Here is a 60,948-nt window from a genome sequence, read left to right as displayed (position 1 = left end):
ACCTACCAACCCTTCTCCTATGTCACTATCCTTACCTACACACCATTCTCCTATGTCACTATCCTTACCTACCAAACCTTCTCCTATGTCACTATCCTTACCTACCAACCCTTCTCCTATATCACTATCCTTACCCACCAAACCTTCTCCTATGTCACTATCCTTACCTACCAACCCTTCTCCTATGTCACTATCCTTACCTACCAACCCTTCTCCTATATCACTATCCTTACCTACCAACCCTTCTCCTATGTCACTATCCTTACCTACCAACCTTCTCCTATGTCGCTATCCTTACCTACCAAACCTTCTCCTATGTCACTATCCTTACCTACCAACCCTTCTCCTATGTCACTATCCTTACCTACCAACCCTTCTCCTATGTCACTATCCTTACCTACCAACCCTTCTCCTATGTCACTATCCTTACCTACCAACCCTTCCCCTATGTCACTATCCTTACCTACCAACCCTTCTCCTATGTCACTATCCTTACCTACCAACCTTCTCCTATGTCACTATCCTTACCTACCAAACCTTCTCCTATGTCACTATCCTTACCTACCAATCCTTCTCCTATGTCACTATCCTTACCTACACACCGTTCTCCTATATCACTATTCTTACCTACCTACCAGGACCCACAACAGACCCTTGTGGCACACCACGTGTAACCAGTCTCTGCTCAGAGTATACACCATTAACAACAACCCTCTGATATCTATCCTTCACCTCATACATTATATTTGTACTCACTTTTTTCTGCAGACTTAGTTTGTGTCCATCACCCAGAACATAAGCAGCTGCAGAGAGTAGGAGCAGACATGATAGCATCTTCCCTCCCAGCTCCATCCTCCACCATCCAGGACCTGGGACTGAGACAGAGCGAGCTCTCACCATCCATCCTGGGAACAGATGCAAATCTGCATGACATTCTGCCGTCCATCCCCTCACAATATGGAGACCTGCAGCTCAGGGCACTTATTATGTTATATTCACTCTGTAGGATTTTCTATAATGTGTAAATGGAAGGTAGAGGCTCACCCGGAGTTATCATCCATCAGCACTGGTGGAGTAGGAGCTCCATGGATAGGATACAGAGCTATATTGGGTGTATGAAGGCAACTGGCCATGGATGAAAGAGCGTGGGCGACAGAGAAGCCATATTGTGACCGCCATTGTATTCCAGGTCTTCCTGTCCCCATTCCCTGGGGTTACAATCCTCTCCTAATCTTCTTGGCCAGGTTCTTCCCTTCTTCCTGGCATCGGTGAGCTCCATTCCCACCAGACAGCAAGACGTCCTTGTGTCTCCTTCAACCTCTTCATATTCCTACCAAACCTTGTACTGAGCCTAAGGGTCCACCACCATCTTGCCGAGCCCAGCATCATGGCTGACCTCAACATATTGTCTCTGATTGTAAAGTACAAACTTCTAGAGATTGTAAAGGCGTGAGGATTTCCTTGGATTTTTCTTCTGGTTGCACAGAAAAGTTAACAGGTTTACTACAAGTCATCCGTGGAAGGTAACAGATGTCCCACCACTCCAGCTACCAGCGGTCACAGTTCTCTGACTTTGTAAGGAAGATGAACTGATGGAGGACGTACAGGCTCCATAACTTCAAGCCTCCTCTCAAGTCTTCCAGAACGTCTTCTGGGGGGAGGACCTTAAGGGTGGGATATGGTTTCTCCCTCCCCATGAGCCTCTTGGTGGCCCCTCGTCTCTGCTGTCACCTCCTCAGACGCTGCTCCTCTCGTATGATGTTGCTTAAAAATTCCAGATGTAAAGTAAAGAAGTTCCCCAATGGCTCCGTGTCAGTCAGAAGCAGAACATCAGCGGTGGACTACCATGACAGCTTGGCCCTGGCTCTGTGCCGCTGATATGGTGGAGGGAGCTGCCTATTTGGCTCGGTCATTAGCTAAGCCGGTCCCATTCTCCATCATGGCTGATTCCAAGAAAAGAAGGGGTTGGCTTAGCTAATGGAGCGGCTCACCCAGGCAATTATTAAGTATTTACAGTGCAATTACATCCATTCCTGCTTTAGACCACACACAGTAATTGTACAGTACAGTGGTGCTTCACACAGTAATAGTGCCCCCATATAGTGGATAGGCCACCAAACATATTACTTTACACACATTACACCGTTACTATACACATATTACATCACTGTATACACATATTACATCACACCGCTACTATACACATATTACATCACTGTATACACATATTACATCACACCGTTACTATACACATATTACATCACTGTATACACATATTACATCGCACCACTACTATACACACATTACACCGCTGTATACACATATTACATCACACCACTGTATACACATATTACATAGCACCACTACTATACACATATTACATCACTGTATACACATATTACATCACACAGTTACTATACACATATTACATCACTGTATACACATATTACATCGCACCGCTGTATACACATATTACACCGCTACTATACACATATTACACCGCTGTATACACATATTACATCACACCGCTGTATACACATATTACACCACTACTATACACATATTACACCGCTGTATACACATATTACATCACACCGCTACTATACACATATTACACCGTTACTATACACATATTATATCGCTGTATACACATATTACATAGCACCACTACTATACACATATTACATCGCACCACTACTATACACACATTATACTGTTACTATACACATATTACATCACTGTATACACATATTACATCACACAGTTACTATACACATATTACATCACTGTATACACATATTACATCACACCGCTACTATACACATATTACATCACACTGCTGTATACACATATTACACCGCTGTATGCACATATTACATAGCACCACTACTATACACATATTACACCGCTACTATACACATATTACACCGCTGTATACACATATTACATCGCACCACTACTATATACATATTACACCGCTGTATACACATATTACATCGCACCACTACTATACACACATTACACCACTACTATACACATATTACATCGCACCACTACTATACACACATTACACCATTACTATACACATATTACACCACTGTATACACATATTACATCACACCGCTGTATACACACATTACACCGTTACTATACACATATTACATCACATCGCTGTATGCACATATTACACCGCTGTATACACATATTACATCGCACCGCTACTATACACACATTACACCATTACTCTACACATATTACACCACTGTATACACACATTACACCTTTACTATACACATATTACATCACACCGCTGTATACACATATTACACAGCTACTCTACACATATAAAATTGCACCACTACTATACACACATTATACCATTACTATACACATATTACATCACTGTATACACATATTACATCACACCGCTACTATACACATTACATCACACTGCTGTATACACATATTACACCGCTGTATACACATATTACACCGCTACTATACACATATTACATAGCACCACTACTATACACACATTACACCGTTACTATACACATATTACATAGCACCACTACTATACACACATTACACCGTTACTATACACATATTACATTGCTGTATACACATATTACATAGCACCGCTACTATACACATATTACACCACTGTATACACATATTACATCGCACCGCTGTATACACATATTACACCGCTACTATACACATATTACACCGCTGTATATACATATTACATCACACCGCTGTATACACATATTACATAGCACCACTACTATACACATATTACACAGCTACTATACACATATTGCATCACACCGCTACTATACACACATTACACCGCTACTATACACATATTACACCGCTGTATACACATATTACATCGCACCACTACTATATACATATTACACCGCTGTATACACATATTACATCGCACCACTACTATACACACATTACACCACTACTATACACATATTACATCGCACCACTACTATACACACATTACACCACTACTATACACATATTACATCGCACCACTACTATACACACATTACACCATTACTATACACATATTACACCGTTACTATACACATATTGCATCACACCGCTGTATACACATATTACACCGTTACTATACACATATTACATCGCACCGCTACTATACACATATTACACAGCTACTATACACATATTACACCACTGTATACACATATTACACAGTTACTATACACATATTACATCGCACCGCTACTATACACATATTACACCACTGTATACACATATTACATCACACCACTACTATACACACATTACACAGCTACTATACACATATTACACCACTGTATACACATATTACATCGCACCCTTACTATACACATATTACACCGCTGTATACACATATTACATCGCACCACTACTATACACATATTACACCGCTGTATACACATATTACATTGCACCGCTCCTATACACATATTGCATCACACTGCTGTATACACATATTGCATCACACTGCTGTATACACATATAACACAGCTACTATACACATAGTACATTACAGCGCTACTATAGCAAATATTATATTATCTGCAAAACAAGAATTCTGTTCTTAAAAAGTAAAGAAATAATAACTTCTCATCTAGAAGGGAATATAAAGATATAGGTGAAGGTAGAAAGATACAGGTCAGGAGAAAAAGACAGGAGAGGAAGATAGGCAAAGGTCAGGGAAGATAGATACAGTGGTTTGCAATAAATTAGAATATTAACAAAAAATTTTTTTTTCCAGTATTTCAATTCAAAAAGTGCCCTCATATATTCTATAGAGTCATTACATAGAGTGACCTGATATATCTATAGAGCCATTACATACAGAGTGAACTTTTTCAAGCATTTATTTCTGTTAAAGTTGATCATTATGGATTACAGCCAAGAAAAAAACAAAAGTCAGTATTTCATAAAATTAGAATAATTAACCCCAAACCCCTGTAGTGGCTTCCTAAGTGTTATAAAAGGTCCCTTAGTCTGGATCAGTATGCAACACAATCATGGGGAAGACTGCTGAGGTGACAGATGTCCAGAAGGCAGTCATTCACACACTCCACAAGGAGGGGAAGCCACAAAAGTTCATTACTAAAGAAGCTGGCTGTTCTCAGAGTGCTGGATCAAAGCATAATAATGGAAGGTTGAGGAAAAAGTGTGGTAAAAAAAAGGTGCACAAGCAACCGAGAGAACCGCAGTCTTATAGGATTGTAACGAAAATGCCATTCAAATTTGGGAAAGATTCACAAAGAGTGTCCTGCTGCTGGAGTCAGTGCTTCAAAAGCCACCACCACATCCAGACGTCTGCAGGACATGGGCTACAAGTGTTACATCCCATGTGTCACACCTGACCAAGAAACAAGGCCAGAAGCGTCTTATCTGGGCCAAGGAAAAGAAGAACTGGACTGGTGATCGGTGGTCCAAGGGGCTGATTTCAGATGAAAGTAAATTTTGCATTTCATTTGGAAATCTCGGTCCCAGAGTCTGGAGGAAGAGTGGAGAGGCCCAATCCAAGCTGCTGGAGGAAGAGTGGAGAGGCCCAATCCAAGCTGCTGGAGGAAGAGTGGAGAGGCCCAATCCAAGCTGCTGGAGGAAGAGTGGAGAGGCCCAATCCAAGCTGCTGGAGGAAGAGTGGAGAGGCCCAATCCAAGCTGCTGGAGGTCTAATGTGAAGGTTCCACAATCAGTGATGGTTTGGGGCGCCATGTCATCTGCTGCTGGAGCTTCACTGGGTTTCATCAACACCAAAGTCACCGCTGCCGTCTACCATGACATTTTAGAGCACTTCATGCTTCCCTGTGCTGAGAAGATTTTTGGAGATGGAATTTTCATCTTCCAGCAGGATTTGGCACCTGTCCACACGGCCAAAAGTACCAATCCCTGGTTTACTGACCACAGACCTTAAAGGGGTAGTGCGGCGTTTCAAAATTATTCACTAAATAACACACATTACAAAGTTATACAACTTTGTAATGTATGTTATGTTAGTGAATGGCCCCCTTCCCTGTGTTCCCCCCCACCCACGCTAGACCCGGAAGTGTGATGCACTATACTCACCTTATTCGTGTCGACCCCCGTCCGCCATCTTGGGACAATGATGTCATCTTCGGGAGGCCGGCCCAACAGCTCCATCCGTCTGTCATCCCAGCCCCCCTCTGCCACGTCATTAGCTGCTCAGCCGCGATTGGCTGAGCACAGTTATGCTCAGCCAATCGCGGCTGAGCAGCTAATGACGTGGCAGAGGGGGGCCGGCATGAGGGACGGATGGAGCGGTTCGGCCGGCCTCCCGAAGATGACATCATTGTCCCAAGATGGCGAACGGGGGTCGACACGAATAAGGTGAGTATAAAACCTGACTGAAAAACTGACTTGGTTTTTCTTGGCTGTAATCCATAATCATTAACTTTAACAAAAATAAACGCTTGAAAAAGTTCACTCTGTATGTAATGACTCTATAGAATATATAAGGTCACTTTTTGAATTGAATTACTGAAAAAAAAAACTTGTTCATATTCTAATTTATTGCAAACCACTGTATAGGACAGGAGAGGAAGATAGGCAGAGGTCAGGGCAGGCAGGTAGATATAGGACAGGAGAGGAAGACAGGCAGAGGTCAGGGCAGGCAGATAGATATAGGACAGGAGAGGAAGACAGGCAGATGTCAGGGCAGGCAGGTACATATAGGACAGGAGAGGAAGACAGGCAGATGTCAGGGCAGGCAGGTACATATAGGACAGGAGAGGAAGACAGGCAGATGTCAGGGCAGGCAGGTACATATAGGACAGGAGAGGAAGACAGGCAGATGTCAGGGCAGGCAGATAGATATAGGACAGGAGAGGAAGACAGGCAGATGTCAGGGCAGGCAGGTACATATAGGACAGGAGAGGAAGACAGGCAGATGTCAGGGCAGGCAGGTACATATAGGACAGGAGAGGAAGACAGGCAGATGTCAGGGCAGGCAGGTACATATAGGACAGGAGAGGAAGACAGGCAGAGGTCAGGACAGGCAGATAGATATAGGACAGGAGAGGAAGACAGGCAGATGTCAGGGCAGGCAGGTACATATAGGACAGGAGAGGAAGACAGGCAGATGTCAGGGCAGGCAGGTACATATAGGACAGGAGAGGAAGACAGGCAGATGTCAGGGCAGGCAGGTACATATAGGACAGGAGAGGAAGACAGGCAGAGGTCAGGACAGGCAGGTAGATATAGGACAGGAGAGGAAGACAGGCAGATGTCAGGGCAGGCAGGTAGATATAGGACAGGAGAGGAAGACAGGCAGATGTCAGGGCAGGCAGATAGATATAGGACAGGAGAGGAAGACAGGCAGAGGTCAGGGCAGGCAGGTAGATATAGGACAGGAGAGGAAGACAGGCAGATGTCAGGGCAGGCAGATAGATATAGGACAGGAGAGGAAGACAGGCAGAGGTCAGGGCAGGCAGATAGATATAGGACAGGAGAGGAAGACAGGCAGAGGTCAGGGCAGGCAGATAGATATAGGACAGGAGAGGAAGACAGGCAGAGGTCAGGGCAGGCAGATAGATATAGGCCTATGTATATACAACACACAACGACTCTACAGAGAAACCCCTACAGCTGGCTCTCCTGCTCTTAGTGATGCAGCGCCCCCTCCAGGCCTCGTAAGACCCCTTACCGTGAGCATCACATGACCTGGTGCACACAATGCCCTCTATCACCCCCCATAGTGTCTCTGTATCATGGGTTGGGGTGTCTCCTGTCCAATATTTATACATCAGTTATCTGTTCCTGGGAAAGCTGAGTGACAACCCCTATGGCAGCTCTCCCCCTGTGGTTCATTGCTTCCCCCACTTCCTTGCTATAATCTGTTAGGAGAAAGGATGGGGCCAAACATGAATTACAGTCACCATTTAGGGCTCTAAGAAAGCTGGGTGATAATGGGAGCTTTCCTGGTATAATCCAATCTATACATGTCAGTGATGGTGTTCCTGTTGGTCTCCATTTGTTGCACAACTACAACTTCCATCATGCCCTGACAGCCAAACTCCATTGAAGCAGAATGGCTTCAAGGTAACTTGATTCAGCAATGTAAAACTAAGTGTAATTCTCCAGTCTGGCCATTAGGGGTCAGCGCTCCCTGCTTTTCCTAGGAGCCCCCCTTGTGAACAGCTGTGACAGATTCTGCACCTCACAGCTGCCGCTCCAGCCGATCAGGATCGGAGCTCGGGGATGTTAATCAGGATTTTTGCTCATTCCTTCACTATAAGGGGTAGCCGGCTTCACACCCCTCCTCCCCCGCTCATCACAATGACACGACTGTCACTAGGCTGTCACTGGTGATGGATGCCGCCCCTCAGTGGGTATTACATGCAGTAACCAGCAGAGCTCACACTCTACTTCCCCGTCACTGGAACCTGCACAGACAATCACCGTCACATTGTAACAAACAAGATTTTTAAATATTTGAATTCTTTATTTAGTTGACAGGACGTCTCCACCCAGCGGACCTTGTTCACCTCCACTTACCGGACCCACCAGACCCCGCTCACCTTCACTCACCGGACCCACCAGACCCCGCTCACCTCCACTTACCGGACCCACCAGACCCCGCTCACCTCCACTTACCGGACCCACCAGACCCCGCTCACCTCCACTTACCGGACCCACCAGACCCCGCTCACCTTCACTCACCGGACCCACCAGACCCCGCTCACCTTCACTCACCGGACCCACCAGACCCCGCTCACCTTCACTCACCGGACCCACCAGACCCCGCTCACCTTCACTCACCGGACCCACCAGACCCCGTTTACCTCCACTCACCGGACCCACCAGACCCCGTTCACCTCCACTCACCGGACCCACCAGACCCCGCTCACCTCCACTCACCGGACCCACCAGACCCCACTCACCTCCACTCACCGGACCCACCAGACCCCACTCACCTCCACTCACCGGACCCAGCCAACCCCGCTCACCTCCACTCACCGGACCCACCAGACCCCGTTCACCTCCACTCACCAGATCCACCAGACCCCGCTCACCTCCACTCACCGGACCCACCAGACCCCGCTCACCTCCACTCACCGGACCACCCAGACCCTGCTCACCTCCACTCACCGGACCCACCAGACCCCGCTCACCTCCACTCACCGGACCCACCAGACCCCGCTCACCTTCACTCACCGGACCCACCAGACCCCGCTCACCTCCACTTACCGGACCCACCAGACCCTGTTCACCTCCACTCACCGGACCCACCAGACCCCGTTTACCTCCACTCACCGGACCCACCAGACCCCGTTCACCTCCACTCACCGGACCCACCAGACCCCGCTCACCTTCACTCACCGGACCCACCAGACCCCACTCACCTCCACTCACCGGACCCAGCCAACCCCGCTCACCTCCACTCACCGGACCCACCAGACCCCGTTCACCTCCACTCACCGGACCCACCAGACCCCGCTCACCTCCACTCACCGGACCCACCAGACCCCACTCACCTCCACTCACCGGACCCAGCCAACCCCGCTCACCTCCACTCACCGGACCCACCAGACCCCGTTCACCTCCACTCACCGAATCCACCAGACCCCGCTCACCTCCACTCACCGGACCCACCAGACCCCGTTCACCTCCACTCACCAGATCCACCAGACCCCGCTCACCTCCACTCACCGGACCACCCAGACCCCGCTCACCTCCACTCACCAGATCCACCAGACCCCGCTCACCTCCACTCACCGGACCCACCAGACCCCGCTCACCTCCACTCACCGGACCACCCAGACCCCGCTCACCTCCACTCACCGGACCCACCAGACCCCGCTCACCTCCACTCACCGGACCCACCAGACCCCGCTCACCTTCACTCACCGGACCCACCAGACCCCGCTTACCTCCACTTACCGGACCCACCAGACCCTGTTCACCTCCACTCACCGGACCCACCAGACCCCGTTTACCTCCACTCACCGGACCCACCAGACCCCGTTCACCTCCACTCACCGGACCCACCAGACCCCGCTCACCTCCACTCACCGGACCCACCAGACCCCACTCACCTCCACTCACCGGACCCAGCCAACCCCGCTCACCTCCACTCACCGGACCCACCAGACCCCGCTCACCTCCACTCACCGGACCCACCAGACCCCGCTCACCTTCACTCACCGGACCCACCAGACCCCACTCACCTCCACTCACCGGACCCAGCCAACCCCGCTCACCTCCACTCACCGGACCCACCAGACCCCGTTCACCTCCACTCACCGAATCCACCAGACCCCACTCACCTCCACTCACCGGACCCACCAGACCCCGTTCACCTCCACTCACCAGATCCACCAGACCCCGCTCACCTCCACTCACCGGACCACCCAGACCCCGCTCACCTCCACTCACCGGACCCACCAGACCCCGCTCACCTCCACTCACCGGACCACCCAGACCCCGCTCACCTCCACTCACCAGATCCACCAGACCCCGCTCACCTCCACTCACCGGACCCACCAGACCCCGCTCACCTCCACTCACCGGACCCACCAGACCCTGCTCACCTCCACTCACCGGACCCCGTTCACCTCCACTCACCGGACCCACCAGACCCCGCTCACCTCCACTCACCGGACCACCCAGACCCCGCTCACCTCCACTCACCGGACCCACCAGACCCCGCTCACCTCCACTCACCGGACCCACCAGACCCCGCTCACCTTCACTCACCGGACCCACCAGACCCCACTCACCTCCACTCACCGGACCCAGCCAACCCCGCTCACCTCCACTCACCGGACCCACCAGACCCCGTTCACCTCCACTCACCGAATCCACCAGACCCCGCTCACCTCCACTCACCGGACCCACCAGACCCCGTTCACCTCCACTCACCAGATCCACCAGACCCCGCTCACCTCCACTCACCGGACCACCCAGACCCCGCTCACCTCCACTCACCGGACCCACCAGACCCCGCTCACCTCCACTCACCGGACCACCCAGACCCCGCTCACCTCCACTCACCGGACCCACCAGACCCCGCTCACCTCCACTCACCGGACCACCCAGACCCCGCTCACCTCCACTCACCAGATCCACCAGACCCCGCTCACCTCCACTCACCGGACCCACCAGACCCCGCTCACCTCCACTCACCGGACCCACCAGACCCTGCTCACCTCCACTCACCGGACCCCGTTCACCTCCACTCACCGGACCCACCAGACCCCGCTCACCTCCACTCACCGGACCACCCAGACCCCGCTCACCTCCACTCACCGGACCCACCAGAACCCGCTCACCTCCACTCACCGGACCCCGTTCACCTCCACTCACCGGACCCACCAGACCCCGTTCACCTCCACTCCCCTGGACCCCGTTCACACTGTGCGATTGTAGAATTCAATGCGTTTTACGATGACCATTGTATGTTGCCATTTTTTAACCCTATAATTTCCAGGCATGTTTCCTAGCATTGTTTAGGGTGGGGTGATACACGAGACAATCGGACCATCGCCTGTCCGTGTCACTAATCCAATGCAGCGCTGCTAACCCCTGCGCTTGTGCGGCGTTAACCCCTCAATGCCTGACGGATCATCTCCAGGGGATGCGACTGCAGCAGCACACAAAGACTCTGCATTATGTATGGAGACATTTCAGCGCCCCCCCTCCCTGCTTCTTATCAGAACTACAGCCCCCAGAATTCCAATGCAGGATGATATCCCCCCTCCCCTGGGGCTGAGGTCATCCTCCTGGTGGGCAGGCTCAGAGATGTAAGCACAGGCTTGTTGTGTTATCAGGCTGCACAGTGCAGGCATCTCCCTCCCTCCTCTATTCTCCACAGCAGCTCCAGCATCATTCCCAGGCTCCGCCCCGGCCCCAGTCCCTGTTTTTCCCTGTCATTCTACCACAGACAGCGGCCGCACTGCAATGAATGAGGATCCATCGCTGGGGGGAGAGACTAGGCGTTTCCAGCTGCTCGCTACTCAGGAGGATCAAAGAGGATTAGTGGCCAAATCTGCAAGTGACACCAGGACACCCTGAGATCCTCCCCGCCCGGGTCACGTTCCTCGTCTCTCATTGATTCGGACCAGGAGCTGGGGCTGCGTCCCTGATGTTTGACTTGTCATTTTTGCATCTGGTGGGCAACCATGGACGATGCACGTCTTGCTGATGACAGAGAGACGCTGCTGGGAGATCATTGTGCCCGTTGAATCCAGGTCTGAAGAGAGAAGGTAAAGAGGAGAAGGAGGAGGAGGATTTGTTCCGGATCCCCCAATGACTAGGAGCGTCTGAGGATATTTCTCCGTCTTCCTAGGAATAAACAATCTAATCATAAGGAGACACAGGAGGGGAGGGGAAGCAAGATGTGCAGCAAGACGAAGAGCAGCGAGGCTCTCAAGGTGGTGGTCAGATGTCGCCCCATCAACAGGAAAGAGGATGCGGCCGGCTACGACAGGATTGTGTCCATGGATGTCAAATTGGGGCAGGTGACAATCCGGAACCCCAGGGCCAATACCGGGGAACTGCCAAAGACGTTTACCTTTGATGCGGTTTATGATGCCAGCTCTAAGCAGGCGGACTTGTACGACGAGACCGTAAGGCCTCTCATTGATTCTGTCCTGCAAGGGTTCAATGGGACAATATTTGCCTATGGACAGACCGGCACAGGCAAGACCTACACCATGCAAGGTCTGTGGACAGATACGGAGAAAAGGGGAGTCATCCCGAACTCCTTTGACCATATTTTCACCCACATCTCCCGGTCCCAGAACCAACAGTATTTAGTTAGGGCGTCCTATTTGGAGATCTATCAGGAGGAAATCCGGGATCTGTTGTGTAAAGACCAAACCAAGAAACTGGAACTCAAGGAAAATCCGGAGAGTGGGGTTTACATCAAAGATCTGTCTTCATTTGTGACCAAAAACGTTAAGGAAATTGAACACGTCATGAATTTGGGTAACCAGGCCCGGTCGGTGGCCTGCACCAACATGAACGAGTACAGTTCTAGGTCCCACACCATTTTTGTTATAACAATAGAGTGCAGTGAGTTGGGTGTGGATGGGGAGGAACATATACGAGTGGGCAAACTCAACCTTGTGGACTTGGCTGGCAGTGAGCGACAAAGCAAAACTGGAGCAAATGGAGAAAGGCCCAAAGAGGCTTCAAAGATTAATCTCTCCCTATCAGCACTGGGGAACGTAATTTCTGCACTGGTGGATGGCAGGAGCACCCACATCCCGTACAGAGACTCCAAACTTACCCGCTTATTGCAGGACTCACTAGGTGGCAATGCCAAGACCATCATGGTAGCCACCTTGGGCCCAGCATCTCATCACTTCGATGAGACCTTGTCCACTCTCAGGTTTGCCAACAGGGCTAAGAACATCAAAAACAAACCCAGAATCAATGAGGATCCCAAAGACACTCTACTGAGGGAATTCCAAGAAGAAATTGCTCGGCTGAAGGCCCAACTAGAGAAGAGAGGGATGCTAAGCAAGAAACGGAGGAGGAACAGCCGCAGGAAAAAATCAGTGGATGGGGACAACATCCCGGAGACGGAAACCGAGGATGACAATGAGGAGAACCTCATTGAGAAGAATGTGGGCAATTACTTAAAAGAGCAGGCCGAGAGACTAGAGCAGGAGAAGGCCGCCATACAAGATGACCACAGTCTTCTGGCGGAGGAGAAGCTGAAGCTGATCGAAGAGAAAGAGAAGATGATGGATGATTTGACCAAGGAGCAGAAAGCCACGGAACTACTGGCTGTGAAATTCAAGGTACTTCTCTAAAATTGTGTTCCTAAGTTTGAGCTATATAAGAAATAATACATTATCATGTGTGATGACTGACGACAACAATGATATGGACCAATAGGGAAACTGGGTGAAGACCAATATGGCTGCCATTATTCCTTTGTAGTCCTGAATGCTAATTCTGCCTAGTAATGTGTATATTGTCATGGTCAGGTCTCTAAGAAAGCTGTGTTAGCTGTCATGGCGGCCACTTTGGGTATCACCCTGTCTTCCCCTTAGAGTTGTAGCTGAACCTTATAAACCCATGGTAGATCCAATGGTAGATGACGCTAAGGTTACAACCAAGCATCACTATAGAAAAGTAGAGCTGGGGCTGATTTCTGGACACCTTTAGTCGGAGGACTTAACCCTTTGATGTCCTGTTATAACTGTGCTCCTCAGGGTCGACATGTTTTAAATGTATATTGTATTTATGTGATACCTAAGTGGTTGCCATGACCGGTCCCTTTCATCCATTAGTGTAGCGGAAGGTCTGTGCCATAACTGTGGTTAACCCATCGATGTGCCTGTTTTTCTCTGCTATATATAGAACCCTCTGTGTCCAGTAGAGCTCCCTAGCTTATCTCCCCATCCTCTTATACCTGTACAGGTCCCTCCTGGCTGTCCTTCCCTTGAGGCCTCATGCACACAACCTTACTACCGTTCTATCTTGTATAAGGCCATAATATGTCACCCATAGAGGTGCAAAGGGTGTTACGATATCTCTATACTTCTCGCCTTGATATAAAGGCTTATGAAGGTTTCTTCTTTTGGGCTATGCTCTATTAGATACCTGACCTAAGGCACCATACAGCAGCACACAAACACTGTATATCATCATCCAGCCTCCAGCCATATGTATAAAGCTTCTGCACCATGTCAGTAAGCTGCTGTACAGCTCAACTATAATGGTCGCAATCGTAAATGTAGAATCAGTTTTGATTAAACCTCTTTAAACCTATATATCATAGATACAGATGGAGTGACCTGTATAGTGTTGGGGACCTGTGCACCTTCCACCATGGGGGTATTTACTTGCCCAGTGTTCCTGGCATGGAAAGGTCCAGCTATAAAGTTTAACCAATCCAACCTCTGGATACAACTGTATGGAGCCATCCACATTGCCCTCATAGATGCCAATCACATGAATGTCGCAAGTTATTCCCCACTGATAAACATGGTAGATGGGACACAGCTCTATTTTAGTAGTCTAATAGCGGTCATAGAGGTCACTCTGGTGCTGGAGAAGGCCCATGGGCCAATATATTGTACAATGCCTGGTAATGGTTAGGCACCATGAGGAAGTCCATTTCTTCCTCCTAGGTCTTGCAGGTCAGGATCAAATTTGAACCCAATCTGTACTGGTATGGGATCTCTATCTGGTAGGAGGGTCCCCTCGGCCTTGTCTTCTCCAGCAGAGTGGGGCTGGGGCAGTGACTGTGGGTGGGGTCATGGAGAAGAAGCTCTGGCGCTTACACAGGGCGATTATTGCGTAAATTATTGTTATATCGTTTGAATTTAAACTATAATTGTTTAGTGAAAATGCAGACAACGATCAAACGACCAATGAGAAAGCGTTCATTGTTCGTTTGGCGCTAACACCAATCATTGCTAACCATTTGCTAGTTTGTTGTAATTTCACAGTCGTTCACTGTTCCTTCATTTACTGGAATCAGATGGAGTAAACGATCATAGTAACGATGATATCTAACGACTATCGTTCTGTGTAATAAGGGGAATGATTTCAGATTAACCATAAACAATCTCATTTGCAATTGTTTATCGTTAAAAATTGCTTTGTCTAATAGGATCCTAAGTCTTGGGAGGAGGATAAGGAAACAACGGGCCCTTCAGCTCTAGGACGGGAAAGCATCTATGGGTCTTCATCATGGGATGGGGTTCAGGTTAGGGAATAGAATATACAGTATATATCCATTCTTCTGCTTGTACCCTGTGACGTTTCATGAATCCTCCCTCGGCCCTGATCAGTCCACATAACTACCTGCAGATCTGATGCAGATCTCGGATATGGTGTGCAGATAGATGACATCACGATAGGTCTTCTGATTGAGGCGTTGCCAGCTGGAGCCGGTCCTGTCCTGGCTCCCGTCATGGGTGTTAATCACTGGTTGATCCCTTGTTGACGTGAACATCTGGAAACAATGTGGAGACTCGCAGAGAGGACGTATGTTACACACATGGTGCAGGATATACAGGATAGTCTTAGCCACGTGTCATAGATGCCCTTAGTGTTTAGACAGGCAATTACTGACTGACTCTACAGAACTGTATACTGACCTTTATAAGAAGCCATTGTGTAAGGGCCCTATTCCACCGGACGATTATCGGTCAGATTATCGTTAAATCGTTCTAATCTAAACGATAATCGTTCGGTTGAAATGCAGTTAACGATTAATGACCAAACGAGAAATCGTTGATCGCTTTATAAGACCTGGACCTATTTTTATCGTTGCTCGTTCGCAAAATGTTCGCAAATCGTTCGCATTGAATAAGACATCATTTGGTCGTTCGCAATAGATATGAACGCAATAGCGGATAAATAGCGAAGAAAAAATTATCGCAATTACGATCATAAGTAACGATTATCGTTCCATGGAAATGAGTGAACGTTTTCAGGTCTTTCGCAATAGCGGTCGTTTGAGATCGTTAATCGTTAACAATTATGCAAACGATAATCGTCCGGTGAAATAGGGCCCTAAGTCCGTCACATTATCCTGTACCACGCATTTCTTCAGAAAGTGGCTGCAGTCTGAACACTCCGACCCCGACCAAAACCTTTGACGTGTCTCTGTGGGGTGTCAAATGTGTCTTTCCAACGACAGATACTTGGGAGATGGAGTAGTTCTTTTTTTCTTAAAGGGATGTTCCATAGAATAAGGGTAATAAAATGATCTCACAAACGGGGACACAATCAATGATTGGAGTGCTGACTGCATCTGTGCAGCCACCGCGACCACAGCTCCTTTCGTTCTTGTTTAGGCAGTCAAACATTGGCAAGGGATATAGGGATAACAGTCAAGAATAACCAAGGAATCCTGGGAGTGCAGAATTGTGATTGCAGCTCTGGAATATAATATACATATAGAGAGTGATCTGTCACCCGAGCCCTGTGGGGTGGGGAGTAGCTGTAGGAAGTCACCCAGATGACTAGTCAACCTATGGGTTGGCAGTGTTATGGGGACCTCTTCAGGTGGTAGCGTTATTGGGACTTCTTCAGCTGGTTGTGTTATGGGGACCTCTTCAGGTGATAGTGTTATGGGGACTTCTCAAGGTGGTTGTGTTATGGGGACTTCTTCAGATGACAGTGTTATAGGGACCTCTTCAGATGGTAGTGTTATTGGGACCTCTTCAGGTGGTAGTGTTATGGGGACCTCTTCAGAGGGCAGTGTTATGGGGACCTCTTCAGGTGGTAGTGTTATTGGGACCTCTTCAGATGGCAGTGTTATGGGGACCTCTTCAGGTGGTAGTGTTATTGGGACCTCTTCAGATGGCAGTGTTATGGGGACCTCTTCCAGGGGGTGTGTTATGGGGACCTCTTCAGGTGGTTGTGGTGTTATGGGGACCTCTTCAGGTGGTAGTGTTATGGGGACTTCTCCAGGTGGTTGTGTTATGGAGACCTCTTCAGATGGCAGTGTTATGGGGACCTCTTCAGGTGGCAGTGTTACAGAGACCTCTTCTAGGGGTTGTGTTATGGGGACCTCTTTAGGTGGTTGTGGTGTTATGAGGACCTCTTCAGGTGGTAGTGTTATGGGGACCTCTGGTAGTGGGGTGGGGTGTAGCTGTAGGAAGTCACCCAGATGACTAGCCAGCCTATGCCCAGCTATGATTCCTATAAAATACTGCAGCATTTAAGAGCACATCATAGTTGGCAGTGGTATTGAAGTATCTTTAGTTGGCAGTAGTATTTGAGTATTTTTGGTAGGCACTGTTAAGCGAGTATCTTTGGTCAGCAGTGGTATCAGAGTATCTTTGGTTGGCAGTGGTATCGGAGTATCTTTGGTTGGCAGTAGTTTTGGAGTATTTTTTATTGGCAGCGGTAATTTTTGGTTGGCAGTGGTATGGGAGTATTTTAAGTTGGCAGTGGTAGCAGAAAATCTTTGGTTGGCAGTTATGGGAGTATCTTTGATTGGCAGTGGTATTGGAATATTTTTTGGTTGGCAGTAGTACTGAAGTATCTTTGGTTGGGAGTGGCACAGGAGCATGTTCTAGTGGCCAAGTTATGTTGGTATGTTTGGTTGGCAGTGGTATTGGAGTATTTTCGGTTGGCAGTGGTATCGCAGTACAGTATGTTCCAGTGGTACCTTTGTTTGGCAGTGGTATCAGAGTATTTTTGGTTGGCAGTGGTATCGGAGAATTTTGGATGGCAGTGGTATCGGAGTACCTTTGTTTGGCATTGGTATTGGAGTATTTTGGTTGGCAGTGGTATCAGAGTATCTTTGGTTGGCAGTGGTATCGGAGTACCTTTGGTTGGCGGTGGTATCGGAGTATCTTTGGTTGGCAGTGGTATCGGAGTACCTTTGGTTGGCAGTTGTATTGGAGTATCTTTGGTTGGCAGTGGTATCAGAGTATCTTTGGTTGGCAGTGGTATCAGAGTACCTTTGGTTTGCAGTGGTATCAGAATATCTTTGGGTGGCAGTAGTATCGTAGTACAGTATGTTCCAGTGGCCATGTTATTTTGTATCTGTGGCTGGCACTGAAGTGATGACACTGTCCTGATGGGTTGCATATTGCATTGCTCACCTCCCATCCCTCTAAAGAATGTGTGCCCTGTGCGGGTCTTGTCCTTCAGGGTGGTAGTGCCCTTGCCCTGACATGATGCAGTGGATTCTGGGAGATTGGGGATGTTTCTCATGCAACAGGATGGTTGTGGGGGCCTCCTCCGTTCTCAGCAGTGGGCAGTGCGCCAGTGTTCAGCTTCTATTCAGGGGGCCAAGAGGTCGCCAAATGTGTGGGACAAGTATGACCAGTGTGTCCTGACAAAGAGAGGACTGACCACAATACAGAACCTCATTGTCTCCTGCCAGAGCGCCAAATGCCATCAGCCTCATGTCATCCCTGCGGGTAGGAGAGTGGAGCTATGCATAATGGACCCGACCATTATAGTCTGGTATCATCTACTATATTACACAATGTCTGGGATAATATCTGTGGAAGTGTGATACATGGTGCAGTGTAGGATATAGTACCTGATACATGCAGTGTATGATATAGTACCTGATACATGGTGCAGTGTATGATATAGTACCTGATACATGGTGCAGTGTATGATATAGTACCTGATACATGGTGCAGTGTATGATATAGTACCTGATACATGGTCCAGGGTATGATATAGCATCTTATACATGCAGTGTATGATATAGTACCTGATACATGGTGCAGTGTATGATATAGTACCTGATACATGGTGCAGTGTATGATATAGTACCTGATACATGGTCCAGGGTATGATATAGTACCTGATACATGGTGCAGTGTTTGATATAGCAGCTGATACATGGTGCAGTGTATGATATAGTACCTGATACATGGTGCAGTGTTTGATATAGCAGCTGATACATGGTGCAGTGTATGATATAGTATCTGATACATGGTGCAGTGTGATATAGTACCTGATACATGCAGTGTATGATATAGTACCTGATACATGGTGCAGTGTGATATAGTACCTGATACATGGTGCAGTGTGTGATATAGTACCTGATACATGGTGCAGTGTGTGATATAGTACCTGATACATGGTGCAGTGTATGATATAGCAGCTAATACATGGTGCAGTGTATGATATAGTAGCTGATACATGGTGCAGTGTATGATATAGCAGCTAATACATGGTGCAGTGTATGATATAGTAGCTGATACATGGTGCAATATATGATAAAGCAGCTAATACATGGTGCAGTGTATGATGTAGTACCTGATACATGGTGCAGTGTGATATAGTACCTGATACATGGTGCAGTGTATGATATAGCAGCTAATACATGTGCAGTGTGTGATATAGTACCTGATACATGGTGCAGTGTATGATATAGTACCTGATACATGGTGCAGTGTATGATATAGTACCTGATACATGGTGCAGTGTATGATATAGCAGCTGATACATGGTGCAGTGTATGATATAGTACCTGATACATGGTGCAGTGTATGATATAGCATCTAATACATGGTGCAGTGTGTGATATAGTAGTGGCACGTGTGGTGAGCCCCCAGATGGTGTTATAGCGGTGGGACGGCCGGTCACTTGTGTGACGCCACTCCTGTGGTGGATGGCCGAGATACAGCCGGACCTTAAGATCATGTCACATGATGCCAGTGCCTGGTGGGCACACAGGTGTGTTGGCACGCCTGCTTTTAAGGTGTAAGGCCGGTTGTACCCTTCTCCCCTGTGGTCGGTGTCCTGCCGGGTTGCTGCCGGGTCCCTTGGGATAGTGTAGTCACGGATGATACAGTCACCGGTGGCCCGAGCGGTGTAATGACCCTCCCCGATAGTAGGACCCGCCACCCACAGAAAGGGGAGAATGTCCCAGGGTTGCGGTGTATATGCTGTGCAGGTGGAGGTGAATAATCACAGACTCTGTAGATAACGTTAACGTACTTTATTATTGGCAAATGTGCAGCAGGTAATACAGATGAGCTCGGAAATACACTGGATAAAGTTCCAATAAATACTTGAACATAGAACCACCAGATCTGTGAGATAAGTACTGAGTAGGATGTAGCAGTGTTGGTAGAGTTGTACTGAGGTCGTGTAGTAGAGAGGAGGGTGCCATCAGAGTCTCAACCCAAGTAGTAATGTGCTCTGCCAGAATGTTGCAGTATATAGAAGAATACTTTTAGAAGAAGGAGAAAACCTGTGCCTGTGTCCTTTCTAGAGTCTTCACACCACCTTATGCCCACTAGCATTGGCTGAACCGTACTAATAGGTGACACAGGCCCCAGACCTTGTTACCTGGGATGAGCAGAGCACTGCGGAGAGCAATCTGGTCTGTGTCCTTCCTCCACAGAATCCCGACTAAGACTCCTCCTTCACCCAAGGGACTAGCTTCCTATCCAGCGTGTAAGGCACGCTGTGGTTGGGTGAAAAGGGTACAACAGAAGAACGAGAGAAGAGGTGATAGGACAAAAGAATGTGAAGACCCTACTGGTCCACAGATTCTGGTAAACACAAACACAATAACACTTTGAGACACTTCAGCTGTGCAGCTTCTACACTTCAATACATAATATAGCAACATCTAGTGGTCATCTCTTAATACTACTTTGGCTGCAACAAGACCACAAAAAGTACAGACTTTTGCAAAGGGTGTGAACAATAGTAACACCCCCTAGTGGGACACCACACATGACACAGTGCTGATACTTGTACATCAAGGATGTGAGGACAGGAGGGTCTCGCTGTATCCTCCACACTTCAGCAATTTCCTCTGAACTTCCTGAGACTCCGTCCTGTATCTCCTGTCATCAGCCAAACGTGTAAGACATATCCTCCAACTGCAGGAAACCAGGATCCTTCCCGCACTGATATATACCATAGAGACTAACAGCCGATCCTCCCCGCACTGTTACATACCACAAAGACTACAAGCAGATCCTCCCCACACTGATATATACCATAGAGACTACAGCTGATCATCCCTGCACTGATATATACCATAGAGACTACAGCAGATCCTCCCCACACTGATATATACCATAGAGACTACAGCTGATCATCCCTGCACTGATATATACCATAGAGACTACAGCAGATCCTCCCCACACTGATATATACCATAGAGACTACAGCTGATCATCCCTGCACTGATATATACCATAGAGACTACAGCAGATCCTCCCCACACTGATATATACCATAGAGACTACAGCTGATCATCCCTGCACTGATATATACCATAGAGACTACAGCAGATCCTCCCCACACTGATATATACCATAGAGACTACAGCTGATCATCCCTGCACTGATATATACCATAGAGACTACAGCAGATCCTCCCTGCACTTTTCTTTTCCTCTTCTTCCTTCTTTCCCCTCTTCTCTTCCTCATCTTTTCTCCTTTGTCTTCCCACTTCTATCCTCTCAATGTCTTCTTCCATCTCTTTTCTCTTCTTCCATCTCCTTTTCTCTTCTTCTATCTCCTCCTTTCTCGTCTATCTCTTTTCTCTTCTTCCTCCTCTCCTCTATCTTGTCCTCCTGTGTCATTTCTCCCTTGCTTCCCCTCTTGTGTCTTCTCTCTTCTTTCTCATCTCCACTCTCCTTTTCCCTTCTTCCGTCTTCTTCCTCCTCTGTCCTTTTCCCACTTTTCCTCATCCTCTTTTCTTTTCCTCTTTCCTTTTCTTCCTCCTTTCCCCTCTTCTCATCTTTTCTCTTCCTCCTCCCAGTCTTTTCTCTTCTTCCTCCTCTCTCCCCTTTTCTCTTCTTCCTCTTCTCTTATTAATTTCTTCTCCTCCTCTCCCCTCTTCTTCTCTTTTTTCTTTCTCCTCCTTCTCTCCCCTCTTCTCTTTTTTCTTTCTCCTCCTCCTCTCTTCTCTTTTTTATTTCTCCTCCTCCTCTCCCCTCTTCTCTTTTTTCTTTCTCCTCCTCCTCTCTTCTCTTTTTTCTTTCTCCTCCTCCTCTCCTCTCCCCTCTTCTCTTTTTCTTTCTCCTCCTTCTTTCCCCTCTTCTTCCTCCTCTCCCCTCTTGCCCCCTCTCTTCTTCTCCACCACCCCTACTCTCCCTTGTGTACGTTACTCTCATTGGGCTTTCTATTCTGTCTTGGATTAGGACACATGCACACTCCTCATCCATCCTTACTTGGTCTTTCTCACGCAGTTGAGGGTTCGTTTTAATGTGTCACATATTGTGTTGGCCTTCGATGGGATATCAGGCAGTTCTGTTGTTTTTTTCAGGTGACCTTAATGTAACTTGGGGTTGGAATGTTAGTAAGTCTGGTGTGAGCCCAGGCAATGCTCTGTGAGCTGAACACTCATGCAGCACTAATGCTGTATTCATTCATGATTCATAAGGGATAGCTCTGACCTCCACTGTATGAGGGGGGACTGGGTGGGGGATGGGCTTCCAGACACAGAATGGAACCAACTGTGTCTATTGTATCACAGCAAGCAGAGATCATGAAGAGGATCAGGATCAGGTACCCAGAGATCAGGTGATCAAGCAGGATCAGATACACAGAGATCAGGTGATCAAGCAGGATCAGATACAAAGAGATCAGGTGATCAAGCAGGATCAGATACACAGAGATTAGGTGATCAATCAGGATCAGGTACACAGATCAGGTGATCAAGCAGGATTAGGTACACAGATCAGGTGACAAAGCAGGATCAGATACAAAGAGATCAGGTGATCAAGCAGGATCAAGTAACCAGAGATCAGGTAATCAAGCAGGATCAGGTACCCAGAGATCAGGTGATCAAACAGGATCAGGTACACAGAGATCAGATGATCAAGCAGGATCAGTTCCCCAGAGATCAGGTGCTCAAGCAGGATCAGACACAAAGAGATCAGGTGATCAAGCAGGATCAGATACAAAGAGATCAATGATCAAGCAGGATCAGGTCCCCAGAGATCAGGTGATCAAGCAGGATCGGATACAAAGAGATCAGGTGATCAAGCAGGATCAGATACAAAGAGATCAGGTGATCAAGCAGGATCAAGCAACCAGAGATCAGGTGATCAAGCAGGATCAGGTCCCCAGAGATCAGGTGATCAAGCAGGATCAGGTACAGAGAGATCAGGTGATGAAGCAGGATGAGGTACTGTGACCATATTAGAGCCTTGTAGCCCTAATGAGTAAGCAGGTAGCCGCTTTATACCGGGGGCCAGGGCGGCCATCAATGTGACCTCAGTGTCCTGCCGAGGCCCATATCTTCCAGCACATACAAAGCTTGTGAATTATAGAAGTGTCCAACAAAAGCGGTTCTAACATGCTGAGAATGTATCTAAGCCAATCATGTGTGATACAGTGCAGAGAGCATAGCAAAGCTTATCATCTGCGACACTGTCTGCGGAGAGTGTATCTAAACCAAATAATGTGTGATACATTGCTGAGAACATGGGTAAACCTACGACGTGTGATGCTGTCTGCTGAGATTGTATCTAAACCAACTATGTGTGATACAGTGCTCAGAGCCTAGCTAACCCTACAATGTGTGATACTGTCTGCTGAGTGTATCTAAGCCTATTTTGTGTTAAAGTGTATTTAAAGCTGTGTATCTAAGCATATTACGCTTAAGTCTACTGGGCTGCTGTATCTAAGTCAATCATGAGTGATACAGTCTGATGAGCTATTGTATCTAAGCCGATTATAAGTAATACTGTCTATAATGTATAATAAATCGGCTGAGCTGCTGTATCTAAGGCTGCCTTTACACAGAGATTTATCTAACAGATTTTTGAAGCCAAAGTCAGGAATGCATTTGAAAAGAGGAGAAATCTCAGTCTTTCCTTTATGACCTGTTCCCTGTTTATAGTCTGTTCCTGGCTTTGGCTTCAAAAATCTCTCAGTTAAATCTGTGTAAAGGCCCCCTATGTCAACTATGAGCGATACCATCTGTTACGCTGCAGTACCTAATCCTATAATGTGTGATACTGTGAATCAAGCTGCTCTATCTATGAAACTGCCTGCTAAGTCTCTGTATCTAAGCCTTGAATGTATGATAAGGTCAGTGAATTGCTGTATCTAAAGGTGCGTTTACACAGACAGATTTATCTGACAGATTTTTGAAGCCAAAACCAGGAACAGACTATAAACAGGGAGCAGGTCATAAAGGAAACACTGAGATTTCTTCTCCTTTCTAATCCATTCCTGGCTTTGGCTTCAAAAATCTGTCAGATAAATCTGTCTGTGTAAATGCACCATAAGCCTGTCATGTGATACACGTAGCTGTACATTTCTCTGCCCTACATTTGCTTTCCCTGGAGAGGCAGAGATCACTGGAAAGCGCAAAGCGGCTGCATAAACACTGCGCACAGCCAGTGGCGTAGCTACCAGGGTCACAGCGGTCGCCGCTGCGACACGGCCCGCCACGAAGGGGGGCCCGCGAGGGCCCCCCCCTTGCCTATGCACTGCTCCCCCGTTAATCACTCTTGTGACCGCAAGCATTGTTTTGCCTTCTGGTCACAAGAGCGGATTAGTCCGGGCCCACGGCTGATGTGCGGCTGCCGGGGGTGTCCCGTCCTATCCCCCGCAGCGCTGCACATCAGTGAACTCTCTGTGCCGCCTGGGGCCCTGATGTCCGGCACAGGAAGCGCACGTCAGAGACGCTTCCTGTCCCGGAAGTCCCAGCCCCGGCGTACAGAGAGCTCAATGATGTGCAGCGCTGCCGGGGATAGGACGGGACACCCCCGGCAGCCGCGCATTAGCCGGGGACCAGACGGAGCCTAAAGAAGAGGATCGGCGGGGGAGCGAGTTGTTAGGTGAGTTTGTGTGTTTTTTGTTTTTTTTATTCTGCTTGGGGAAGAGGGGGGGCATCTACAAGGGATGGGGGGGGCATCAATAAGGGAGGGGAGAAGAGGGGGGCATCTATAAGGGGGGCAACATGCAGTGGGGGCCATCTATATATACTACAAGGGGGGGCACATAGTGTCAGGGCTACCCCCTAAATGAAGGGTGTAAAGGGGCCAATACAGATGTGCAGTTAGTATAGAGATGAGGATGGTGACAGAGTGAGGAACCTAATATGTTTCTCTGGCAGATTCTGTGGATTCGTGGTTCGGAGAATTCTCATAATGGCCCAGGATAGATGGAGAAGATGAAAAGCGAAGAACTCCGATCAGAGAAGACGCCCCCTGTGAGTCATCTGATATAACTGCACTGTAATGTATATGGTGTATACAACCTGTGTGGAGCTGCGTCAGCTTCTATATGACTGGATGAGGTGATAGTGATCTGTGTACAGTGGATCTTATTCAGTAGCAGCGGTGGTGTTAGTCAGTATGTGCTGGGATTAGTCGGTATGTGGCGGTGTTAGTCAGTATGTGGTGGAAGTAGTCAGTACGTGGTGGTAATGGACGGGCCGGCGTCCAGCAGAACTGGGTTTGTTATGTTCAAAATAAAAACTTTCCCGCGTTCCTTCATTGTCAGGGTCTCAGAGCCCCCCATCCGCCTCATCCGTCTTATACAGTGTGACTATTTGGGGGCAGATGTTCTTGGGGATATAAGCTGCTCTGTAGCTGCTTGACACAGCTGCTTGATGTTCTGAGGGTTTCCGTCTCCGCCACATCTGCTGCATCTGTTGTGTAGTATCAGCTCCATGTGGGCAGCGGGTTATCATACAGCGACATCCAAAGGACTACAACTCCCAGCATGCCTGGTGGCATCAAGAGTATAGGGAGAAGATCCAGCAGCAAAATAGCAAGTGATACTGTGTAACCAATGTATGAGAAGTGATACTGTGTAACCAATGTATAAGAAGTGCTACTGTATATAGAGCAGTAATAAGTACTAGGAGTATTACAGGGCAGTATAGAGGAGTAATAAGTACTAGGAGTATAACAGGGCAGTATATAGGAGTAATAAGTACTAGGAGTATTACAGGGCAGTATATAGGAGTAATAAGTACTAGGAGTATTACAGGGCAGTATATAGGAGTAATAAGTATTAGGAGTATTACAGGGCAGTATATAGGAGTAATAAGTACTAGGAGTATTACAGGGCAGTATATAGGAGTAATAAGTACTAGGAGTATTACAGGGCAGTATATAGGAGTAATAAGTACTAGGAGTATTACAGGGCAGTATATAGGAGTAATAAGTGATACTGTCTGTATCTAATCCTGTCATGTGTGATACACTCTGAAGAGCTGCTGTATCTAATCCTGTCATGTGTGATACAGTCTGCTCATCGATCGGGGTGAGGTCAGGCACTATATATAATGGCTCCATGGTGGCGGACCCTCCCTGTATGGATTAGCCGGCTGTGGCTCGGCACTAGTGCGTGGTGCCGGCCCTGTTGCTAGGCCGGAAGTCATTTTGTTGCTATGACAACCTGTCTCTGTATAATAGCACCCAGGGGATGGAGAGACAAAGGATGAGAGGATGAAGGCCGGGAGGTCTGTGATATCATCAGTGACCCTGACTGGCTGCATCACCCATCCTGACATCACCCCTGAGGGGGCAGGGGGGGGGGGGGGAGAGAGAGAGAGGGTGAGAGAGAGAGAGGGGGCAGAGAGAGTGGTGAGAGAGGAGGGAGAGAGGGGTGAAAGGGGGCAGAGAGAGAGAGAGAGGGTGCGGAGAGAGGGGGGAGAGAGAGGGGTGAGAGGGGGGAGAGAGGAGGGAGAGAGGGGTGAATGGGGGCAGAGAGAGAGAGGAGGGAAAGAGGGAAGATAGAGGGGAGGCAGAGGGGAGAGAGGAGGCAGAGGGGGGAGAGGGGAGAGGCAGAGAGGGGAGAGAGAGGGAGCAGAGAGAGAGGGGGCAGAGAGGGAGCAGAGAGGGGGAGAGAGGGGGGAGGCAGAGAGGAGAGAGAGGGAGCAGAGAGAGAGAGAGGAGGCAGAAAGGAGGGGGGAGAGGGGAAATAGAGGGGGAGAGAGGGGGGCAGAGAGGGGAGACAGGGGGGCAGAGGGGGGAGAGAGGGAGCAGAGGGGGGAGAGGGAGGAGGAGAGAGGGAGAGAGGGGAAGCAGAGAGGGGAGAGAGAAGGAGCAGAGAGGGGAGATAGAGGGGAGGCAGAGGGGGGAGAGGGGAGAGGCAGAGAGGGGAGAGAGAGGGAGCAGAGAGAGAGGGGGCAGAGAGGGAGCAGAGAGGGGGAGAGAGGGGGAGAGAGGGGGGAGGCAGAGAGGAGAGAGAGGGAGCAGAGAGAGAGAGAGGAGGCAGAAAGGAGGGGGGAGAGGGGAAATAGAGGGGGAGAGAGGGGGGCAGAGGGGGGAGAGAGGGAGCAGAGGGGGGAGAGGGAGGAGGAGAGAGGGAGAGAGGGGAAGCAGAGAGGGGAGAGAGAAGGAGCAGAGAGGGGAGAGAGGGGGCAGAGAGGGGAGAGAGGGGGCAGAGAGGGAAGAGAGGGGGAGAGAGGGGAGGCAGAGAGGGGAGAGAGAAGGAGCAGAGGGGGGAGAGAGGGTTGGCAGAGAGGGGAGAGAGAGGGGGCGGAGAGGGAGAGAGAGGGGGTGAGAGAGAAAAGAGGGCAAAGAAGGGAGAGAGGGGGGAGAGAGAGGGGGAGGGGGGGAGAGAGAGTTGGCAGAGAGGGGGGAGAGAGAGGGACAGAGAGGGAGGAGAGGGGAGAGAGAGGGGGCAGAAAGAGCGGAGGCAGAGAGGAGGGAGAGGGGAGAGGCAGAGAGGGGAGAGAGAGGGGGCAGAGAGGGGGGAGAGAGGGGGGAGGCAGAGAGGGGAGAGAGAGGGAGCAGAGAGAGAGAGAGGAGGCAGAAAGGAGGGGGGAGAGGGGAAATAGAGGGGGGCAGAGAGGGGAGACAGGGGAGCAGAGGGGGGAGAGGGAGGAGGAGAGAGGGAGAGGGGAAGCAGAGAGGGGAGAGAGAAGGAGCAGAGAGGGGAGAGAGGGGGCAGAGAGGGAAGAGAGGGGGAGAGAGGGGAGGCAGAGAGGGGAGAGAGAAGGAGCAGAGGGGGGAGAGAGGGTTGGCAGAGAGGGGAGAGAGAGGGGGCGGAGAGGGAGAGAGAGGGGGTGAGAGAGAAAAGAGGGCAAAGAAGGGAGAGAGGGGGGAGAGAGAGGGGGAGGGGGGGGAGAGAGAGTTGGCAGAGAGGGGGGGAGAGAGAGGGGCAGAGAGGGGGGAGAGGGGAGAGAGAGGGGGCAGAAAGAGCGGAGGCAGAGAGGAGGGAGAGAGGGGGAGAGAGAGAGGGGGCAGAGAGGGCAGAGAGAGGGGGGGAGACACAGGGGGCAGAGACAGAGAGAGGAGGCAGAAAGGGCAGAGAGAGGGGAAGAGAGAGGGGGAGGGCAAAGAAAGAGGAGGCAGAGAGGAGAGAGAGGAGGCAGAGAGGGGGAGAGGGGGCAGAGAGGAGGGAGAGAGAGGGAGCAGAGAGGGAGAGAGAGAGAGAAGGAGAGGGGGCAGAGAGAAGGAAGAGAGAGAAGGAGAGGGTGCAGAGAGGAGGGAGAGAGAGAAGGAGAGGGGGCAGCGGGAACTGAGTGACATGATGGAAAACACTGGAGGAAGAAAGTGATCAGTGTGACCTTCCTGTGTGATAACATGTCTGACCAAGACCTGCTCACAGCTATGACAATGCTCTGTGAGCTCTACAGCCTGCACCCCAGACTAATACATTGTACATAGCTAGTCCTGTCTATAGACAATGCTCTGTGAGCTCTACGAGACTCCAGATACATTGTACATAGCTAGTCCTGTCTATAGACAATGCTCTGTGAGCTCTACGAGACTCCAGATACATTGTACATAGCTAGTCCTGTCTATAGACAATGCTCTGTGAGCTCTCTGCTGATACTCTGTAACAACCCCTCAGCTGTGTGCAGTATTAGGTCTGGGTTTCTTAGATGGACAGGAGGAGCGCGGTTAGAGGTTTCCCAGCTGTCCCACTGCGCAATATATAGCCGGTCAGAATATGGCGCACAGCCCTGGGGAGAGCAGAGGATTCTGGTCCGGCGCTGTCCCCTGTGTGTAGGGATCACACTCTGAGGAGGAGAGAACAGCCGCACGTTCTGCTCCACAAATCTTCTCCATTCAGCAAAGTTCTGCAGATACCGGGGAGGAGGAAACGCTGAGCTCAGCGCACAGTGCTCCGCCACCTCATCACATCCTGCCAGATGCCGCATCACATATATACGGATATATGGGGGGTCACAACCAGAAGATATAAGGGGGGGGGGGTCACTCAGCAGATATAGGGGAAGGGGGAATGATGGAAAGCTTTATATATGTTACAGGAGGAAGAAGGGAAAGGAGGACATGATGGAAACCTTTATATATGTTACAGGAGGAAGAAGGGAAAGGAGGGACATGATGGAAACCTTTGTATATGTTACAGGAGGAAGAAGGGAAAGGGGGGACATGATGGAAACCTTTATATATGTTACAGGAGGAAGAAGGGAAAGGAGGACACGATGGAAACCTTTATATATGTTACAGGAGGAAGAAGGGAAAGGAGGATATGATGGAAACCTTTATATATTTACAGGAGGAAGAAGGGAAAGGGAGGACATGATGGAAACCTTTATATATGTTACAGGAGGAAGAAGGGAAAGGGAGGACATGATGGAAACCTTTATATATGTTACAGGGGGAAGAAGGGAAAGGAGGATATGATGGAAACCTTTATATATTTACAGGAGGAAGAAGGGAAAGGGAGGACATGATGGAAACCTTTATATATGTTACAGGAGGAAGAAGGGAAAGGAGGGACATGATGGAAACCTTTATATATGTTACAGGAGGAAGAAGGGAAAGGGAGGACATGATGGAAACCTTTATATATGTTACAGGAGGAAGAAGGGAAAGGAGGACATGATGGAAACCTTTATATATGTTACAGGAGGAAGAAGGGAAAGGGGGGACGTGATGGAAACCTTTATATATGTTACAGGAGGAAGAAGGGAAAGGAGGACATGATGGAAACCTTTATATATGTTACAGGAGGAAGAAGGGAAAGGAGGACATGATGGAAACCTTTATATATGTTACAGGAGGAAGAAGGGAAAGGGAGGACATGATGGAAACCTTTATATATGTTACAGGAGGAAGAAGGGAAAGGGGGGACGTGATGGAAACCTTTATATATGTTACAGGAGGAAGAAGGGAAACGGGGACATGATGGAAACCTTAAAAAAACTGAAATCAAGAACAAGAGGACACTCAGTTTTATTCCTCTATGCACAGTACCACTTCTCCTCAGTATCCCCGGTCTCTGTGCACAGTACCACCTCTCCTCTGTATCCCCGGTCTCTGTCCTCCTCCTCTGTGCACAGTACCACTTCTCCTCTGTATCCCCGGTCCCTGTCCTCCTCCTCTGTGCACAGTACCACTTCTCCTCTGTATCCCCGGTCTCTGTGCTCCTCCTCTATGCACAGTACCACTTCTCCTCTGTATCCCCGGTCTCTGTGCACAGTACCACTTCTCCTCTGTATCCCCGGTCTCTGTGCACAGTACCACTTCTCCTCTGTATCCCCGGTCTCTGTGCACAGTACCACTTCTCCTCTGTATCCCCGGTCTCTGTGCACAGTACCACTTCTCCTCTGTATCCCCGGTCTCTGTGCACAGTACTATCACTATTTCCCCAGACACTGAGTGGACTCGGTGTTTGGTAATTTGCTGCTTTCTATGTAATTACTGAATCATTGATTTGTTTTACTCTGGTCCTGATAATTGTCTGTAGTGATATACATTATAGCGTATGCTCTGCTACACACTGCTGTATACTCCTCTCTGCTACACACTGCTGTATACTCCTCTCTTCTACACACTGCTGTATACTCCTCTCTGCTACACACTGCTGTATACTCCTCTCTGCTACACACTGCTGTATACTCCTCTCTGCTTCACACTGCTGTATACTCCTCTCTGCTACACACTGCTGTATACTCCTCTCTGCTACACACTGCTGTACACTCCACTCTGCTACACACTGCTGTATACTCCTCTCTGCTACACACTGCTGTATACTCCTCTCTGCTACACACTGCTGTATACTCCTCTCTGCTACACACACTGCTGTATACTTCTCTCTGCTACACACTGCTGTATACTCCTCTCTGCTACACACTGCTGTATACTCCTCTCTGCTACACACTGCTGTATACTCCTCTCTGCTACACACTGCTGTATACTCCTCTCTGCTACACACTACTGTATACTCCTCTCTGCTTCACACTGCTGTATACTCCTCTCTGCTACACACTGCTGTATACTCCTCTCTGCTACACACTGCTGTATACTCCTCTCTGCTACACACTGCTGTATACTCCTCTCTGCTACACACTGCTGTATACTCCTCTCTGCTACACACTGCTGTATACTCCTCTCTGCTACATACTGCTGTATACTCCTCTCTGCTACACACTGCTGTATACTCCTCTCTGCTACACACTGCTGTATACTCCTCTCTGCTACACACTGCTGTATACTCCTCTCTGCTACACACTGCTGTATACTCCTCTCTGCTACACACTGCTGTATACTCCTCTCTGCTACACACTGCTGTATACTCCTCTCTGCTACACACTGCTGTATACTCCTCTCTGCTACACACTGCTGTATACTCCTCTCTGCTACACACTGCTGTATACTCCTCTCTGCTAAACACTGCTGCACACTCCACTCTGCTACACACTGCTGTATACTTCTCTCTGCTACACACTGCTGTATACTCCTCTCTGCTACACACTGCTGTACACTCCTCTCTGCTACACACTGCTGTATACTCCTCTCTGCTACACACTGCTGTATACTCCTCTCTGCTACACACTGCTGCACACTCCACTCTGCTACACACTGCTGTATACTTCTCTCTGCTACACACTGCTGTATACTCCTCTGCTACACACTGCTGTATACTCCTCTCTGCTACACACTGCTGTATACTCCTCTCTGCTACACACTGCTGTATACTCCTCTCTGCTTCACACTGCTGTATACTCCTCTCTGCTACACACTGCTGTACACTCCACTCTGCTACACACTGCTGTATACTCCTCTCTGCTACACACTGCTGTATACTCCTCTCTGCTACACACTGCTGTATACTCCTCTCTGCTACACACTGCTGTATACTCCTCTCTGCTACACACTGCTGTATACTCCACTCTGCTACACACTGCTGTACACTCCACTCTGCTACACACACTGCTGTATACTGCTCTCTGCTACACACTGCTGTATACTCCTCTCTTCTACACACTGCTGTATACTCCTCTCTGCTACACACTGCTGTATACTCCTCTCTGCTACACACTGCTGTATACTCCTCTCTGCTACACACTGCTGCACACTCCACTCTGCTACACACTGCTGTATACTTCTCTCTGCTACACACTGCTGTATACTCCTCTCTGCTACACACTGCTGTATACTCCTCTCTGCTACACACTGCTGTATACTCCTCTCTGCTACACACTGCTGTATACTTCTCTCTGCTACACACTGCTGTATACTCCTCTCTGCTACACACTGCTGTATACTCCTCTCTGCTACACACACTACTGTATACTGCTCTCCTGAGCGGTCATAGTATCATGCCATCAGCCCCTGTGTTTGTTACAGGGGCTCCAAAAGAGAGAGGGGGTCTGAGACGGTGGGCCGGGAGCTTACACCCTGGCTATGCTGTAATCCCAAAGCCGGGGGAGTGAGAATCAGAGGCAGAATGTAACAAAGATCCACAAAGTGGTGTAGCGGTGTGGTCCAGCCCCATAATGGACGCCCCAACTTAGCATTAGAGACCCCATTACACCCTGTAAAGCTTGTGCAGATGTCTGGTGGTCCTCGCCATCACACACCAGGGACAGGGACAATAGGACACACATCACACAGCCAGGGACGGTGGGACCCGCCGCACTATCACACAGCCAGGGACGCTGGGACCTGCCGCACTATCACACGGCCAGGGACGCTGGGACCTGCCGCACTATCACACGGCCAGGGACGCTGGGACCTGCCGCACTATCACACAGCCAGGGACGGTGGGACCTGCCGCACTATCACACAGCCAGGGACGGTAGGACCTGCCGCACTATCACACAGCCAGGGACGGTGGGACCTGCCGCACTATCACACAGCCAGGGACGCTGGGACCTGCCGCACTATCACACGGCCAGGGACGGTGGGACCTGCCGCACTATCACACAGCCAGGGACGGTGGGACCTGCCGCACTATCACACAGCCAGGGACGGTGGGACCTGCCGCACTATCACACAGCCAGGGACAATGGGACCTGCCGCACTATCACACAGCCAGGGACGCTGGGACCTGCCGCACTATCACACAGCCAGGGACGGTGGGATCTGCCGCACTATCACACAGCCAGGGACGCTGGGACCTGCCGCACTATCACACAGCCAGGGACGGTGGAGAGAATCTGGAATGTTTGCTCCATAATGGCTGTGAAGGCCTCATCATTCCCACACATTCCCCGCAGTCCCATCTGTTCACACTCAGCTACATGGCTGCCAGTGTACGGACACACATGGCTGCCAGTGTACGGACACAGCGCATCCTGTTGTGTAACATTAGATTATTACACACAGGAGACGTATTATAGGAGCTACAGGAGATTACTGCTGGTCCACGATATATCATAAATAGATTTATTTCCTTTGTATACTGTATATACCAACCAGTGTGTGTATATATATATATATATATATATATATATATATATATATACAGTGGTGCCTTGGATTACAAGCAGAATTAGTTCCGGGACGGCGCTTGTAATCCAAATCCTCTCTTACACTAAAGCAAATAAATATTTAGAATTCTGAATAACATGTAAAACAGATGAAACAAACACTCAGAAACAGCAGAATCTGTGATATTATAAGTTACTGTACAGTAATGGAGAGGATGGGAAACACAAGGGCGGACAGAGACTGCAGGGAGCAGGAAGGAATGAGCAGGACAGATGTGGGCACATACATGCAGCGCTCTCTGTCCGGGGAGAGAGGGGTTACAGCTATGGAGAGATTACCTCCACAGTCCTGTCCCCTGATGTAAGCCCCAGCCTGAAGTGGATCTGCTATGATTTGGAAGGTGAGGGAGACTTCCTGGGTCAGAGTACAGGGCTGTAGACCCCGCTATACAGACCATGCCCCTCCCCCTCCCTCTCCCAACCAGTACAGGCAGATCTTACACCAAAGCAATGCTCTCAAGTCACAATTTTGAAAAACTTTCAGCTCTTAAACCAAAACGCTCTTAAACCAAGGTGCCACTGTGTATGTATATATATATATATATATATATATATATATATATATATATATATATATATATATATATATACACACAGTCTGGGAGCTCAGTATACAGTATATATACAGTCATGGCCAAAAGTTTTGAGAATGACACAAATCTTCTATTTTCCCATGATCCTCTTCCCTCTGGTTTTTCTGTGTGTTTGTCAGATGTTTTTATCACATACAGAAATATAATTGCAATCATATTATGAGTAACAGAAGCTTATACTGACAGGTAGACTGAGTTACTGCAGCAAGTCTATAATATTTGCAGTGTTGCGGCTTCTTCTTCAGGACCTCTGCAATTCTCCCCGGCTGCTCTCATACAACTTCTGGACCAAATCCTGACTGATAGCCGTCCATTCTTGCACAATTTTGTCAGAATTTGTTGGTTTTTGTTTGTCCATCCGTCTCCTGATGATTGACCACAAGTTCTCAATGGGATTAAGATCTGGGGAGTTTCCAGGCCATGGACCCAAAATCTCTCTGTTTTGTTCCCTGAGCCATTTAGTTATCACCTTTGCTTTATGGTAAGGTGCTCCATCATGCTGGAAAAGGCATTGTTGATGGCCAAACTGCTCTTGGACGGTTGGGAGAAGTTGCTCTTGGAGGACATTTTGGTACTATTCTTTATTCATGGCCGTGTTTTTAGGCAAGACTGTGAGAGAGCCGATTCCCTTGGCTGAGAAGCAACCCCACACATGAATGGTTTCAGGATGCCGGTTACAGTTGGCATGAGACTAGACTGGTGGTAGCGCTCACCTCGTCTTCTCCCAATAAGCTGTTTTCCAGATGCCCCAAACAATCGGAAAGGGAATTCATCAGAGACAATGACTTTCCCCCAGTCCTCAGCAGTCCACTCCCTGGACCTTTCCCCCAGTCCTCAGCAGTCCACTCCCTGGACCTTCTGCAGAATATCAGTCTGTCCCTGATGTTTTTTTCTGGAGAGAAGTGGCTTCTTTGCTGCCTTCCCTGAGACCAGCCAAACTTCACTGCATTGAGCGCTTTCATTAGCAGCCGGCAGTGTTGTCGTGTGGCCGGTCTCCCTGAGATCAGTGATCTGTTTCTCTTATGGCTCTACTAGGCATTGCTCCCACCTAGCCAGAATCCTGCTCCACACTGATGAGGGGCAACACCCCGAAACAGCTGCATGTGGATGGTTACCCGGCCTTGGTTTATACCTTGTCATTACACTGACTTATAGGAACACTTAATATGGTGGATTTGGTGGTTTCCTAACAGGAGCTGCCCCTTGGCTGGGTCCTTCCCGGAGGGATATCTGGCTAATCCTGTGTTTTGAGACTCTTCAACGAGGCTCCACGGACTCCTCTTTTGCATATTCATGTTCCCTGAGACCAGGCCTTGCTGCAGGAGTCTCCGCAGTCTCACAGTGCACAGTGCAGATGCCCTCACACCTGCCTGCTGCCATTCCTGAGCAAGCTCTGCACTGCTGGTAGCCCCATCCTGCAGCTGAGACACTTTTAAGAGACAGTCCTGGCTCTTGCTGGTCTTTCTTGGGCGCCCTGGAGCCTTTTTGACAACAATGGAACCTCTCTCCTTGAAGTTCTTGATGATGCGATAGATTGTTGACTGAGGTGCAATCTTTCTAGCTGCGATACTCTTCCCTGTTAGGCCATTTTTGTGCAGTGCAATGATGACTGCACGTGTATCTTTAGAGATAACCATGGTTAACAGAAGAGAAACAATGATGCCAAGCACCAGCCTCCTTTTAAAGTGTCCAGTGGTGTCATTCTTACTTAATCATGACAGATTGATCTCCAGCCCTGTCCTCATCAACACCCACACCTGTGTTACTGGAGCAATCACTGAAAGATGTCAGCTGCTCCTTGTAAGGCAGGGCTGCAATGATGGTGAAATGTGTTTTTAAGGGATAAAGTTCATTTCCTAGGTAAATATTGACTGTGCAAGTAATTGCTGATAAGCTGATCCCTCTTTATAACACTCTGGAGTATATGCAAATTGCCATTTTAAAAACTGAAGCAGTAGACTTTATAAAAATTAATATTTGTATCATTCTCAAAACTTTTGGCCATGACTGTTTATAGGAGCAGTATTATAGTAGTTATATCCCTGTATATAGGAGCAGTATTATAGTAGTATATTCCTGTATATAGGAGCAGTATTATAGTAGTTATATCCCTGTATATAGGAGCAGTATTATAGTAGTTATATTCCTGTATATAGGAGCAGTACTATAGTAGTTATATCCCTGTATATAGGAGCAGTATTATAGTAGTATATTCCTGTATATAGGAGCAGTATTATAGTAGTTATATCCCTGTATATAGGAGCAGTATTATAGTAGTTATATTCCTGTATATAGGAGCAGTACTATAGTAGTTATATTCCTGTATATAGGGGCAGTATTATAGTAGTTATATCCCTGTATATAGGAGCAGTATTATAGTAGTATATTCCTGTATATAGGAGCAGTATTATAGTAGTTATATTCCTGTATATAGGAGCAGTATTATAGTAGTTATATTCCTGTATATAGGGGCAGTATTATAGTAGTTATATCCCTGTATATAGGAGCAGTATTATAGTAGTTATATCCCTGTATATAGGAGCAGTATTATAGTAGTTATATCCCTGTATATAGGAGCAGTATTATAGTAGTTATATTCCTGTATATAGGAGCAGTATTATAGTAGTTATATTCTTGTATATAGGGGCAGTATAATAGTAGTATATTACTGTATATAGGAGCAGTATTATAGTAGTATATTCCTGTATATAGGAGCAGTATTATAGTAGTTATATCCCTGTATATAGGAGCAGTATTATAGTAGTTATATCCCTGTATATAGGAGCAGTATTATAGTAGTTATATCCCTGTATATAGGGGCAGTATTATAGTAGTATATTCTTGTATATAGGGAGCAGTATTATAGTAGTATATCCCTGTATATAGGAGCAGTATTATAGTAGTTATATTCCTGTATATAGGAGCAGTATTATAGTAGTTATATTCCTGTATATAGGAGCAGTATTATAGTAGTTATATTCCTGTATATAGGAGCAGTATTATAGTAGTTATATTCTTGTATATATAGGGGGCAGTATTATAGTAGTTATATTCTTGTATATATAGGGGGCAGTATTATAGTAGTTATATTCCTGTATATAGGGGCAGTATTATAGTAGTTATATTCCTGTATATAGGAGCAGTATTATAGTAGTTATATTCTTGTATATAGGGCTAAGTAACATTGTAGATGTCTGTACATATGGGCCTTGTATTTTATAGCACGTTTATCACGGTCGCCTCCTGTCTCAGTGATGACGATATCGTCTGTGACTTTCTCATTTTCTGGATTTGATGATACAACACTCTGGAATGAGACATTATTCGGTAATCTTCCTGATATTGAGCTGTAATAATGGAGTGAAGGCGAGAGCTGTGACCTCTGTCATTGTCAGCCTCTCGTCCATTAGTGGTTGGATCGGTTCCAGCCATCCACCCTCCCTCCCCTACGATGTGACTGGCTCTTGAGGAGATGGTCATCCGCTCCTCCGCACTCCATGATACTGTCCCCCGGCACATCTTACATCTGCTCCTATGAGTGGACATTGAATTATTCACTTAATCCTGCGATCTGCGGCCATTGTGACGGAGGACTTGGCATTAAACCTATTTATACACAACATTCTATAAGTGAGGAGGTTATGATGTCAGTGGATGGATCTGATGGAGGCGGATTGTAATATGCTTATAATAGACTACTGCTCCTTATCATACAGTGGGAATCACTCCTGGAGGCGGCTGTGCCGGAAGTTTCCTGTATATTACATACACAAAGCCCAGCAGCATCACGCTTCCCAATGTCTCCTCTATAAATGGAAACTTCTACAACTTTCTAATAAACTTTCTGTCTCAATTTCTACCTGTTTTCAATGTTAGTGAATGGGAACAATGTAAAGTCTGTGGTCCAGGCTGTAGAGCTCACAGAGCATTGTCTATAGACAGGACTAGCTATGTACAATGTATCAGTCTGGGGTCCTGTAGAGCTCACAGAGCGTTGTCTATAGACAGGACTAGCTATGTACAATGTATCAGTCTGGGGTCCAGGCTGTAGAGCTCACAGAGCATTGTCTATAGACAGGACTAGCTATGTACAATGTATGTGGAGTCCAGGCTGTAGAGCTCACAGAGTATTGTCTATAGACAGGACTAGCTATGTACAATGTATCATCTGGAGTCCAGGCTGAAGGGCTCAAAGAGCATTGCTTATAGACAGGACTAGCTATGTACAATGTATCAGTCTGGGGTCCTGTAGAGCTCACAGACAGTGGCGCCGCAATGATGAGGCGACCTGAGTCGTCTGCCTCAGGCGGCGCCACCAGCTGTTATCATGGGGGCGGCATTCAGTGGCGTAGCTACCACGGTCGCAGCGGTCGCCGCGACCGGGCCGCTACTGTACTGCCACTGTACCGCTCCCATCCCACTCCTTCTTGTGACCGCAAGCAATGTTTTGCCTGCGATCACAAGAGGAGGCTGGGACGGCCCCCGGCTGACTTGCGGGGCTGGGAGCAACTTGAGGGCAAAAAAAACAGGTCTCGCGAAGCTCCGCCCCCTCCGCTGGAAGCCCCGCCCCCAGCCGTGGTAAGCCCGCCAGCGCGCGTGACAAGACGACTAGAGGAACCATTCAGGTGAGTAAAGATTTTTTTGTTTTAAAGGGCATGATGGGGGGTGTAGTGGTATGGTGGTGGAACAAGAGGATGATGGGGGTGTAGTGGTATGGTGGTGAAACAAGAGGATGATGGGGGGTGTAGTGGTATGGTGGTGAAACAAGAGGATGATGGGGGGTGTAGTGGTATGATGGTGGAACAAGAGTATGATGGGGGGGTGTAGTGGTATGGTGGTGGAACAAGAGGATGATGGGGGTGTAGTGGTATGATGGTGGAACAAGAGTATGATGGGGGGGTGTAGTGGTATGGTGGTGGAACAAGAGGATGATGGGGGTGTAGTGGTATGATGATGGAACAAGAGGATGATGGGGGGTATAGTGGTATGGTGGTGGAACAAGAGGATGAGGGGGGGTGTAGTGGTATGATGATGGAACAAGAGGATGATGGGGGGTATAGTGGTATGGTGGTGGAACAAGAGGATGATGGGGGTGTAGTGGTATGATGATGGAACAAGAGGATGATGGGGGGTATAGTGGTATGGTAGTGGAACAAGAGAATGAGGGGGGGTGTAGTGGTGTGGTGGTGGAACAAGAGGATGATGGGGGGTATAGTGGTATGGTGGTGGAACAAGAGGATGATGGGGGTGTAGTGGTATGGTGGTGGAACAAGAGGATGATGGGGGGTGTAGTGGTATGGTGGTGGAACAAGAGGATGATGGGGGGTATAGTGGTATGATGATGGAACAAGAGGATGATGGGGGGTGTAGTGGTATGATGATGATGATGATGATGGAACAAGAGGATGATGGGGGGTGTAGTGGTATGATGGTGGAACAAGAGGATGATGGGGGGTGTAGTGGTATGATGATGATGGAACAAGAGGATGATGGGGGGTGTAGTGGTATGATGATGATGATGGAACAAGAGGATGATGGGGGGTGTAGTGGTATGATGGAACAAGAGGATGATGGGGGGTGTAGTGGTTTGATGATGATGAAACAAGAGGATGATGGGGGTGTAGTGGTATGATGGAACAAGAGGATGATAGGGGTGTAGTGGTATGATGGAACAAGAGGATGATGGGGGGTGTAGTGGTATGATGATGGAACAAGAGATTGATGGGGGTGTAGTGGTATGATGAAGGAACAAGAGGATGATGGGGGGTGTAGTGGTATGATGATGATGGGGATGTAGTGGTAAGATGATGGAACAAGAGGATGATGGGGGTGTAGTGGTATGATGATGATGGAACAAGAGGATGATGGGGGTGTAGTGGTATGATGATGAAACATGAGGATGATGGGGGGGTGTAGTGGTATGATGATGGAACAAGAGGATGATGGGGGTGTAGTGGTATGATGATGAGGGTGTAGTGGTATGATGATTAAGGAACAAGAGGATGATGAAGGGTGTAGTGGTATGATGATTAAGGAACAAGAGGATGATGAAGGGTGTAGTGGTATGATGATTAAGGAACAAGAGGATGATGAAGGGTGTAGTGGTATGATGATGAAAGGGCAGGAGGATGAAGGGGGTGGTAGTATTATGATGGAGGTGTTTGAAGTATGATTATGAAAGGGCAGGAGGATGAAAGGGGTAGTAGTATGATGATGGAGGGGCAGGAGGATGAAAGGGGTAGTAGTATGGTGATAAAGGGGCAGGAGGAGGGGACAACATGGGGGCATCTGTAAGGGGGATAAAATGGGGGGCCATCTATATGGGGGATAACATGGGGGGCATCTATAAGAGGGACAACACAGGGGGCCATCTATAAGGGGGAAACATTGGGGGCCATCTATAAGGTGGACTACATGGGGGGTGTATACAATAGGGCATGCACAGAGGGGGGCATGTACTTTAAGGGGGGTCACATAGTGTCAGGGCTACCTACTAAATGAGGGTGTAAAGGGGACAGTACAGATGTGCAGTTTTTAGAGAGATGATGGTGTCAGTGTGAGGAGCCTAATATGTCTGTCTGGCAGATTCTGTGGATTCGTGGCCCAGAGAAGTCCTCAAAATCGCCCACAACAGATGGAGAAGATGAAAAGGGAAAAACTCCGATCAGAGAAGACGTCCCCTGTGAGTCACTTGATATAACTGCACTGTAATGTATATGGTGTATAGATCCTGTGTACAGTGCGTCCACCTCTATATGACTGTATGAAGTGATATTGGTCTATGTACAGAGGATTATATTCAGTAGCAGCGGTGGTGTTAGTCAGTATGAGGTGGTATTATTTGTTACTTGTTATCTGGTACTGTATTTTATTGGATTTAGTATACTGGATTTGGTCAGTAACAATATGGTGGTGATGGTTGTGGTGTGGCGGTAATATTTCCCCTTGTGTACTGGTAATATTGGCAATATTGGTCTCAGTAAACAGGATTTGTTTAGTAACAGTATGGCGGTGATAATATTTCCTGTATACTGGTATTATTGGTAATATCAGTCTTGTACCATGTATCAGAGACCCCCGCGCCCGGACAGCATCTGTAATTAGATGCTGGGAGCGGGGGAGACTGTATTCATAAGCGCCGCGGTGTAATGAATCAGCCACGCGGTGCTGTTACTACAGCGCGGCGCTTATGAATACAGTCTCCCCTGCTCCCAGCATCTAATTACAGATGCTGTCCGGGCGCGGGGGTCTCCGGTACCGACATTCCACGGAACGTGGGAATGCAGCCTTTAGTCCCCCGGCTGATGTGTGGCTGCCGGAGGTGTCCCATCCTGTCTCCGGCAGCGCGCGCATCAGAGAGCTCCCTGTGCACTGGAAGTCACAGCCACAGGCGCACGGGGAGCTCTCTGATGCGCGCGCTGCCGGGGACAGGACGGGACACCCCGGGCAGCCGCACATCAGCCGGGACCAGACCAGAGAGGCTCGACGGGGGAACGGATGGCAGGTGAGTTGTGTGCTATTTTTTGTTTTTGTTTCAGGGGGGGGGACCATATATAAGGGAGAGGGAAGAGGGGGACCATCTATAAGGGAGGGGGAGAGGGGGACCATCTATAAGGGGGGGGGGGAGAGGGGGACCATCTATAAGGGGGGGGGGGAGAGGGGGACCATCTATAAGGGGGGGGGGAGAGGGGGACCATCTATAAGGGAGAGGGGACCATCTATAAGGGGGGGAAGAGGGGGTCCATCTATAAGGGGGGAAGAGGGGGTCCATCTCCTAAAAGATCAGCACCCTCCTCTCCTGACATCCTCTGTGCTGCTGGGACTTCTCCTATAGGATTAGCTCCTGACATCCTTTGTGCAGCAAGGGACCAAACATTATGTTTGTTGGGGACAGCAGTTGGGGGGGGGGGGGGCAGTAGTGGATTATAATGTGGGCGGATTGACCGGGGGGGGGGGGGGGGGGGGCGTCATCCTATAGTTCGCCTCGGGCAGCAGAGAGGCTAGAATCACCCCTGCTCACAGAGCGTTGTCTATAGACAGGACTAGCTATGTACAATGTATCAGTCTGGGGTCCAGGCTGTAGAGCTCACAGAGCATTGTCTATAGCAGTGATTTTTCAACCTCTTTTGAGCCGCGGCACACTTTTTATACTTAAAAAATCCCGGGGCACACCACCAACCAAAAAGGCACTAAAACAGTACACATTATACATATAGTTAATAATATAGATTCTAAATGCATTTATACTCACTCAGTGTGAAACCTGGGCCTGTTTTCTTCTCCCCCCTGTGCTTCTCTCCACCATACTTCTCTCCACCATACTTCTCTCCCCTGCTTCTCTCCACCATACTTCTCTCCCCTGCTTCTCTCCCCCATGCTTCTCTTCCCCCTGCTTCTCTCCACCAAACTTCTCTCCCCCCTGCTTATCTCCGCTGTTTCTCTCCCCCATCCCCAGGTTTCTCTCCCCCATTGTTTTCTCCTGTTTCACAGGGGCACCATAGTTTGGGGAACTTTCCCCACGGCACACTGGTTGAAAATTACTGCTGTAGAGCTCACAGAGCATTGTCTATAGACAGGACTAGCTATGTACAATGTATGTGGAGTACAGGCTGTAGAGCTCACAGAGCATTGTCTATGGACAGGACTAGCGATGTACAATGTATCTGGGGTCCAGGCTGTAGAGCTCACAGAGCATTGTCTATAGACAGGACTAGCTATGTACACTGTATCTGGGGTCCAGGCTTTAGAGCTCACAGAGCATTGTCTATAGACAGGACTAGCGATGTACAATGTATCTGGGGTCCAGGCTGTAGAGCTCACAGAGCATTGTCTATAGACAGGACTAGTGATGTACAATGTATCTGGGGTCCAGGCTGTAGAGCTCACAGAGCATTGTCTATAGACAGGACTAGCTATGTACAATGTATCATCTGGATTCCAGGCTGTAGAGCTCACAGAGCATTGTCTATAGACAGGACTAGCTGTGTACAATGTATCAGTCTGGATTCTAGGCTGTAGAGCTCACAGAGCATTGTCTATAGACAGGACTAGCTATGTACAATTTATCTGGAGTCCGGGCTGTAGAGCTCACAGAGCATTGTCTATAGACAGGACTAGCTATGTACAATGTATCTGGGGTCCAGGCTGTAGAGCTCACAGAGCATTGTCTATAGACAGGACTAGCGATGTACAATGTATCTGGGGTCCAGGCTGTAGAGCTCACAGAGCATTGTCTATAGACAGGACTAGCTGTGTACAATGTATCAGTCTGGGGTCCAGGCTGTAGAGCTCACAGAGCATTGTCTATAGACAGGACTAGCTATGTACAATGTATCTGGGGTCCAGGCTGTAGAGCTCACAGAGCATTGTCTATAGACAGGACTAGCTATGTACAATGTATCATCTGGATTCTAGGCTGTAGAGCTCACAGAGCATTGTCTATAGACAGGACTAGCTATGTACAATGTATCTGGAGTCCGGGCTGTAGAGCTCACAGAGCATTGTCTATAGACAGGACTAGCTATGTACAATGTATCTGGAGTCCGGGCTGTAGAGCTCACAGAGCATTGTCTAAACTTTTTAAAAGTGCAGAACACAGCGTAAATGCACCATAAAGCTGGATTTACTGTGCACCTGGGCATATGCAAAGATTTGGTACATTTTTTGTATTTCTACTCTCAATCCACTTCTGGGGCCCCTGCTGACCGGGTTGGCACTAGGGGCCGCCAGTGATGATATAGGATCTATATATATATATATATATATATATATATAGTGAGGATCTGCAGTTATACTAGTAGGGTGTGTACAGAGCTGACCTCCTATATGATCCAGGCCCTGGCAGCCATTACACCACATCCTGCTCTGCCTGTGCGCCATCCATTGTATACATAGTGCTCTGTGCGTCTCCTGTGTCCTATGTTCCTGTAGTACATGTAGAGCTCGGCTCCCCATCAGCGGGCCATGAATTATAGATGATAATGCACTGCACAGATACGCTGCAGCTATTATTATAGCCAATGATAGCGCTCGTATGTCTGTCTGTCCCTGGGGACCCCAGGTCTGGGCTGGGAAAATATGAAGCTTCAGGCCATAAACCTGTGCGGAGAGACTGAACAGGGAGGGGGTGTCAGTTCTGCAGCAGCTGAGCCCAGTCCTCTGACTATAGCAGACGTCAGCCGCTCCTGTATTATAGGCACAGTCCATTCTGCTGGTCTCCTGATATATACAGAGGAAGGGGCTACGGGTGATGGAACCCGGGAACAGAGGCCCCCATTATCACACACATACACACCTGTACCTCACAGAGCATTGTCTACACTGGATACAATTGTATCACTTCTCAGCTGAGAGCAGGACTAGCCATGCACCTGGAGTCCAGGCTGAAGAGCTCACAGAGCATTGTCTATGGACAGGACTAGCTATGTACAATGTATTTGGAGTCCAGGCTGAAGAGCTCACAGAGCATTGTCTATGGACAGGACTAGCTATGAATAATGAATCAGTCTGGAGCCCAGGCTGTAAAGCTCACAGAGCATTGTCTATAGACAGGACTAGCTATGTACAATGTATCAGTCTGGGGTGCAGGCTGTAGAGCTCACAGAGCATTGTCTATAGACAGGACTAGCTATGTACAATGTATCTGGAGTGCGGGCTGTAGAGCTCACAGAGCATTGTCTATAAACAGGACTAGCTATGTACAATGTATCAGTCTGGAGTCCAGGCTGTAGAGCTCACAGAGCATTGTCTATAGACAGGACTAGCTATGTACAATGCATCAGTCTGGGGTCCAGGCTGTAGAGCTCACAGAGCATTGTCTATAGACAGGACTAGCTATGTACAATGTATCAGTCTGGGGTCCAGGCTGTAGAGCTCACAGAGCATTGTCTATAGACAGGGCTAGCTATGTACAATGTATCAGTCTGGGGTCCTGTAGAGCTCACAGAGCATTGCCTATAGACAGGACTAGCTGTGTATAATGTATCATTCTGAGGTGCATGTGCGGTTTAGCTCACCGAGCATTGTCAAGACTGGATGCAATTGTATGACCTCGGTTGTAGACAGGTGCGACACAGTATAAATCTTTATATATTGATAACGCAGAGAAGAAATGTCCTTCTAATTGACTCTTCTGTATTTTTGTTGAGACACAGGCGATGGAGAGCAAACTTCTCATTGGTGGAAAGACCATTATGGACCATACCAACGAGCAGCAGAAGATGCTGGAGATCAAGAGACAGGAGATCGCCGAACAGGTGAGACAAGGACAACGTCCACGGCTGATGTTTAATCCACACAGAAGACATTGCTATAGGTGATACGGTTAGTAGGAGGGACCCCAACGTCTCAGGGTCCTAATGCGTAAAACATCCATGTGAAGTTCTCCTCTCTCACAGTGGGAAGTCCCAGCACTTACACTACTATCTCATCATTACCACCCTAGTAAGAGAGTAAATTACTAATACATGTAATATCATTGGAAATAGTTCCCCTCTCACAGCAGAAAGTCCTGGCATTTCGAGAGCGTCATGTTTATTATTATAAAGTGTGTAAAGGGCTGCTATCTCAGTATGTTACCCCCTATCCATGGCTGGGACCCTCACCAATGCATAAGATGGAGGTGAAATGTTTCCCAACAAACTGACGGTCCACGGCCTGAGCTGCATTCATTGTCTATGGAGCTCGCAAACATTGCTGACCCCACTGCTCAGCATGATGTAACCTAAGCGGTGGATGGGGATAACATTCTGAGATGGGAATATGACTACATAGATGCCCGCACTCCTATTACACAGGACGATTATCTTGCGGAAAATCATTATATTGTTTGAATTTAAACGATAATTATCAGGTGTGAATGAAGGCAATGATCAAAAATGGTTTGTGTGTCGTTGATCGCATCTTTTGGGCTGATTGTTAATCATTGGCTGTAATTCCACATTCGTTCGCTAATTGTTCAGTGTAATGCCATTGTTTGTTCATTTGGTGGGATCAGATGGAGTAACCAATCACAGTAACGATTGTAACTAACTACCATCATTTGCGATCATTGATCATTAATCGTTAAAAACCGCTTTGTATAATAAGACCCTTACACGTAAGTCATGTGAATTTATCAGTGGCAGAAGGTTTGGCCCACAGTCAGGGGTGTTACTATAGGGCAGGGATGGGAAACCCTTGGCCCTCCAGCTGTTGCAAAACTACAATTCCCATCATGCCCGGACTGCCGAAGCTTTATCTTCGGCTGTCCGGGCATGATGGGTATTGTAGTTTTGCAACAGCTGGAGGGCCAAAGGTTCCCCATACCTGCTGTAGGGGGTCACAATTCCTGTTGATGGGGGGGGGGGGGGCCGTTTGGCTTCATCAGTTCAGCTTTGCTAATCTTTTATATGTATGGGGATTCTAGAAAAGATGATGTTCATCAAACAGTTACTGAAAATCCATCTCCAGAAGAAGAAAAAAAATCTAAGGGGAATCACACCCTGTTGTAGTGGGAAATCCAAGCATCACGTCTTTCAGAAGCTCCGAGGCATGTATCCATAGCCTGTGTACTGTATATAAAGCTGGGAAAATATTCACTAATGCTACTATATCCCAATTCTTATCGAGTTGGTAATTACGATACCTAAAAGGCTCTCATTGCCATCTTGGTAGAAGGCCAACACCTGACTCCATCCCAATGTGGAGTCACTGCTGCCAACAAATTACTGTGTCCAAAAAGCAAATGACTTTCTTTTGTTTCAGGCTGGAAGATGGGGATTAAGATTTAGAAGTCTATTATAATATTATTATTAGCCATTGACAAATTATCTTCCACTTCCCAGAAACGCCGGGAACGTGAGATTCAGCAACAAGTGCTCCTGAGAGATGAGGAAACGGTGGAGCTGAGAGGGACATACACGTCTCTACAACAAGAGGTCGAGATGAAGACCAAGAAACTGAAAAAGGTGACACATAACTCTTGAAAGCCATGACGAAGATCCACCTTGTGTAATTCGGGTAATCTGGAATTAGGACATTTATGTTCTATGTTCTTCCTCCAGCTCTATGCCAAGTTACAGGCTGTGAAGGGAGAGATCCAGGACCAGCACGACGAGTATGTACGGGTGAGGCAGGACCTAGAGCAGGCCCAAAATGAGCAGACGCGGGAACTGAAGTACAAGTGAGTCTACAGGGTGTCATACACACGTCTAACCTACTTCTGCTTTAAATTGTAGAGCTTTCCTTTAAGAGAACGTCTTAGAACCTAACTTGCCTTCTTTCTATTGCTTTATCACCAGGTATCTGATCATCGAAAATTTTATTCCTCCAGAAGAAAAGAACAAGATCATGAACCGGCTCTACTACGATGCAGAAGAGGACCAGTGGAAATTTCAGCCTCTAGTTCCCCCAGGAAAGTAAGTTTCCTCAATATCCCTCCAGTAGATCTAAGACCATCAGAGAATATTACTGCATCATAGAGGCCAGACACAGCGTAGGGGTATGGTTCTCTAACTCCTCTTAGAACCAACTTGACGTCACCCACAGGAACCACTTTTCCTAGAACTTTGGTTAGGATTGAGGAACGTAGCTGGCAACGGGTAACTCTAGCTTATGAGATATATGGTTGTTATAAGTAACAGTCTATAAACTCTTGACTTGAACCTAGAACTTGGTTCCAATTCACTTTTCAGCATGGGTGGAACTACCAGGGAAACTAAGTAAATCAGTATTGTTCCTCTCTCGCAGTAGAAGTCCCAGCAGTTCTCAAGCAGCCAGTTATTACACGTCTAGCTGTTGACTAAGTCCTCCATCCTCATAAAATCAAATAAAGTACTAATGCATGAAATACGTATGAGAATCAGCCCCCCCTCTTGCCGCTGGAAGTCCCAGCGTTTTCTCAAACAAAAGGAAATGTGGTTACAGTATCGGGAGTGAGGTGTAAAGATTGTTGGATGATGGTGATCAAGCACAGCTGGGTTAGTTAGGCAAGTGATGCTGATGGGTAATGCTGATGTAGCAGAGCTTATTATGAGCTACAGAGGGGAAGAGGAGGAGTCAAAACAATTGAGAGCTATATATACGATTTTATGTATGTGCTTGGATCACCATACGGTTCCAGCAATGCTTTACATGTTAAAATGAGACAAACGTGATGATAACCTAGTTCAAAGCTAACATGATATGGGCCTTTCCACAGTGGAAGTGGAGGTGGAAGCACAATGAAGAGACGTCCATCATCGGCCGTAGGGTACAAAAGGCCCATCAGCCAGTATGCCCGGGTTGCCATGGTGATGGGCTACCATCCGAGGTATCGGGTAAGTAACCTCATTCAATCAGTAGTTTCTATACAATCCTTTCCATGTTGACTTTTAAACTTCTCCAGGGGGCAGAGATTGAGTTCACTTCTGTATTGTTTGGAATAGGTAGATTAGTAGTGGTGGTGTTCTTCTAGTTGGACAAGTACCAGAGTGATATTTGTACTTGATAGTTACAGTAAATTCTGTCTTGATTCCCCAGGCTGAAAACATCATGTTTCTTGAGTTGGACTTGACTCCACCCACTGTCTTTGAGATGGACTTTTCCAAGGATCGAGCAGAACAGGACCCACGGGCTCTTCACCTTGAGAGATTGATTCGTCTTGATAGTCTTTTGGAGCGTCCAGCTGCCGCTCGGGTCAGGAAGTCCAGGTCTTGGTGAGTAAATCTTTCTTTGGATTTCACACCCAGCCTATTTTATATATACTGTACATTACACTATATCAGGGGTATACACCATGTGGCCCCCAAATATTGGGCACAGACATGAAAAACAAATGCTGTTGTTAGAGGGCAGGTCTATTTACTATTCTCTTCCTGGCACTGTTATGGGGACAATATGCGGTTATCAGCTATATAGTGGTCACTGTGTGGCTAGCACTAATATGAGGGCCATTGTGCGGTTGTCTAGCGTGGCATAGCTTGCATTATTATATGGGGGAATAGATGGCTGGCACAGTTATGGTGGACACAGTGTATCTGGCACTATTCAGGTGAAGCACTGTGTGGGTGGTACTTATATAGGGGTTTATTATGTGACTTACACTGTTATAAAAGGCACTGTGTGGCTTGAACAGTTATGATGGAGGAATTTGTCCCATTCCGAGTGGCACTGTTTTGGAGGGCAGTTTGTGGCTGGCACATTGAGAAGCACTGTGTGGTTGATACTGTTATAGAGGGCAGCTAGCACCATTGAGGCATGCTTAGAAGGTCTGCACTAGTCACATGTAAAATGAATAAGCAGAGGACGCCCATTTTTTCGATAGGTGGGACCCAGAAGTCACAACTACTAGGATTCTTTTCCCTATGAACTAAAACTAATTCCTCTATTTCCAGGTGTCAACAGCCAAAGCCCTTGCCGTCTTCGACCACCCATATCTCCTTGTCATCGAGTAGCCAGCGGCGCCCGCTCTCTCCCACTCATGAGTGATGCTCAGCACCTTCCTTGAAAGCTCTACCCACGCACATTACCCTGTATGCCAGGCTTTGCTTCCAACAGACGGAGAAGAGGATTTGGGTTTTTAACCCCTTGTTGATCCTTTGCTTAAATGTGCCTGGAGATAAGACCTCAGTGGTGGAAGACGTGAAGACTACTTTTTTCTTTTAATTTAAGAGATTAACATATTTATTTAATTTATTAACCTGTAAACGGTCCGCACTGCTGGATTCCGACACTGTCACCTTACAACCAATTCTCGGAAACAGATTTTGATGGATCCACAAGCTTGTAAAAACAAGGAAACTCATGACAGCCTCCCGAGGGTTGGTTCTCTTGATGTTTGAAGGACATACCAATGATGACTCAGTATGGACTTACTCTGCAAATCCAGCAGCTAGGCAACTGTTTATATTTCACTGATCTAGAACGATTCTCAGCACTGTCCTTCCTCAGATAGTTTGTGTATCGAAGCACACACGGCTCTTCTCTTGCTTACAAATCCTTACAAACTCTGCAGCTCACACGTGAAAACGCCAGTGCCTTATCTCAAAGGCTTCTTTTCTCCACCACTCGTGACATTGGCCTTCAGGTACAAGGATTCAGAGTTGAGGGTTGAACGGGTGGCACTCCCCGTGGGTAGGTCTATATCTTCAGCACCGTGGAGAGTTACCATTTTCGAAATGTCATAAGTCATGCTCGGTCTTTGTTCGACCAACTGGAATGTTGCCAATGCCTGTTTTTGCCATGTTGCTTCCTCTTTCGTGACTCACCACCTTAGTTTTTTGGGAGTTCAGGAGGACAATGACGTCTACATATTGCAGTTGAAAAGCATTCATCTTTCACAAGGAACAGGACTGTGCTGGGGCATCCTGACATCTTTCAGTGAATCGGTGTAACTGAGAAATGCTGTGTTTATGGAGGAGCAGGGGGGGGCAGCATCTCCCACCAGAACACAATGTTCGGTGTACATCTATAACGGTCTAGTAAGCAGCATGGAGTAAACAAGCTGTATGCACATTTAAAGCAGAAATGATGAAACAACTTTATCCTTTTTTTTATTACTTGAAGTTGATGTTTTTTATGCAATTAGCAAGGTTTAACCACTATACAAAAAGTTCCTTTGGTGTGATGGGTAGATAGGTTCCCATGTCCCATTCCTAAACAAAGATATTGCCAGGACTTACACAAAAGGTGAAAATCCTACAATGATCTTGAATTTCGTGTACAATATTGTGCAATAATCTCTTTCTATGCAGTCACAAAAAAATCTACAACATTGAGTAAACTGAAGACCTACAGCATGCCTGGTCATCATTCAAAATATCTGTACGAGTTTTATCTGCACCACAGTCATATACTGAGTAGCTACAATATACAGGGGTCAGTAAGGACCCCATATACTCAGCGTCAGTCTATGACTCTGCTTTGGCTTTTGTTTTCAAATGTCTCCTCTATATCTCTTGTTCAGCTAAGTGTCTCACTGCAGGGCTTTGATATCTGTATTTACAGAACCTACTGTATATCATCGATAGCGGTACCTTCCTTCATCTCATAAACACAATCTCCAACTAGGCACTGGACTGACTGATCTAGAAGGCGACATGACTGGCCATCATTCAGAATATCTGTACGAGTTGTATCTGTTCCAAAGCACATACAGTGTAGCTACAGGTTATAGGGGTCAATGAGGACCCCACAGCAGTTCCTGTTCATTGTCTTTGAACAGATCATCCTAGATCATCATTACTCACCCTCACTCCATTACTCTGCTTGGGTTCTTACTTTGAAATGTCTCCTCCATATCTCTTGTTCAGCTATGTATCTGCATTGGGCACTTTGTGTACTTATAGAACCTATATCATTGATAGAGGTACATTCCTTCATCTCAGACACAATTCGTAGCTAGACACTGGACTGATAGAGCTATAAGAAGACATGACCAACCATCATTTAGAATATCTGCACAAGTTGTATCTGTTCCAAAGCACATACAGAGTAGCTACAAGTTATAGGGGTCAGTGAGGACTTCACAGCAGTTCCTGTTCACTGTCTATGAACAGATCATCCTAGATCATCATTACTCACCCTACTGTGCTTTGGCTCTTACTTTTAGATGTCTCCTCTGTATCTCCATGTCTTGTTCAGCTAAGTGTCTGCATTGTGCACTTTGTTTGCCAGCAGGGCTTAGATACATGTATTTTTAGCACACTTATCATACAAAGCCACACGCTGCTCCACTCCATGGACACAATCCCTTAGCGAGACAGTGGACTGGCAGATCCATATGAAGACACATCTAGTTTTTGCCAGACTCGTCTGGGTTTTCACTACAGTAATTGACAAAGCAGCTCCAATTTATAGAGGTCAGTGAGGACCCCTTAGCGGTTCCTGTTCATCGAGTATGAATATTTCTATAGGATTTATTATTACTCAGCCTTACTCACTTACCTCGCTTTGGCTCATTTTCCAGAGTCTCCTTTTTATCTCTTCTTCAGCCAAACGTCTGCATTGAGCACTTTTCATATATACATATTTATAACACCCTTACCATCCATAGCCACACGCTGCTCCATCACTTAGATACAAACTCCAGTTAGAAAAGGGACTAACAGATCCATACACAGGAAGAGATTATAATCTTCTCCATAGCGCTCTGGTTTTCATGGAGGGGTGTTGTCTGCATAAATCCTCATGCCCTTGCCTTCTACTGCTATGATGCGGCACTTTAGTCTGATATATCTCATTATTACATGACGAGGAGAACAATTCCCAAGCACAAGCAATACTTTTTTTCCAACTTTTTAAAGATGGACCAACTATTGATATAACTAAATGCAGCTTAGAGGTGGGGAACTTAACAACAACTTAACAACTTAAGTGGGGAACTTAACAACATAATGAATAGCTGACTCGTTGGCTGCCACTGGGATGAAGCATAACCTTTTATTATGTATCTTGTCCTGATCTCATCACAGGGCGTTTGGGTGAGATTCAGTGGTCCTGATGCAAGAGATCATCAAGGTGCCCTTCATGTCTCATGCCTCTAAGAGTTTTGGTAGAGGTCTACCTGGACACCCAGGATTTGCTACCCTGGATCTGCACCACTGCACTGACCCCATGTGGTGAGGCAGGATTTTGTATGTGGAGGCAACAGTCCCTTGGCAATATTGTGGTTTTCTGAATCAATGCTGCATGACCCGTCTCTTCTAATCATATGACCCTCAAAGTGAAAACCATGTCATGCTTTCCAAGTTGTAGGAAGAAGCCACTTCATGTTGAACAACACTAGGAAGATGTATATAGACTATTGATGAATATGTATATGCAGTGTGCTGGTAACAATATAGAACAATATGCATCATTGAGACACTGGACAAAAATATGGTCCAACCTCAGAGTGGGACCCAATGAAGTTCTGGCTATAAACAGCGACATTTCTTTGAGGGGAACTTTAGACCGAATATAATATTGAGTAACATTAATTCATCTTATCATTCCAGTCATATCCAGAGCTGCATTAACGATTCTGCCATTCCTCAGCACTTTCCTGACCAACACATCCCTAACAGCTTAGCCAAGATCCTGGCCCCTAATGTAGAACATGCTCAGTAAATAAAGGTAGAGGACTACAGTGAGATGTAGATTGCAGAACTGTGAATGCAGCTCTGGATGGGACTTGAGAATACAACATAGTGTTATCCAAAATCATTGGAGGTCGTGAATATCTCCTCCATGCTAAGAAGAAAAAAGTTTTGAAAGTGTTGGTTGGCTGAGATGGTTCTAGCTTAGACACCTCCACATCAGAAATTTTTTATCTAGGGTTTCCTCAAGTTTAATGTTTGCATTCCTTTGGACTTCAATCGATATTGCACGGTATTACAAGGTGGTCATCCACATTTGCCCATCGGTCAGGGGCAAGCATTGACCTCTCACTCTTATAGAGCACTGTGTTCCCTCTTCATTCCTGTACCACAAAGTTGTCACACACAGAAAGGAACCATGACCCAAGCTGTATGTGACCCTTCATATCCACAGCATTGATAACACAACAGAGCCCATACATATGCCCAGTATATAATGTGTCATTTGGGGTATAAGCTTCTGGTCACACCCGATTAAGGGGTAAGGCAATTTTACAGTTTAAGGTTCTATAGAGACCCCCCTTCTATACCAGAAACAGGCAACTGGTTACCAGTCCTCACATCATATCGGTGCACTACTATCTACTCCATAATGATCTTCTCATGACTAAGACACTATCACAAATTCATATACAACATCCCCCACAATACACTCCAGCAAACCCATACTCATCCTCATGGACCGTCCATAGACAAGAGACTGAAGCCTACCAGATTGGATGACCTGACTTTTTCCAGGGAACTCTTCACATGCCCGCGGTCCAATCTGGCCCATTACGATAAATAAATGGAACGTCTTGGTTGACATACTTGAGATGTTCTTGGGCTCCTTGGCTGACCATGAAAATGTAGGTGGCGCTATTAAGATGAACTTTATGGCCAACGTTCTTCTGGGCCAAGTTGTAGGACCTGAAAAAGATCATGGGGCAAAAAGAAAGAGAACTGTTGAATCTTGAAGGCGCCGACCGTCCATGAGGGGCAGACGTCTCTCTAAAGTCTATGGCCATGGTAAGATTTCTGGTTGTATATAAGTGGCCGGGGCCCCAGCACTGGGATTGTTGTTAGTGTTGACCTAGATAAGTGCAATATGTGAGTGTTTCCCGGGATGTGTGGACACCAGTTACACTTAGTTGAGTGTTTGGCACCCTCTTATCAATTCCCTGATTGTTGTTTCTAGATAGACTGAGAAAGTAACCGGACGTGTATGGTGGTATACAGCAATGTCACTATATATATATATGAGTACTGTATACAAGACATATACATATATAGATATATATTATATATACATACGGTGGGGAGGGGGGAGACCTTCCCTGCTTTTGGCTTTTGATTGACAGCTGTCATATTTGCTTGACCTAACACAGCGGCGCGCCGGACAGCGCGCCCTCCACATGATCAATAAAGAAATGATAAACGTTGTACTCCGCTGTCCTGCGTGTTTTGTATGGTGCGTCATTTCTTACTCATGGGTATATAACATTTACATAATCTGACGCATTTCGGGCTATACAGTTCTCATCCACAGATTCAGATTCAAAGATATATAGATCACTATAAACATGCAGATGCATTTCGAGTGATGTATCGAGTGAAAGTAGTAGTATGACATAGCTGTATCTACCTATATGTTTCGAGCACATATGCAGTTCATGAGTTTATGAGAATTTTTTTATAATTTAGATCCCTATATAAACATATGCCAAAAATTTTTAGGCTATGCTGTTCTTATACATGAGGCTCTTAGGATCACATATGTAGGTCATCATGGCTATGCTATTCGTATACACCTTTGGGCCTTATCAAACATATGTAGACGTGTTTCAAGCCATTAAAAGAGAAGTTCGGCCAGACCAGGGAGCGGCTGGGGACCCGGGAACTGGAGCGGCAGTATGCGGCCACCAGTGCTGGAGCAGGGGAGGTAAGAGCACATTACTCCTTTACACAGTGCTCTCTGCTGCCACCTCTGTCCATGTCAGGAACTGTCCAGAGCAGGAGAGGTTTTCTATGGGGATTTGCTGCTGCTCTGGACAGTTCCTGACATGGACAGAAGTGGCAGCAGAGAGCACTGTGTCAGACTGGAGAGAATACACCACTTTCTGCAGGACATACAGCAGCTGATAAGTACTGGAAGACTGGAAATTTTTAAATAGAAGTAAAGGACAAATTTGTATAACTTTCTGAAACCAGTTGATTAGATATAAAAATATTTTTTCTGGAGTACTCCTTTTAATGTAGATCACTATATATGTGTGTAGACGCATTTCAAGCTATGCAGTTTTGATAGATAAAATTTAGTTTGAGGACTCTAAACATACGTGGAGGCGTTTTGAGGTGTGCAATTCTTATAGATAAAACCTATTTCTATCACTATAGACACGTGGACGCATCCTGTGTGATGAGCTTTATACTTATACAGTATTTTATAGGCCGTAATAGACGTAGATCATAAAGTGATGTGTTATGGTCTCCACCAATATGAAAGCCAACGCGTTTCCTATAATAACTGTAGTCCGCATCTCCCCATACAAACCTCCTGACTATATAAAGGTCACAGCAGAGGTCACATCCAGCATACACCCTTATAATACATTAAGGCTAATGGGTTACTCCTAGCAATTAACAAAAACCATTAATGACGACTACTACAAGTGTCTTTCCAGGGATGCGGTCTCCATGGTAACAGTATCCAAGGATCGGCGCGGCGGCTGGTACCCGGGGGAGTCACGGCTCAGCTGCTGCATTAGATCCGCGCCGTGTTTCTAGATGACATTAATAGCTGCAGGATCGGCCAGCCGTGAAATAGTGGCCGCTACAGCCAACAAGGGGTTAATCCCTGAGCCTTCATCCATCATCATCAACAAGCCCAATGCTGCGCAGTGACAACGAAGCGCACACAGTCAGGACACCCAGCAGACAAGGGGTTAATCCCTGAGCCTTCATCCATCATCATCAACAAGCCCAACCCTGCGCAGTACACCCAGCAGACAAGGAGTTAATGTGTGCCCCCTATAGCAGTGTCAGTGCCCCCTGTAGCTGTATTATGTAAACTATGTAACTAGATCTCCTCTAGCACAGGATCTGCTCTATACAGCACAGGATCTCATATAGATCTACTATATACAGCACAGGATCTCATCTAGATCTACTATATACAGCACAGGATCTCATCTAGATCTGCTATATACAGCACAGGATCTTCTCTAGATCTACTATATACAGCACAGGATCTCATCTAGATCTGCTATATACAGCACGGGATCTCATCTAGATCTGCTATATACAGCACAGATCTCATCTAGATCTGCTATATACAGCACAGGATCTAATCTAGATCTGCTATATACAGCACATGATCTACTCTAGATCTGCTATATACAGCACAGGATCTTCTCTAGATCTGCTATATACAGCACAGGATCTCATCTAGATCTGCTATATACAGCTAAGGAGCTTCTCTAGATCTGCTATATACAGCACAGGATCTAATCTAGATCTACTATATACAACACAGGATCTCATCTAGATCTGCTATATACAGCACAAGATCTAATCTAGATCTACTATATACAACACAGGATCTCATCTAGATCTGCTATATACAGCACAGGATCTCATCTAGATCTGCTATATACAGCACAGGGTCTTCTCTAGATCTGCTATATACAGCACAGGATCTCATCTAGATCTGCTATATACAGCTAAGCAGCTTCTCTAGATCTGCTATATACAGCACAGGATCTCATCTAGATCTACTATATACAGCACATGATCTAATCTAGATCTGCTATATACAGCACAGGATCTCATCTAGATCTGCTATATACAGCACAGGATCTCATCTAGATCTGCTATATACAGCACATGATGTCATCTAGATCTGCTATATACAGCTAAGGAGCTTCTCTAGATCTACTATATACAGCACAAGATCTAATCTAGATCTACTATATACAACACAGGATCTCATCTAGATCTGCTATATACAGCTAAGGAGCTTCTCTAGATCTGCTATATACAGCACATGATCTCATCTAGATGTGCTATATACAGCACATGATCTAATCTAGATCTGCTATATACAGCACAGGATCTCATCTAGATCTGCTATATACAGCACATGATCTCATCTAGATCTGCTATATACAGCTAAGGAGCTTCTCTAGATCTGCTATATACAGCACATGATCTAATCTAGATCTACTATATACAGCACAGGATCTCATCTAGATCTGCTATATACAGCACAGGATCTCATCTAGATCTGCTATATACAGCTAAGGAGCTTCTCTAGATCTGCTATATACAGCACATGATCTCATCTAGATGTGCTATATACAGCACAGGATCTCATCTAGATCTGCTATATACAGCACATGATCTAATCTAGATCTGCTATATACAGCACAGGATCTCATCTAGATCTGCTATATACAGCACATGATCTCATCTAGATCTGCTATATACAGCACAGGATCTCATCTAGATCTGCTATATACAGCACAGGATCTCATCTAGATCTGCTATATACAGCACAGGAAAATCAATTATATAGAGCAAAAGATCTCATCTAGATCAGCTACATCCTCTGGATGTCTAATAGACAGTACAGGGTCAGGGTCTCTAATAGACAGTACAGGGTCAGGGTCTCTAATACACAGTACAGGGTCTCTAATACACAGTACAGGGTCAGGGTCTCTAATAGACAGTACAGGGTCAGGGTCTCTAATACACAGTACAGGGTCAGGGTCTCTAATACACAGTACAGGGTCTCTAATACACAGCACAGGGTCAGGATCTCTAATACACAGTACAGGGTCTCTAATACACAGTACAGGGTCAGGATCTCTAATACACAGTACAGGGTCAGGATCTCTAATACACAGTACAGGGTAAGGGTCTCTAATACACAGTACAAGGTCTCTAACACACAGTACAGGGTCTCTAATACACAGTACAGGGTCAGGATCTCTAATACACAGTACAGGGTCAGGATCTCTAATACACAGTACAGGGTCAGGATCTCTAATACACAGTACAGGGTCAGGGTCTCTAATACACAGTACAGGGTCTCTAATACACAGTACAGGGTCAGGATCTCTAATAGACAGTACAGGGTCAGGGTCTCTAATACACAGTACAGGGTCTCTAATACACAGCACAGGGTCAGGGTCTCTAATAGACAGTACAGGGTCAGGGTCTCTAATACACAGTACAGGGTCAGGGTCTCTAATACACAGTACAGGGTCAGGATCTCTAATAGACAGTACAGGGTCAGGATCTCTAATACACAGTACAGGGTCTCTAATACACAGCACAGGGTCAGGATCTCTAATACACAGTACAGGGTCTCTAATACACAGCACAGGGTCAGGATCTCTAATACACAGTACAGGGTCTCTAATACACAGTACAGGGTCAGGATCTCTAATACACAGTGCAGGGTCTCTAATACACAGTACAGGGTCAGGATCTCTAATACACAGTACAGGGTCTCTAATACACAGTACAGGGTCAGGATCTCTAATACACAGTACAGGGTCAGGATCTCTAATACACAGTACAGGGTCAGGATCTCTAATACACAGTACAGGGTCAGGATCTCTAATAGACAGTGCAGGGTCTCTAATACACAGTACAGGGTGCTGTCATTTCCTCTTTTACCACCAATAAGTGAATGGGAATTTTACTTTGTAGCCTTTTCCTTTGTTACACTATGTGATACATGTACTGTAGGTGTCACAATGCTGTTTACTGATCCCGACTGTCACTCGGCTCCATGATGGATCATACACACACACAGCCCGACAGCGCTGTCTGCGGTGACACGCGGCACTGATCTCCTTCATGCTTCCCGGCAGCGCTGTAAAGTCGACAATGATCTGCAGGACGGCAGAGAGTGGAATGACACTGCCCCCTGCAGGACTCTATGAGAACAAGGCCTGATCCTGGAGATGCACCTGTTCTGTGATCCCTGTAGGGTGCTATTCACATACAGCAGATTCACTGCAGAATACTAAAGTAATCCTGGAGACTGGAACAATCCAATTCACATGAACACAACCTATTTCCAGACACAAATGTCTCTAGGTGATCATATTCTTCTGAGATCTTCTCCCACCCTGGTGCAGGCGCTGAACATCAGACTCATCTCCCATCAGTTCCAAACCCTGAGGCTTGGAAAGTGGCGGTGAGGCCTTCGGGGGGCGCCGAGTCCTTTTCTTCTGGGGAGGGATTGGCCCAGAGTCTGAAGACGGGGGCAGTAATTTTGATAGGTTTGGTGATATGGACACTTCAGGAGGGCAAGAGAGAAGTGTGTGTGGGGTAGGATGGGCTGTTGGAAGAAGAAAGCCATCTAACTCAATCAGCGATGATGGCGGCACTCTCTTCATTGAAGCTTCCATTCATGTAATCAGCATTAATATATGGCTAGATTTTTTGTTTGCCCATGTTAATGTAGGAGATCAGAATGGAGTAGAGGAATGGGCCCTCCTAGTGGTCTCTTGCAGCCGAACCACATGGTAGAATGCTGACGGGTTGAGTTAAAAATGAGAAGGTGCCTGATTCAAGATGGCCTCATGAAGGGACCGGAAGTTTCTATTTATAAATATCAAGCCCTATCTTTTAGTCGGCAGGTGGTTTTTGGAGAGGACTTCAATACTGTCACAAGGCCCCAAGATGGGAGAGTTTCCAGAGACAAGCTGACTTATGATAGCGTTGCCCCAAATAGCTAAACTAGTGAGGCTCGCCTGGTGGATACCCACATCCGGCACCAGGCCATGCGGGATTCACCTATCATAGGGGTATTTGTAGGTCCAGGATAGATACCTGGTACCGCAGGTACCTCTTGTACCAGGGTCTGAGGAAGAAACCTGAATGTCTTGGGAGTCGACTGATAGATACTACGGGATCCCTGAAAAGGTCCAGATGGGAGTTGTCAGTTCCTTTTACTCTCACCTTTTGGGAAGGAAGGATCTAGATTGAGATAAGGCCTCAGCTTTCTTGACTAAAACCTTCCCTAAACCAGGGGTAGACCCCTCTCTTTATGTTTTGACAGTGATGGTTGAGGAAAAGGAAGTCAGGATGGCTATTCATGGTTTTGTCCTCCAGAAAAAACTGGGC

The 60,948-nt window shown here is 47.1% G+C and overlaps 2 protein-coding genes across 2 annotated transcripts; both read left to right on the top strand.

Moving 5' to 3' along the window:
* The first annotated feature begins 824 nt into the window (after positions 1 to 824).
* On the top strand, positions 825 to 11,429 carry LOC138795336 (mucin-2-like). Its single transcript, XM_069974326.1, has 3 exons — positions 825 to 1,002; positions 1,245 to 1,441; positions 8,517 to 11,429. The coding sequence occupies exons 1-3, from the start codon at positions 825 to 827 to the stop codon at positions 11,427 to 11,429; spliced, it is 3,288 nt and encodes a 1,095-aa protein (XP_069830427.1).
* Positions 11,430 to 11,950: 521 nt separating this feature from the next.
* Positions 11,951 to 55,180, top strand: KIF3C (kinesin family member 3C). The gene is made up of 8 exons (XM_069973204.1): positions 11,951 to 13,810; positions 45,883 to 45,984; positions 47,554 to 47,676; positions 47,773 to 47,891; positions 48,010 to 48,126; positions 48,909 to 49,026; positions 49,229 to 49,404; positions 50,083 to 55,180. Exons 1-8 carry the CDS (start codon positions 12,398 to 12,400, stop codon positions 50,174 to 50,176), a joined length of 2,262 nt encoding a protein of 753 aa, XP_069829305.1. The 5' UTR covers positions 11,951 to 12,397; the 3' UTR covers positions 50,177 to 55,180.
* Positions 55,181 to 60,948: the final 5,768 nt, after the last annotated feature.

The sequence above is a fragment of the Dendropsophus ebraccatus genome, chromosome 6 (genome assembly GCF_027789765.1).
Source record: "Dendropsophus ebraccatus isolate aDenEbr1 chromosome 6, aDenEbr1.pat, whole genome shotgun sequence".
Taxonomy (NCBI): Eukaryota; Metazoa; Chordata; class Amphibia; order Anura; family Hylidae; genus Dendropsophus; species Dendropsophus ebraccatus.
The sequence above is the reverse complement of the archived record's forward strand: the minus strand, read 5'-3'. Positions and strand labels throughout refer to the sequence as shown.

Bases quoted from the DNA above. Each gene is read 5' to 3' on its own strand.
- LOC138795336 (XM_069974326.1), top strand. From the start codon at position 825: ATGATAGCATCTTCCCTCCCAGCTCCATCCTCCACCATCCAGGACCTG. The intron at 1,003-1,244 runs GTAGGATTTTCT...CTTCTTGGCCAG, and splicing joins TATTATGTTATATTCACTCT to GTTCTTCCCTTCTTCCTGGC. The intron at 1,442-8,516 runs GTAAAGGCGTGA...TTTAGTTGACAG, and splicing joins AGTACAAACTTCTAGAGATT to GACGTCTCCACCCAGCGGAC.
- KIF3C (XM_069973204.1), top strand. From the start codon at position 12,398: ATGTGCAGCAAGACGAAGAGCAGCGAGGCTCTCAAGGTGGTGGTCAGA. The intron at 48,127-48,908 runs GTAAGTTTCCTC...GCCTTTCCACAG, and splicing joins CCTCTAGTTCCCCCAGGAAA to TGGAAGTGGAGGTGGAAGCA. The intron at 49,027-49,228 runs GTAAGTAACCTC...TTGATTCCCCAG, and splicing joins GCTACCATCCGAGGTATCGG to GCTGAAAACATCATGTTTCT.